Below are 71,557 nucleotides of genomic sequence, written 5' to 3'. Positions count from 1 at the left end.
CGTGTCATAACTATAAAGGGAAGGGTGACAGCTCTCCTGTGTACAGTGCTATGGAATCCCTCCTAGCCAGAGACTCCAAATCCTTTTACCTGTAAAGGGTTAAGAAGCTCGGGTAACCTGGCTGACACCTGACCCCAAGGACCAATAAGGGGACAAGATACTTTCAAATCTTGGGGGGGGGAAGGTTTTTGTGTGTGTCCTTTGTTTAAGGGGTTGTTCGCTCTTGGGACTGAGAGGGACCAGACATCAATCCAGGTTCTCCCCATCTTTCTAAACAAGTCTCTCTCATTTCAAAATTGTAAGTAAAAGCCAGGCAAGGCGTCTTAGATTTACTTTGTTTTCTCAACTTGTAAATGTACCTTTTACTAAAGTGCTTATCTTGTTTGCTATACTTTGAACCTAAGACAGAGGGGATTCCTCTGAGCTCTTTAAGTTTGATTACCCTGTAAAGTTATTTTCCATACTGATTTTGCAAAGATGATTTTTACCTTTTGCTTTAATTAAAAGCCTTCTTTTTTAAAACCTGATTAATTTCTCCTTGTTTTAAGATCCAAAGGGGGTTTGGATCTGTATTCACCAGGGAATTGGTGAAAGGTTTCTCAAGGCTTCCCAGGGAGGGAATTCTTAAGATGGTGGCAGCGGACCAGAGCTAAGCTGGTAGATAAGCTTAGAGGTTTTCATGCAGGCCCCTACATTTGTACCCTAAAGTTCAAAGTAGGGATACAGCCTTGACAGAAGGGCATTAAGATCTATGGACAAAATAAGCACTAAGTGTTAGTAGAGCTGAGACCCAGATTCCTGTCGACTGCCAACGACTGAACAGCACAGCTCAGGAGAGCAGAGGTGTGGGGAAATAGAGCGGGTTTTTTTTTTTTTAATAGCCAGAGCTTTAAATTTATAGGCCCCAAAATAAACCCTCCAACAAAGATCTGTTATGCTAACTACCCTTACACAAAGCAGGGCCCAGGTCAGGGCCTAAACTAGACTGAACTGCACAGTTTTTTGCCAAACTTGGTCAAGGGTCATGTCCAGAGGAGGGAATGGGAGAATAACCCCCCCCCCAGCAGTACTAATAAAATATGTTTATAACTGATGAAATATAATAACCGCAAGGCTTTAAAAATATAACGCAAGTTGCTTGACATTAAGAAATTGTTTTGCAGAGAGTTAATTATTCTTGCTGCTATAACTATTTGCAATATTTTCCAAGTCCAGCTATCTGTACATTAACTAATGATAGCTCTTCTTTAAGCGTTCCCTGGAAACCCCCCTTAAAACCTTTGCTGAAATCCCCCAGAAAATAACATATTCTAAGTCTTAAGAAATGTACCCAAGCTAGGGCCGAGCACCACCCCTGCGGAAACCACCAAGCGCCCCTCTACCCAAATAAACACCCACTTCTCAGAAAATTAAGAAAGAAGGTAGGGAGGGGGTGGAAGGATGGACCCCTACCCCAGCTTCTTAGCTCGTGATCAGCTCGTGCTCAACCCATGCCCAGCTTGTGATTTGTCCCCAATGTCTTAACTCATGACGTATTGTTTGTACCTTGCTTGTGGTTTAATAAAATAAAAGCAGCCTGCAAGCTGCTGCTCGGGGTGCCAGTTCCTGAACTGCACCCCAAACGCGTTTGGTATGTATTGCAATAAAGGCCTCAGGCTCTAAGTCTGTGAACTAAAATCACTGCGTGGGTAATTCTTTCCACGACAATTTGGGGGCTCGTCCGGGATCACTCGACGTCCCACCGGACCGGAGGACCGTGGACCGCTCCCACACTGATCCCAGGCGCCAAGTAAGAGACCCTTGTCTCTATTTGGGATTCGGTAAGGAGCTGCCCATAGGCTCTAGGTTCAGGTGAGAACGCGCTGTGATCCGAACCTTTTAAGGTTAGACTCATTTGCCTGACGCCTGTTCGTTTTGTGTGTGTCCGTTCTGTAACTTGTCTGTTTAAATTCTTGCATCATGCTGCGCTCTCTCTATCATTGTTTCCTTAGGCTATAAGCTAGGGGGGGGGCGTAGGGGACTGTCTGTTTTGTGGTGTGTACACGAGGTCTTAGACCCAACGGTTTCCTTGGAACAGCCTCGGTAAAATTACTGGGACATCCGTCTGGCAGTTAAACACTTTTAGAGTGCCAGCCCAGAATAAAAACAAGTTTCGGATGACAGAAGATTATTCAGGCAGGAACAGAGGCTGAATAGGCTGGGTGATCTCTATGGGACATAAAGGAAACCACCACTGACTCAAGAACTGAGGGGTCCGAGGACTAGAGGTAAACAACTGAAAGGGTTTCTAATCTTAATAAGAACAAGAAGTACGCCAAACTCCTATGCTTTGCCTTTTTAAGCTTTCTATATTGTGTCTTAATTAGCTTTGTGGCATTATCCCTCTGGGCAGTGGTGATCTCAGAGGGAGGTGAGGGACCGGCTGCAGGAGCACCCCAGGAAAGTGGACCCCATAGTGAGTAGGGGACAAAGGCCACTCCCTGGAACCCACTACGGGCGGGGTAAGGGACCGAGGATAGCGGAGACCCCCGCCTAGAGTGACAGTGGTGGGGTGAGGCCAGGGCACCCTGGAGCCTACTACGGGTGGGGTAAAAGACTGGGAAAACCGGAGACCCCCACTTAAGTAAGTAGTAGTAGGGCAGGACTTCAGGAAATCCCGGTGCAGCCGAAGGGGCCGAAGTGTCTCCCACCAGCAATAGGCTGTGTGGATTAGTGAGACCTGCGACCCAGGGATTGACAGGACTCCCACTAGCAATAGGCTGGGGGCTGGAAAGGACTGTTATAGCAAAGATCCCGGTTTAGGTGTGGTGTGATTGTAGGTCGTAAGGTGACTCCGGGACCGGCTGCGGGCGGGGTAAGGGACCATGAATCGGAGACCCCCGCTCTAGTAGGTCCCCACCTTTTTCTACCCGTTAAGTGACCATTGTGTCCCTTCTCACTCGGAGAGAGAGAAGGCCCCGGGAAACCGTCCACGTACTCCTAGGCAGTGAAGCAACCCATCCCGTTCTCTTGAAGGCGGGCCGGTGCTCTCTGCTGGGGGAGGGATGTATGGGGACCACCTCCTTGCTCGGAGAGCGGGGAGGCCCCAAGGAATCCGTCCGCGTACTCCTAGGTAGCAGAGTATCCCATCCCGTTCTCTTGAAGGCGGGCCGGTGCTCTCTACTGGGGGAGAGGCGTACGGTGACCAAAGTTTTCCTAACTTTTGTGTGCTTGGCCTACGACCAAAACCTTTCCCCAAATCTTCCTCTGGAGCATGGACTCGCGTATGGAGTGAGCTCCAGCCCCTGGAAATCGTTTGCCAAAACCTGGGGCAATCAGGCATCCTACCCCGTTCCTCTCAAGGGTGGATTGGTAACTCGTTGCTAGACAGGGTGCATGCGAGGACCTCCCTTATAAATCCTCCCCAGTGGTGTAAATGTTAAAAGGGGTGGGCCTCACCCAAATAAAAAAGAGCAAGTGGGAAGAATTGCTCTCCCCCGGAAGAGAAAGCAGAGCTTATTGCAGTGTTCTAATTTGTGTAATATAAATTTTAGTGTTGTTTAACTATTCTTCCAGCATGATAGCAAGTGTTTTAGTGTTGTTGTGTTGTTTAACCACTCTTTAAGTATAATAGTAATTGCTTTGTTAAATAATTAATCCTCTTCTACAGGGAGGATTGGTAAAAACAGCCCACCCTCCCTGCTGAATTAATAGTAAAACAATGCCTGTGCCCATAAGAAAAAAGGATTAGGCCCAAACCGGCAGGCAACCGCAGTTTGAGGAAGTTAAGAGGGGGGGTTTGAGGGGTTAACTCTGTAGTTGCTGGTGGAAATTAAGTAATTGCAGGGTTGGCTTCTTGCTTTTTTCCTTTCATAATAGTAATTGCTTAAACAATAATATAACGTTGTGCAGTCTATATAATTTTATAAAAACTTAATAATAAGTCAATATAATATAACTGAAATAGTTTTAAAAAAAATATAGTAATAAGTAAATATAATGTGACTGGAATATGCTTTATGCAAAAGGTCTCTTGTAAGGTATCATTACAAAGCTTATAATCTACTAAGTATAGTCATCTGATTTATACCACTCTTGTATCTAAAACTGGAAATATAAAATGTATCTCTCTATCAGTGTTATAAAGGGCAAACAATTTATGAGTTTGCCCTGCATGGGCTTGTGCAGGGTAAAACGGATTTATTTGGGTTTAGACCCCATTGGGATTTGGGCATCTGAGTGCTAAAGACAAGCACACTACTGTAAGCTGTTTTCAGGTAAACTTGCAGCTTTGGGACAAGTGATTCAGACCCTGGGTCTGTGTTAAAGCAGACTAAAGAGTCTGGCTCAGCAAGACAGGGTGCTGGAGTCCTAAGCTGGCAGGGAAAGCAGAAGCAAAAGTAGTCTTGGTACATTGGGTGGCAGCTCCCAAGGGGGGTTTCCGTAATCCAACCCGTCACAAATGGCATAAGCGGTAAAACTATAAATAAATGTTAAAAAAGAAATTCTTGGTTTCTTTGCAGCCATTCCTTTGGGAGTGTCTGTAAATAATCCAGGCAAAAAAATATTAAGGTAAAATCATTTGACTATATAAAAAAAAAGTTAGTTAAATTTGTTAAAAAACACTCCTGGTGTGTATAATTTTTTTTTGTTTTATAAGTTTAAAATAAGTTAATGTTGTATTGGGGTTATAGAACCAAAAAAAAATACTTTTGCCAAACAAAGTAAACTAGTGTTGTTTAATTTTGGTATTTAGCATTTGATCCTTAAAGTTACTTAATGCTTTACAAAATTTAAAGTGTTTAAAATAAAGACCAAAGTTGTGGCTGCAGCAAAATAGTCAAAGCCAAAAAAATGGAAAATTTTAAATCTGTTTTGGTAACAAATAGCAAATAAAAACTAATATCAACTAAAAAGCCACAAATAGAAATCTGGAAGTGTTGCTGGGTACACCTTATACCCTGTACACCTTTGGCACTCCCTGGACGGTTGTGCCTCAGGTGCTCTGGCCCTATTTGCTCGCGTGCATCACCAAATGACCGTGCACCGTTAATTGCTGCAGTTAAGTAAAACTTTTCCTCTGTGGCCCAGCACTACTGCCAGCGACGTAATAATTGGGCAGACAGCACTTTTCTCTCTTTAAAAACTTTTTCTAAATATTTAAATTAATTTTATTCAAATGTTTAAATGTTATAATTGTAAGTATGTGATAGTCCTTCTTTAAGAACTCTTTCTAAATATTTAAATTAATTTGTTCAAGTGTTTAAGTGTTACAAGCATTTGTTTTTTTTTTTTTTTTGCGGGAAAATACATTACTATGTGTTAGTTTTGGTGGTGTGTTTTCTTGTGAAGGGGGGCAAATGCAGAATCTTAAATAAAGGTTTTACAACAGTTTTGCATTAGTAAAATATGTAATGCATGGGCTGTTGTGGGGCTTTTGCTTAGGAATTTTGTATCACAATCTGGTATATCTGAACTGATTATAAAAGAGCTATGTGCAGCTTCACAGATCCAGTATGTGTGCAGCTTCACAGATCCAGTATGGCCAAATGCCCTTTAAAGGCCACTCCCAATCAAAGAACCAAATTCAGCCCTCATAAAAATTTTTACCAGGGCACCCAATGCAGCTACCAACAGTGCCCTGCTGGCCTAGCTCAAATAAACAGTCATTTAATAAATTACACAATAGTCAGGCACTAACAAAATGTGTTAGGGCTTTTTATATACAGCAGTCCTGCCACTCGCTGAAACCAAAGACTGGGTTTGCATAAGGGTCCATCAGCAAAGAACTGCCCTCGCCCCATGCTAAGGGACTCTTGTCCGCTGACAAATCCATTAAGCCTTCGGACCTTGCTAAGAAAACAACTTCTCCACCTAAGGCCACAATAAAGCCTCCAACCAAGCAAGGTAATTGTGCTGGTAACCCCTCCCTTGCAGCCTCATTGCCGGACAGCTAAGTAAATTAAGACTACGAAATCTTGAAAAATAGCTTGCGGAAGCTAGCCAAAACTACCTGAAAATGAAACTTTTAATATTTCTCAGCCTCTCCTCCTTAATGAACTTGGGGTGGGGAGGGAAAAAGTAATCTTGGCCAATCAGTAGCCTCCGGTTTGGCCTGTGTCGTATTACAGTGTATTTCGGCTCTATATGGTTGCCCATTGTTGTAGTCCCCGCTCCCCAGCTACTCCCCCTCGTATCTTCTGCAATTCCCATACAAATCTGTCTGGCCGTAGCCTCAGGGAAATTCAAGTCTCGGAACAACAAATGTGGTATAGCACATCCTACCGATGAAATTGTTGTTTACAGTGGTAAATTGTGCTAAATGCTACTATGAGAACCACCACTTTCTCATTTCCCTCTCTGCTTTCCAAATAACTACCTAGTACCCTGATTGTTTTCAGAGAGCGGCCATTCGACTGGCCCAGCTTGTGCAGTGGGAAAGTTTTTTTATTGGGGAAGGGGAGGCGTAGTAAAAGGAGTCTTGCATGGTTTATCAAAAGCAGCCGCTATTTGAACAATAAACAAGGCCCAAGATCATAAAAAACACCTGAAAAATTTAAAAAAAGCATCAGGCCTCCTTACTGAGGCAGGGTTAACTAACACCTATACCAATATAAAAGCCCTCCATGCCTTGTCAGGTCTGGGAACCACAACCCAAACCCTTCTATCAAAATTAATAAACACCCTTGCCTTAGCAAAAAAGAACACTGTCTGGAATTCAGCTTGTAGTCAAATGCAAAATTTCTTTAACGGTCCCTTAAAAAAAATGGCGGAGGAGTTATCAGGGGACGGGAACGGGGCGTTCGCTACAGGCTGGCGGCGTGAGCGGCTGCGGTCCGAGCTGGAGGAAGGATGGACGAGTTCCAGTCGGGGGAGGAGACTTCTTTTGTTGTTGATGAAGTGAGTAGCAAGAGGGAGGAGACAGCGGAAGGACCCAGAAGTGGCGCCGAGTAAGTATGAAAATTAAAAAGGCGCCACTTTGGGGGAATGTGGTCAGGGGAAGCGGCCGCTTCACCTGAACCCCCCTAGCCACGCTACTACAAGTGTCTATGCTACAGCAGTGCAGCTGCAGTGCTTGTAGAGGAGGCATATGCTGATAGCTCTGAGACTTCTCTAATTTATGCGTATGGCTGGGCAAACTCCAAGAACGAGAGAAACACACAGGTTGGCACAAACCCACCCTGGGCCCCCACCTCCATTCTTGTGCTGAGCAGAGCTTGGGATGAGCTGATAATCAAGCCCAGCTGGTCTAATCATGGTGAAAAATGTAGGCAGCTTGGCTCAGAGCTGAGCTGAAAACCTTAGAAAGTCTTTAGTCTGAGGCAATTGCTGCCAGGTGTGTGGTGCTTAGTGTCCCAGCCTCTGAAGTTTGTGGGATATGTCTGCACTTAAAATGCTACAGCGGCACAGCTGCAGCGCTTCAGTGTTGATACTACCTATGCCGACGGGAGGGATTCTCCTGTCCCCTCTCACCTCCCCGAGAGGCAATAGCTTGGTGGATGGAACAATTCTTCCATTGACCTAGCACTGTGTATTCGGGGATTTACGTTGGGTTAATTTAGTCACTCAGGGGTGTGGGTTCTTCATACCCCTGAGTTGACATAGTTATGCTGACCTAATTTTCTAGTGTAGACCAGGCCTTGGGGTGTGTGGATTTTTCACACCCCTGAGAGATGTAGCTATGTCAAAGCAAATTTTCTGTGTAAATCAGCTCTAGAGCTGGTCATGCTAACAGCAGCAGCAACCAATTCATTCAAGGCACATGACCCTTTCTGTTGTTCACAAATTATCCATGACGAGGCTTAAGTTTGTATGCCTTTTTATTATTTTAAAATCATTTAACTAATTGTTTATGCAAATCAGTTTCAAACTAATAGGTTGCTCACAAACTCTTTTACCATTATTACTGCATCGAATGTCGATTTATTCATAACTTGCTCTCTGCACTGTGTGATTGTTCACCCAGGTCATGTGGTATGTTATTGCTCCCTGGTGGGGTAACACCCCAATCCTCAAAGAGCTTTGCAGGTGGCTACCTGAGCACGTCTGTTGCAAATACACGCTTGCATGAGTATTTGAAACACTTTTGGCAAGCGCTTTAGTGAATGAAAATTCACTCACATGAATGTCTGTGGAGGACAACCAATAAAGGGGTTCCAAATGCCATCCATCAAAGTAAATTCTCAAGTCTTACACTCAGGCATGTTCCCCAATGCATTCTGTATTATTGGTGCTGGCCTAGTCAGAACCAGGCACGGCACATTCCTCCCCTGCCCTCTTCTCTTCTCGATCCCACTTTCCTTTGGGTTGGACAATATAGATTTACCCAGTTTGACACCATGTTGTGGAGAGTCCTTGCTGCCCTGGAATCCAGTGTCCTGGACATCCACAGTGTGTTAATTTTTGTTATAACACAGGTGTTCCTCTCCAGCTCCTTTCTCATTCCTTCAGCAAGAGCAGCTGCTTTGTGCTCTGCTTTCTCTGCACATCTGTGAAGAATATCACTTGGGCAGATGCCTGTGCCATTCCCAGTAAAGGGACTGCCTCTCACATGAAGTTTGCACAGCGCACGTCATTGCCATTTCTGTTACCGTTATTTAATATTTATATTGTGGTAGCACCCAGAGGCCCCAATCAGGATTGTGCAAGGAGCTGTACAAATACATAGAAAGACGTAGACCATGCCCCAAAGCGTTTACAATCTACAGCCTCAGTTCACCAAGGTACTTAAGCACCTGCCTACCTTGAAACATGTGAGTACTCACATTGACTTCAGTGGGACTACCTGTGTGCTTAAAGTTAGACACATGCTTAAACACCTTGCTGAACTAGGGCTTGAGAGGGCAAGTGACATGGGTCAGGAGAGAGGGGGCCAATAAATACATACAGTTTATATATGATTTCATTGTTGTAGGGGTCATGTCAGAGATGGGTCTTGAGGAGGGATCTGAAGACCCAGAGGGAACTGCAATGAACTGTCCCAAGGAATGGAGTATTCATGAAGTTGGTGAGCCTGAAGCCTCGCTGCAGAACTGGCTTTATGTTAATTTTTGATTTGAGAGCTGGAGGACTAGGGGCTGGGTACAGGCTTCCCACCAAACATGTTATTTGCACGCACTGTGAACTACCACGTTGGCCACTTCTCTTCCAACCTGGTTTTGCCCATGGAAGTAAACCTTGCCTACCTAACACAGTATCACCTCCCAGGCGACTAGGGATCTCCTTAAATCAAGACACTGAGACTCAACAGCAAGGTGTATAAGTGATGAGATTCAAAGGTAATAACAGCACCTAGCTCTTACATCAAGCTTTTCAGCCCTACGTCCCTGTAATGAGGCTGAGTGGCCTCCCTCCGAGCAGGAGAGTGAGGCACTATTACACGCCCCTTGGAGGGCAAGGCCTAGATCACCCCGCCCCCCTTGCCGGAAGGACCGGGGCGGGGCCGGAAGTATAAAAGGCCGGCCCTACAGTTCAGTTGGGGGAGAGCCTGCTCCGGAGGAGGACGCTTGGCCTGTTCTCCAGAGGCCCCGAGAGGAACAGGCGTGTGACTGTTCCCGATCCCCAGACGTGGTCGACAATTGGCACCGAGTACCTGCTGCGGTTTACCCTGAAGAGCTGGAAGAGGCCTGGAGCCCACAGGTACCAAACCCCGGGGAGGCAGAAAGTAGCCCGGGGCAGCCACGGAGCAGCCGGCTGTGGAGCCCGGCGTGGCTCAGTTGGCGTGTTGCGGCTGGATCCCTGCTGACACAGGTGCAGCCAATCCTGCCCCTGCCAGGGCCCTGGGCTGGGAGGCGGTGGAGTAGGTTGGGCCCGCGTCCCCCAGCCACCCCACCCCGGGTGTCTGACCCCCTACACGGTGCAAGGAGGCTCTAGCTCAGGACCGGAGCTCCCTTACCACTCTCCTTTAAAGACTGATTGTTTGCTGGCTGCCTGAGCTCCACTCAGGCTAAAGCCAGCCCCTTAGAGACTGTTTGTTTGCTGGCTGCCTGAGCCCCACCCAGGCCAAAGCCAACCCCTTAGAGACTGTGTTTCAGGGCTGCCTACTTGAGCTACTTAAGCCCAGGCTAAAGCCTGGTAGGGACTGTTAATCGCGCAGCCCTATTGGGAGGCTCTTGCTGGTCTGACAAACTCTGGCCCCGACCCGACAGGACGAGCCTGAGTGGCCTCCCTTTTGAACCAGGAGAGCGAGGCACCATTACAGACCCCAAGCACTTTACAAATGGGGTTAGCCTTATTATCACCATTTTACAGATGGGGAAATCGAGGTACAGGGAACGATGTGACTTGCTCAAAGTCACTCAGCAGAGCCGGGACTAGAACCCAGTTGTCCTGAGTCCCAGTCTAGTGGGGCCAAATTCTGATCTCCCCTATGCCAGTACAAACTAGGAATAATTCCAGCGGAGTTATCCCAGTGTGAGAGAAGAACTATTCCCCTTTTCTGCTCTGCTTGTATCCACACTGTACTAACTAAACGCCCACAGTTCAGAGCCAGCCTGCGCTGGGCTGACTCTAAAACTTGGGATGGATTCCTTTGACTGTAGGGAACACAGATTCCTTGTTGGTTGTTTAATGTCCTGGTTGGAGTAGAGAGGAGAGATCCCCAGGACATTATGTGTAGTATTCTTTTCCTTTAATCTTATCAAATGCCAATCTAATTAAGGGGTTGGTATGTCCCATCCCAAACCAACATAGCGACTATTGGCAGGTCTTGTAGAGCAAACTCTCCAGTGCATGTGTGTCTGTGCATGTGTTTTAAAGAGTCCTCTCTGAAATAACTATTTACATTTTAGATTGGCTTTCTGCAGTGCTGGTCCATCTCCATTTCCTGGTTGAAAGGAAGAGTTGGTGTCACTCCTCTGATCACACCACCAGCAGGACAGAGCAGACAGTATCCCTGTTGCTCGGCTGGGACACCCTGCACAAGGTAAAAGAAATGGTTCTTGACTTCCCCTATCCCTATAAAGAGGCCAGGAGGGTGGACGAGTGACTGATGCAGGGACTCCATGCCAGAGGGAGAGGGGCTGTGTGTCTGGGGTAGCCAGAGCAGGTGGCTGAGGGAATTGCTTAGGCAAGGCAGGAAGAGCCGATGAGGGAAGGACGAGGACGACTGGTTGGGCAACTGCTTTTAGAGCCGCTCAAACCAGGGAGATGGCGTCTAATCCCCTGAATGACCCTGGGATGGGCTGATTGGCAGGAGCCTGTCAGCAGAAGCAGTTTGCTGTCATACCCGCTCCACCTCTCTCCTTACGTGTGAGGCTGGTGGTAGGAGAGGAGCTGGTAAGGAGGCATGATGCCGCTCCCGGGCAGGGAAAGGAGACGATCAGCATCCGGGGAGAAAACCAGGCAGTGCCCTAAGGGGGAGGCCAGGCTGGCGAGCAGAGACATGACGCTCACCTGCCTACTCCTGGCAGGAAGCCCCGGAGAACTCCTGCTGGTTTGTGAGTGTTTGGGGAGAGAGCCGGAGGAGTGGGGCCAGTGAGTCTCTGACAGTCTGCACAGCTCGGAGTCTCACCCTCTCAGGGCCTACCTCAGCTCAGATCAAGTGCCCTTCCCTCAGGATGCCCTGCGGGGGAGCCAGGGCCTCAGATCCAGCCTTCTGCTTCAACAGCAAATGCTGCACATTAAGGTTTAGCATTTGGCTGGCAGAGGCCGGGCCTTACCAGCACATCTGTGGGCTCTTCTCCCCTTTCCCATTCTCTGCACAGGCAGGCAGAGGGTTCCCTGTCTTCAGCCTGGCCAGCTCCTTATATCAGCTCTGACACTGGCATCTGTCTCCTTTGCCCAGTGGCCAAGAATGGCCTGTTGTCTCTCCTGCACTCCCCTGACCCCACTTAGTCTCTCATCTGATTTAATAAAACACTTATTTATATGGATGGGCCCTTCTGGGCATGAATTGTCATTCAACATAGCTCAGTGGAAAAGGGCTAGCACAGCTCTCCTTTAAAGAAGGAGGGGCTAAGGAGGGTTCTCATAGACTTTGACATTCTCCTCTCAGTTATGTAGTGGTGTGGATTCAAGTGTGGTTTGGCTCTGAAAATAGCACTTAAAACAGCATCCTGGGGCTCCATGTTTGTGTCCCAGTGACTCCAGATCAGAGGTGCTGCGCTCACCTGGGGAAAGATTTCCCCCCCTGGCTATCAGCTCTGCAAACTCAACCTGAGATCTTAGTGCAAAGCCCAGTTCTTTCCTTCTCGGGTATCATCAGCAGTTATAAAGTGTCTCAAAGCCCTGGTATGCCCTCAGCAGCACCAGTCCAGTCCCATTGCCGCAAGCGGGTTTGCCCAGGTGTAACTGATTGGAACTAAGCCAACCATTCTGTTGACGATGCACCAGAAAGAATCGAATCCAGGTCAATTTTAGCCGTGTCTATTGCAGGGCAAGCGCTGTTAAGTGTATTTTTGTCACTAATTTGAGCCCATACAGCTCCGCATTCACACAAGGAGCAGTTCTGCTAAGTTTACAGGCATTTTCTGAGTAGAATCATATGTTCACTCCCTTGAGTGCATCTGTGTCTCTGAAAATACCATCCCTAATGAGGAGGAGGCACTTGCTTACAATTCCTTTGAAAGAAATCCCAGCATTCCCAGTAGATGCCAATTGTTGCAGGTCCTGAAAAAGGAAAAACCAGGACTTCTGGCTATCCCCACTGGGAGAAACATTGGATTTGTAATATCAGACAACTGGTCCTTTACATCCACCAGTCCTGCCTCTGGCAGTGGCCAATACATGATGCTTCAGTGAAAAGCAATTCTATCCCTCTCCTCCCCCAATACAAAATCAAACCAACAGCCAACAATGCCATTGGCTACCTGCAATGCTGTACATTGGGGCACACTGCTTCTCAACCCTGCAGTGATCAGTTTATGTCCCAAAGCCCGAGATGTGTCCACTGTCACAAAACAGGAGTGACAATCCAGAGCAGGGGAAGGCTACTGAGCAGAGAACTGCCCTCTTGTGTGCTCCGTGCTGAGCGTTGCATCGTCCACAAGACCACGAGAACTACACCCACCTTGAGCGCCACATCCTCTGAGGGCCGCTGGGATCTGGAGAGCACCACTCCAACCACGGGGCATGCAAGTGCCTAGAGCCAGCACTAGCTACAGGGCCTGCATTGTTGACCTCACCCCCACCTCCTCTTCGGCTATACTACAGCCAGCCCAACGGGACTGCACCAGCCCCAGTGTCTTTGGGGAACCCTTTGCATCCCATTCACCCACCCCCCCTTCTTATCATGGACCTGCCTGCTCTCTGCCTGTTAGAACAATGAGCCCTGGCTTGCTCTCCCTCCCCACCCCCATCCCATGTGTCCATGTCCTTGAATCCTTTTCTCTCCAGGCTACTTCCATAGGAACATGTGTTTTTCCAGCGGAGTCCGAGCCCCCCGACATGCGGAGCGTTGATTTGATCAGACATGAGCTCAAAGCTCATTAGCCACTTGTCAATATTGGTAATGAGAAACTATGTGGGGCAAGTCATAGGGAGGAGGGCATGTAGCAGGAGGGGCTCAAAGCTCTCCTGTCAGCGCCAGGGCTTTCCAGTATATGCTCCTCTGGCCCGGAGTTCCCTTGAGCTGCTCCGAGGGTCGCAGCCATCGTTAAGGACCTTGAGCAAGAAGCTCCATGAGGTAGGTTTCTCTTCTGGTACGTGAGTGTGAGTCCCAGAGACCTCCTGGTGTGGTGATGGCCTATAGCAGGGGTGCAAACCTCTGGGATCCCGCAGCAAAGAGGGCATTTTAGCGGAGAAGAGGGAACAGCTGCCTGTCCAAGATGAGCTAAAGAGCAGTAAAACAAATCTGGACTGGGGCCATATGGGCCCAGTGCTGCCGGGTACTGAGCAGCCTTAACTCTTGTTGAACTTGATGGGAGCTGAAAGTGCTCTGCACCCACGGGACCAGGAAGGAAGGGACGGACTCTGGTCTCCAACAGTGTTCAGTCGACTTTTCCTCACCCATTTGCCATTCTGTCTGTGAGTGTTCCCTGGGGAAAGGAAGGAGGCAGCCAGCTGGTCTCACTGGAAAGAAAGCACTCTCCCAACTGATATCACCCCATCGCCCCAATCGTCCTCGGCAAACGGCAGCTGAAGGCAGTGAGAAAAAAAATCCCTGCTGTCGAGAAGAACTATAATGAAACGGATACCTGGCGAAGTGGGATAATACAGCAGAAGGGTTGGGAGGGGGGAGCTGGGCAGAGAGCAGGGGCAAATATTTGGAAAGGTTTGGTGGGAGAACTAGGGTCCTTATTCAGGGATTAGGGTCCAGGCCTTTCCTCAGCTGTTTCTCAACTGTAGCATTTCTCTTTGGGCCTTGGCTACATTCTGCCCTTTGAGAAAGCCCGTGACACACTCAGAACCCATCCTTGGGATCGTCTTGTTACAGGAGCTCACTCAGCAGGGGGCTCAGGCCATGGTCTGTCACTTCCTGCCAATGCTGCAGCATCGATGGCCAGTGGGCGCTCGGGGTCCCAGATCCCTGCCCCTCCTGTGCACAGTAACTGAGTTACTGCTGTTCCCCTCAGGAACCTGATCATTATAAGACAGAGAGAGTGAGAGGAAAAGGGGTAGAGGAGAGAGGGAGCAGAAACAAAGGTGTCTGTCCTTCTTTGGACTCCCAGTGAGATGCTGCACTGTGGCCTTTCCCTGCCTCTCAAGACCTTTCGGTGAGGGGAGAAAAGCCTCCACAAACTTTCTGTGGCTCTGACAGTCTCTCTGCCTCAGCCACTGGGTTTCCAGGTTGTGCGCTTTGAGGGGTTGTCTCTGCCAAATGTACAAATCCACCCTCGTGCCACCCCATCCCACAGCCAGTCTGAGAGAGAGCTGTTCCCCCAGGAGATTTATCGCTCTGCAGGTAAAGTTCTTTAGTTTCTTGCTCCTCCTTCTCACCCCTCCCCCACCCCCCCTCAGAGTGGTGTATGACTGAGGACAGCTCCATCACTAGATCTCTCTGCTGCCTTTCTCTGGCCACTAATAGTTGCTCTAAAGACCAGGTGGTTGCCTTCTGGAGAGGAAAGGCTCTTCATTTCCCTGGGTCCTTGCTCAGATTGCATCAGTGTTTGGTGCAGTTCTCTTACCTGTGTTAAATACCTCTCCCCCGCCCCACCCCCCAAAGGTCTGGCACACTTTCAGACTCCATTTATCACAGAGCCAGGGGCAAACATCAGCACTCTCATCTACCTGCAAATACATTTTTTTCTGTATTTACTGATTCACATTACAAAGTGCCGACCTACACACCCCTCTCATCATCTCACAGAGCCAGGGCCCATTCATTGGAGAAGCAGGGAGCCAGTGATTCAAGGTCTGCAGCTACTGCTGTGGCTGTAGAATTCCAAGGCCTGTCAGTGACACCCCCGCGGGAGATGATCTCCTGGGGAAGGCCCTGGACTTAGACTCCCGAGATCGGGATGCAGTTCCTGGCTCTGTTACAGACTGCTTGTGTGGCCTTGGGCACATCTCTCTGTGTCTCTTTTCCCCAGCGGTGAACTGGGAATGATAATCCTTCCTTTTCCCCACTTTTTGCCTGTCTTATCTGGTTAGATTGTAAACTCTTTGGAGCAGGTGCTGTTTCTCACTGTGTGTTTACAGAGCCTAGCAAAACAAGGGCCCTTTCTCAGTGGAAGCCTCTTGGTGCTACAGGAATAGAAATAATAATTCATTTAATATCCAGACACTTACAGGCAAGTCCCAGACAGTGCGAAATGTTGCCCTTTCAGATGTGTGCAAATGAAAGCTTTTCCTGAGACAGTCAAGGGAAATCTCTGATCAAGGGATCCCTCTCTCTGGCTTGCACATAAAAGAGGCACCACTAGCTAGCGCTGCTGGCTTGTGATTCCTGCAGAGGAACTGTGATTTGTGCTGGGGCATTTTGTTTTTCCAAAGAGCTTTAAAAACAGGAGTAAATGAAGCCTCACAGCACCTTGAGAAGGGAGGAGAATTAGCATCACCTCCATTTCACAGAGGAGGAGAATGAAGCAGTTTGTGGCTGAAAGGAGAATACAAGTCCCCTCGCTGCCTGTCCAGTGCTATAGCTACAGACGGTTGTTCCCCTCCAATTCAGTGGGCTTCACTTAAACTCAGTACTGAACCAATGCACTCATATGGTATAAGTCGGTTTTGTCATTTGAATGAGATCCTGGTCCTATGTGTGGTTATTAAAAATTCCATCGCCCTTTTTGTAAGAGACAGAATATTAGCCCAAATTCCAATGAGGTGATTACATTCTGCTTCCCTAAATTCCACCTTGCCGTTTCAGTGGTTAGGCGTTTCAAGGCAGTGCAGGAGATACAGCCACACATCTTCCATGGAAAGAGACGGATGTAGTGAGGCTAAATTAATTGTGCTGCTTTGCAAACCTCATCCAGTGTTCTTCCCAATCCATCCTGAACAGCGGTGCAGTGTTGCTATATACTGCTAAATAATAGCCTCACCTCAGCGGTGGGCAAAGTGATCCCTGTATGTAAAGCTTTATGGAACCCTTTGGGAGATAAATATCAGCCATTACTTTTATTCTTGTGCCATGTAAGGGAAGAAGAACTCACTTCCTTGAGGCTTTAACCATCATGGATCAATCTTTGGATTGTCACCTCCCACTTTTCCAGCCTTTCTTTCTTCTGGTTGTCATTTTCCCCATAAAGTTTCTGATCCTTTGCTGTTCCATTATAAAACAACAACAGTTAAGGTTGTAATTTTCCACTACAATCCCAATTTTGATCTGCCACCTATCCTGTAGCTTCCTCAAAAAAAATCTTTCTGCCTGAAATTTCTCTGTAATCTCTGGCGAGATGAGGGTTTTGTTGGTGTGTTTGTTTTAGTGGGTAGGTGAACCTGAGGCGATCTGGACAGGTTGTTCACAGATATGAGTATCTCCCTTAATTAAAGACCTTAAGAGTAGACCCGGCTACAGACCTTCACTGGACCCTTCTCTTCTATAGATAACATTACCAAAAGGTTGTGGTCCATGCCATGACCTTAGCCACAGCCTCACTATGGTCTGGATACCCTCTGCATCCCATTCACCCTTCCAGCATTTAACAGACACTTCCATTCTCTAGATACAAGGTACAGATCAATTTTTCCCATTTCAGCCCTAAGCGTACAGGCCACTAAAGCTAGAGGCACACACTACCATACAAACCATAGTAGGATAGACTTAAGACACCCCCAACTTACTTTTACATAGACTGGAATCAACGGTGCGGGTTCTGATGAGGCAACAAGACTATACTATTGTAGTTCCAATATACACCAGGGAATGCCTGTGTTACATTCAACTGACAACTCCGACATTCTCCCACTAGCATGGGAAGACTAAGGGCTGGTCCACACTAACCCCCCAGTTCGAACTAAGATATGCAACTTCAGCTACGTGAATAACGTAGCTGAAGTCGAAGTATCTTAGTTCGAACTACAAGGTACTTACCGCGGGTCCACACGCGGAAGGCAGGCTCCCCCATCGACTCCACGTACTCCTCTCGCGGAGCAGGAGTACCGGTGTCGACGGCGAGCACTTCCGGGATCGATTTATCACGTCTAGACAAGACACGATAAATCGATCCCAGAAGATCGATTGCTTACCGCCGAACCCGGAGGTAAGTATAGACATACCCTAAGTAAGGTCAAGGGGGCAGAGTTAAGGTTGGAGTTGGAAGCTTAGCTAGTCCCTGCCTTTTAATGTCTACAAGCTTCTAATTTCCTGTCAAACATTTATATTTTAAAAATCTTACTGCTCAGTTTCTTCTTTTACCTTTTTTTTTTTTTTTTAAAGTCAACATTCTGGTAATGTTGTTTTACAGCAAGAGATGTTGTTACCAGATGTGTCCGTTATTTTGGGGTATGCTCATTTATTAGGGTTACTCTTCGGGGGGGTTCTGTAATTCTATTAATGTACTGCTTGTGTCACTTGTGTGTTCATATGGAGCTCTGCTTGTCCCTTCTGCAAGTCCCCTCCCAATGGAGCTATTCTACAGGACCTAGGTTCCCCGGGGCTGGGTTCCTCCAGCCCCAGAATCAGATGAACACACACATACACACACACACACTAACAGAGCAAGTCTGAGTGGACCAGGTCAATCAGCACTCTCAAGCTGACCCTCTTATATGTCCCTGTACTCAGTGGGCTGTGTCAAGCAGCACTTTTAGCTGCCACCCTTATGTGCCACAGGTTCAGCACATCCCTATCGCCACTTTCACATTACAATTGTACTGGTAGTAACCCACCTGATGAGCAAACCCCACAGTATTTTTGGGTGCTACAGGGATCTTTAGCTTAGGTAAAAGAAGCGTTGCTGCCGAGTAAATGGGGAAGCTAGAAACACAAAAGAATAAAGTTCAGAGAGAGAGAGAAAGAGAGAAGCAACCAGCTTAACCATAAAAGTTCTTTATTGAATAATAGTGATAACTGCACAAGGAGGGCTAAAGAAACATGACAGTTACATTATTAAAGGTTAATACCTGAGGTAGAAAAGAAAACAGAGAAAAAGAGGGAGGGATCTCACCCACTCCATGAGGCTTGAACTGGTCGGGGTTCCCAGGTGATGGTGGTAGCTCAGGGTCCTGAGTACTGGAGACAGGCAGAGCCCCCAGCACGATCGGTCAGGAGATGGAGTCCCAGTGGAACTCATGCAGAGTTTGGGTCCGTGCATCAGAGCACTTACTTGGGCATAGGGAGGGGTTTTTGTAGAGAAAATACAATGGTTCAAGGGAGAACACTAGATTTGTTTATAGGTAAGCTGATGACTCAAGGGTTTTCTTTAGGCTAGCCAATAGGAGCTGATCACTCTTGGCTATGGGTGGTGTTTTCTTTCAGGGAGCTCACAATGCAATTAGGCTGCTTCAGTATTTTGGATATCAATCAAGGATTCATTACTAGAATTGGTCTGGTAACTGCTGAGCTGGGTGTGTGCAGGCATAGGTTCATTAACATCTGGAGCAGAGATCCCCCATGATGCAGTGCTTCTCTGCTTTTTCTGGTCCCAGAGTTCAGTGCGGTTCTCTGTTCTCCACTCTGTATGCTAATGGAGATGTCTCCCAGTCCCATCTTTCATGCAGATGAGGCTAGGGGAGTTGTCTCCATTCTGTATGCTAATGGCGATGTCTTAATCTTGTCACCCTTGTCAGGAGGGGTCTAGGTGTGTCTCTCAGCACCCTTTACTGCTCTCTGCAAGGCTTTTCTCTGATCGGTTTTGGTTCAAGCAGAGGCTGGGGAGTGGGGTGTCATTCATGAGTCAGACAGGCTACATACTGTGCCCTGGTTCCCCAAGAACACAAAGCTGATTGGTATCAATGTTTCTTACATTGCCTGAAAGGTCTTTTATATTCCTAGTACAGCTGTGCCTACCACATACTACTGTCGCCATTGGGAGTCTTTGCAAGTACGCAGTGAGTGATCCTTCCCTGAGAATGACCATGCCCTGCCACTGACAGTCCTGAACGCTGATGCTTGAGTAATAAGGTGTATGTTTACCAACTCTGGTGCACTCCCCTATAGAAAGGCGAGGTAACGCCCTCGGGAATGGTAGCCTCCACATCTCCTGTCTGCCGCTGGATTCTGAACCTGACGATTCTCTGAAGGAAAAAGACGTAGGAATCATCATGGATCAATGAAGGTGTCTGCCCAGGGTGAACAGGGTGCATTGAGTGCACTGAAAAGAATATAGAACATGTAATGTGAATGCAGCATTCTAGTGCAGAAACTCAGCTGAAATGTGGCCTGTGTCCATTTTCAGATGCCTCTGTCCTGATTATGTTTCTACTGAAGTCACTGGGAGTTTGGGCATAAAGTTCATTGGGAGAATTGAACCATTATCTCTTATAGAGGACTAAGTAGGAACAGAAAAAGCCCATTGATGAGCAATGGACATTAGTACAGGACGGTGTGTATGCGAAAGAGATGTTGTATGGGCGAGAGGGCAGCTTCTGTACCAGGAGAGAAGAAATATGACAGGGCTAATTTAGCCTGGCAAAGTGAAGAGTATGACAGGAGTGTATAAAATATTGGCATTGAGACGATCATCTGGGCATTTCTATGTACCCAGTTGTATTGTATAAGAATAAGGGAGCATTGGATTAAATTTAAAAAGCAAATGTAAAATGAATGACGTTATACCCTTTTTTAATGCAATGGCACTGCTGAGAAGGAGGGAGGCTGCCACCCTTATGCCTCTTCCAGTCCTGGAACCAGTGCCGTAACAAGGGCAAGGCGAGTGAGGCACTTGCCTCAGGTGCACAAAGCCGAGGGGCGCAGAAAGCGGCGGAGGAAAAAAAAAAAGCCGTGATCGGCGGCACTTCGGCGGCAGCTCTACCGCCGCTGCTTCATTCATTCTTCAGGGCGCAGAAAGTCGCGGAGAATTCCACAGCGGGGGAGTCCCAGATCTGTCTGCAGTGAGGGGAGGGGACAATAAAAGAAAGGGGGAATTTCTGATGGCTAGGGCAGTCTGTGGGGATGGGGGGGGGTGTCCCAATCAGTGTGAGAAGGGAAAGAAGGAGGGAGGTCATGGGGGTGGGGAAGTGAGGGAGGTCTGTCTGTGGAGTTGGAGGGAAATGTGGCTTCAGGTTTTAGTGAGATCATTTCAGAATAAGAGCTCTGGTATCCCAGCCAGAGGGGAGGGGAGGGGTGGAGAAAGGTGGAGTCACTGCTTGGCTGAACTCCAGATGGAAGGGGGAACCTCGGCCCGAATGGGAAGTGAATCTCCCTCACCCCCAGGGTCAGGGCTGTGCAGCAGCTGGTGCAGAAAGGGGCCTAGGGCTTGCCTTGCCTGAGCGATCCCGTGGCTACCTTCACCTTGTGGGGCCCCTCTGGGCTCTCTTCAGATTGGGACAGGGGGGAGATAGGGCAGGGGCCAGACCTCTCATGGTCAGAAGGAAGTTAGGGTTCATCTCTGCCCCAGTCACCAGAAGGCGAGTAATCCTGCCCTGCAAACCTGAACTCCCAGCATTCTCAGGACACATGCTGATCCCTAGTGGCCACTGCTGATATCCAGCACTTCCCTCCTCTCTTAACCTGTGAGTCGCTCTCTGGATTGGAACTGGACTGGAACCAAAGACCATCTTGGAAGCAACATTACCAGCCCAAGCAGTCAAAAATCATGAGTTAGACCCCCCCAAAATCACAGGCTCTACCACTGCCGCTTCATTCATTCTTCAGGGCGCAGAAAGCGGCGGGGGGGGGGGGGGGGAGCCGCGATCAGTGGCGCTTCGGGACCCGCCGCCAAATTGCTGCCGAAGAGCCGGCCCTGGGGGGGGGGTGCAATTTTATATTCTTGCCTCAGGCGCAAAAATACCTAGTTACGGCTCTGTCTGGAACCAGCTGCGGGTTGAAACAACCCCAGTGCAAGTTAGAACAGTGCAAGAGCAGCTCTAACATATGCCGGCTTGTAATGGCTGCCTAGAGGCCATTAGGCTGGCATGGCTGGCTGGGGTGCAGTGTGTTCTGTCCTTGCCTCCTACACTGAAGGGATGGGGCCGGAGGGGCCAGGAGAAGCAGACAGAGCTGTCCATGACAGCTTTACAACAGCTGAGGATTCCCCCACTAAAGCAATCTTCATCTGCCCTTTTCCGTCAGGTTTAAGGCCCCTTTGCACTATGCTGGAGGTGCTAAGAGAACTCAGCAAGGCCAAGGGTTTGGACCAACACACACAGGTATCCTCTGGAACTCACAGCTTCAAGCTGTTATTTTAATGAGATGTATGAACAGGTGAGACACTTCCAAGAATAAGAACAGAGGCTGCCAGGAAACACTCACGTGGGGGTGAGAAACAAATGTCCCCTTCCCCTGGGTAAAATATTACAAATTAAAGTTCTGGAGATTACAGAGGAGGATCACTTTCCTCTGAAGCATCTGAGACCAGTAACTGACAGCGGCCGGGTACTGGACTAGACAGACCAGTGTCAGTGTTGGTATTTGATTCTGCTTTCAGGCATAGCAGTGTCAGCCCTGAGTAAGTCCATTGATTTTGGCAGAGGTCCTTCTGATAGTATAAGTGAGAGCAGGATCTCGCACACATGGGATCCATTTCCAATGTCTGTTTTTCAAACACCACCTTTCTTCTGGCCTAGCAGGGAGCAGGCTTTGGCCTTGCTTTCCCCTGAAAGGAGAAGAGTTCATGGGGATTTAAGTGATGTACAAAAATATGGAGGGTCTAAAGAGACATTCCTTCTTTTTACATAATATGAGAATTAGGGATTCGCTTTATGCAGTTACAGGGCAGTGAAATTAGAACAAAGGATTAAGGGTCAGTTCCTCCCACAGTACATCATCCTGTGGAACTCTGACACTCCCACAGGACATCATCCTGTGGAACTCTGACACTCCCACAGGACATCCTGGAGTCAAAAATGATAGTTCAGTGGTTCTTGGGCTGTCTTCTCTGGGCCACTGGCAGCCCCAGTAGCACTTCCAGGTAGGTTACATCGACACAGCAATAGAAAACCCCGCAGTACCAAGTCTCAGAGCCGGGTCAATTGACTTGGGTTCATGGGGCTCGGGCTACAGAGCTAAAAATAGCACTGTAGTAGTTCTAGCTCAGGCCAGAGCCCGGGCTGAGACACTCCCCATGAGTGAGGGGCGTGAGCCTGAGCCCAAACATCTACACTGCAATTTTTAGCCCTGCAGCCCAAGCCCTGAAAGCCTGAGTCAGCTGACCCAGGTGAGCTGTGGCATTGGGTTGTACATGTACCCAGATCTGCTTCCGTTAGAATGGTGAAGCATCAGTCAGTCCTACAGCAAGGACACTTCCAGCTAGCTGCGGGGTATCCCAGTCCAGGCTTCTCTTAGAATTTCTTGATGATTTGTTTGCCTGACTAAACTTAAACCACCAGCACTTCTCTGCACCCTCCCCCACTTTCTTAGCCAGGTGTTTTCTTTGGAATAAATTTGACCAGTATCAAATGTGAGGATGACACTAGCATTGGAGGGTCAGCAAACCAACTTGAAGGTGGAGCTAAATAGCAAAGTGACCTAGAGAGATTAGAGCAGTTGGGGGCTGCAGACAACAGAAGGAGATTGGGTAATAAGTAATGTCAGGACTGAGACCCAGAGAGAGAGAGAATAAACTGTGCAGATACAAAATGGGGGGGGGGGCAGGGAAGGGAGGGAACGGGAGGAGGAGATGGAGAGAAACAAAACAGCTGCACCTGTCAGATTAAAGCAAGTTTATTTACATCTTGTCTCCTTAATACTGTGCTAACATTAATTTTTCATGTAACCGAGCACTGAAGTCGCTTCAGGGAAAGTGCAGAATCAGGATTGGGAGGGAGTCGATCTCAGCCTTTTTCACAACGTGGAACACTTCTCAAAAGCTGTCTGATGTAGCCAGCCATCCCTTTAGTTATTTATATAGTGCCAGTCACTCAGTGCAGTGCATCTTACAAGAGTCCACAGTGCGAAAGGCATCGAAGAGCTGCTATTGGAGCTAGAGAGCAAAGGGGGCTAGTGTTAATAACCTTTGGCGCTCTGCATGCTAAGGTAATAGGCGGTCAGATTTCATGTTCGGGGCTGTCAGGCTCAGGAATCCCTTTCCCCTGTGCTCTCAGAGGGCCAGATTCTGCACCGGGTGAAGAATGCAAGGAACTTCTCTGTCTTTGCACCCTTGTGAAAGGGTCACCCAGGGTCCCACTGAGGAGCACAACCCCTGCTTTCTACTAGCACCACCTGTGAGTGCTAACTGCCTTTAAGGCATTGAGAGAGAGGTAAGGTGAGACTCAGGCTATGGTCTCAACTCCTTCCCCGGCACTGACCAGCATGGAATGAGGAGCAGCTGGCACCCTCTCTATGGGTTGTAGGGGTGCTGCTCCAGCAAGTGCACCTAGGGAACACCAGAGGATGGTCTGTCTGAGTCAGTTAGCAGCATGGCCCCTCCACACCTTCCAGTGCACCACCAGCACCCAGGGCAGAGACTTTCCCAGAGGCAGCCTAGGGGGGTAGTGAGTGGGGAGCAGTCAACCATCAGCTTCCTGTCTGCTGTGCCCAGAACCACCCAGTTCTGGGAGGCCGGCAAGAGAAAAAACCCAAACCTCAGGCTGTGGAAGCCAGCAGCTCCCATGGCATTGGCTAGGGTCACCCATACCAGGGAGGAGTTTGTAAAACCTGGGCCAGGCCTGGCCAAATTGGTGCTGTTGGCAGGGAAATCCTATTGGTTCCTGCTGTGAGAGAAATTAGGAATATTTCCACTGCTCCCCTCCTTTCAACATCAGGAAGGTCCTCCCTTTGACTCTAAAGAGATCAGGACAGAGGGCGGGGTCAGAACCGTCAGTGTCTCTCCTTCCTGTTGGCTGTGTTGCAGGCTTGAGCTGATTGGGGGAAGGGGAGGGGCAATTCTGGCAGAAAATTGTGACTAATAGATTCCCCCCCTTTGTTTTTGTCAAAAAAATTGAGAGGAAATTTTTGCTTTTCCATCAAAGCAATCAACCCCTGAAACACAGTAATTTTCACCTGAAAACTGCTGGAAACAAACAAAAAATCCAGTTTCTAGTTTCTCAGCAAAAAGCCCCAAAATTTCCAAAGCAAGAGGGCACTTTCTGTGAAAATTTTGTTGTCAAAGACCCAGCTTTCCTTTGGAAAAAAGTTTTGAGGGGAACATTTTGAGCAGCGCTATTTGCAGCCTCACTGCTCTGCTATGAGTGCCAGTAACATTAATGATCACAGATGCAAAAGACTTAAACATATGCTGCTTCTGCAAAGAGCAGAAAATCTGCACAGACTCTGTTGCGGCCTGATCAGCTGGTCACAGTTCTAAACAAGAAGTAACTGTGTGGGGGCGGACTGGGAGCGGGGCTGCTTGGCTGTCATTAAAATGGTGTGGATGGAAGGAGCAGGCTAATTGACTGAACAACGGCCTGGGCCATATAATTAAATTAATTGCGACTCTACCTGTGACATTCATTTGTGTGGTTAGCAGAGCTCTGCCAAACGCGGAGGGGTGTGAAAATATCTTTCACAAACATTGCTGCGGGTATTTTTGCTGTTTCGTTTCAGGCAATTTTGTACCCCTGAAATTTTGTTTTTCTGTGAAAGTTGAGGAGTCGGTTAATATTTCATGTTGAAGGATGTGAAAACACAAAAGGTCACTGCTGATCTCAATTTCAGCTTGCCACATTTGAAGCAGAGGTTGTGCATTTTCAGGGGGATTTTAAGTGGAATTCTCCCAAAATTAAGGCTTTCAGAAACAGAGGCTTGATCCAACATTCCTTGGAGTGCATGGGAATGTGGGCACTGGATCACGCCCCAGCAGGTATCAAAAGTTAGGGCCCTAATGGCTCAGTGCTTAGCACTTTTGAAACTCAGGTCACTTATTTAGCTGCCACAGATTTAGGACCCTAACTTTTGCCAAGTGCTTTTGAAAATCTTAGCTTGAGTTTACAATGGGTATGTCTACACTACGGGATTAATCCGAATTTACAGAATTTGAATTTTGGAAACAGATTGTATAAAGTCGAATGTATGCGGCCACACTAAGCACATTAATTCGGTGGTGTGCGTCCATGTACCGGGGCTAGCGTCGATTTCCGGCGAGTTGCACTGTGGGTAGTTATCCCATAGCTATCCCATAGTTCCCGCAGTCTCCCCCGCCCATTGGAATTCTGGGTTGAGATCCCAGTGCCTGATGGGGCAAAAAACATTGTCGCAGGTTGTTCTGGGTACAGCCTCACCCCTCCCTCCATGAAAGCAACGGCAGACAACCGTTTCGCGCCTTTTTTCCTGGGTGAACACAGCAGACGCCATACCACGGCAAGCTTGGAGCCCGCTCAGCTCAAGACAGCAGTCATGAACATTGTAAACACCTCGCGCATTATCGTGCAGTTTATGCTGAACCAGGACCAGAAAAACGAGGCAAGGAGGAGGCGGCGGCGACGGCAGCACGGCGACGAAAGTGATGAGGACATGGACATGGACATGGACACAGACTTTTCTCAAACCGCGGGTCCCGGCGCTTTGGAGATCATGTTGTTGATGGGGCAGGTTCTATCCATGGAACGCCGATTCTGGGCCCGGGAAACAAGCACAGACTGGTAGGACCGCATAGTGTTGCAGGTGTGGGACGATTCCCAGTGGCTGCGAAACTTTCGCATGCGTAAGGGCACTTTCATGGAACTTTGTGACTTGCTTTCCCCTGCCCTGAAGCACCAGAATACCAGGATGAGAGCAGCCCTCACAGTTGAGAAGCGAGTGACGATAGCCCTGTGGAAGCTTGCAATGCCAGACAGCTACTGGTCAGTCGGGAATCAATTTGGAGTGGGCAAATCTACTGTGGGGGCTGCTGTCATGCAAGTAGCCAACGCAATCATTGAGCTGCTGCTACGAAAGGTAGTGACTCTGGGAAATGTGCAGGCCATAGTTGATGGCTTTGCTGCAATGGGATTCCCTAACTGTGGTGGGGCGATAGATGGAACCCATATACCTATCTTGGCACCGGAGCACCAGGGTACCCAGTACATAAACCGCAAGGGTTACTTTTCAATGGTGCTGCAAGCACTGGTGGATCACAGGGGACGTTTCACCAACATCAACGTGGGCTGGCCAGGAAGGGTTCATGACGCTCGCGTCTTCAGGAACACTACTCTGTTTAAACGGCTGCAGCAAGGGACTTACTTCCCGGACCAGAAAATAACCGTTGGGGATGTTGAAATCCCTATAGTTATCCTTGGGGACCTAGCCTACCCCTTAATGCCATGGCTCATGAAGCCATACACAGGCAGCCTGGACAGGAGTCAGGAGCTGTTCAACTACAGGCTGAGCAAGTGCAGAATGGTGGTGGAATGTGCATTTGGCCATTTAAATGGTCGCTGGCGCACTTTACTGACTCGCTCAGACCTCAGCCAAACCAATATCCCCATTGTTATTGCTGCTTGCTGTGTGCTCCACAATCTCTGTGAGAGTAAGGGGGAGACCTTTATGGCGGGGTGGGAGGCTGAGGCAAATCGCCTGGCTGCTGATTACGTGCAGCCAGACACTAGGGCAATTAGAAGAGCACACCAGGAAGCGCGGCGCATCAGAGAAGCTTTGAAAACCAGTTTCATGACTGGCCAGGCTACGGTGTGAAAGTTCTGTTTGTTTCTCCTTGATGAAAACCCACCCCCTTTATTGACTCATTCTCTGTAGGCAACCCACCCTCCCCCTTCGATCACAGCTTGCTTTCAAAGGAAATAAAGTCACTATCGTTTAAAAAGCATGTATTCTTTATTAATTGATTATAAAAAGAGGGAGAGAACTGAGAAGGTAGCCCGGGTGGGGTTTGGGAGGAGGATCGGAGGGAAGAAAAAGGCCACTAAAAAAAGGTTAAAATAATGACAGCCTTTTGCTTGGGCTGTCCACTGGGGTGGAATGGGAGGGTGCACGGAGCCTCCCCCGCCCCCCACGTTCTTACACGTCTGGGTGAGGAGGCTATGGAACATGGTGAGGGGGGAGGGTGGTTATACAGGGGCTGCAGCGGCAGTCTGTGATCCTGCTGCCATTCCTGAAGCTCCACCAGATGCCGGAGCATGTCTGTTTGCTCACGCAGCAGCCCCAGCGTTGCATCCTGCCTCCTCTGATCTTCCTGCCGCCACCTCTCATCTCGAGCGTCTCTCCTGTCCTCACGTTGGTCCCTCCTGTCCTCACGTTGGTCCCTCCTGTCCTCACGTTGGTCCCTCCTGTCCTCACGTTCACTGGCAGCTTTCCTATACTTTGAAACCCGTGTCCTTCCACTCATTCAGATGAGCTCTTTCATTGCGGGTGGATTCCATGATTTCCGCGAACATCTCGTCTCGCATCCTCTTTTTCCGACGCCTTATCTGAGATAGCCTTTGGGACGGAGGAGGGAGGCTTGAAAAATTTGCAGCTGCTGGAGAGAGGGAAAAAAGGTGAGAATTTTTTTAAAAGATACATTTTACAGAACAATGCTTATACTCTTTCACGGTGAACAACACTATTCACATTACATAGCACATGTGATTTCTGTGCAAGGTCGCATTTTGCCTCTTAATATTGAGTGCCTGTGGCTTTGCTGCTAGAGATCACAGACGCAGGTCCGGGCAACAGAATTCGGCTTGCATGCAGCCATGGTAAGCCATTGTCTTTCGGCTTCTGCGCCCTCCTTTCCCACATACCAAGCAAAGCTCATTGCGTGCTGCGGTTTTCCTGTTAACCTTCAGCAGCAGAAAATAAACTAACCCCCCCCCCCCAATCCAATTCTCTGGGATGATCGCTTTATCCCTCCCCCCACCGCGTGACTGGTATCAGGGAAGATCCCTGCTAGCCACACGTGAAAAGCTCAGCGCCAATCCCCCCCCCCGCCCCCCCTGCGCTTGGCTTACTACAGGGAAGGATTTCTTTTCAGCCACAGGCAAACAGCCCAGTAGGAAGGGCCACCTCTGTCCCCTTAATTAAATTCCCGTATTTCAACCAGGTTACCATGAGCGATATCACTCTCCTGAGGATTACATAACGAGATAAAGAACGGATGTTGCTTGAATGCCAGCAAACACCGGGACCATACGCTGCCAGGCTTTGTCATGCAATGATACCAGATTACTTGCTACTAGCATGGCGTGGTCAAGTGTCCTACCATGGAGGACGGAATAAGGCTGCACTGCCCAGAAACCTTCTGCAAAGGCTTTTGGAGTACCTCCAGGAGAGCTTCATGGAGATGTCCCTGGAGGATTTCCGCTCCATCCCCAGACACGTTAACAGACTTTTCCAGTAGCTGTACTGGCTGCGAATGCATCCCAAGTCCTCAGGGCAAATTAATCATTAAAAAACGCTTGCTTTTAAACCATGTTTTATATTTTAAAAGGTAAACTCATCTGAGGTCCCTTCCATAGGGTCATGGTCTTGGGTACTGGCTTGGGAGGCTTGGGAGGGTACTTCAGTCAGGCTGAGAAAAAGATCCTGGCTGTTGGGGAGAACGGAGTGCTGTGTGCTCTCCGCAAGCTCGTCCTCCTCCTCCTCCTCTTCCCCGTCAGCAGAATCCTCAGGTGTGGCTGATGAGATTACCCCCGCCTCGGAATCCACGGTCAGAGGTGGGGTAGTGGTGGCGGCCCCCCCTAGAATTGCATGCAGCTCAGCGTAGAAGCGGCATGTCTGCGGCCCTGACCCGGAGCGACCGTTTGCCTCCTTTGTTTTCTGATAGGCTTGTCTGAGCTCCTTGACTTTCACGCGGCACTGCTCTGAGTCCCTATTGTGGCCTCTCTCCATCATGCCCTTGGAGATTTTTTCAAAAGTTTTGGCATTTCGTCTTTTCGAACTAAGTTCTGCTAGCACTGAATCCTCTCCCCATATAGCGATCAGATCCAGTACCTCCCGTACGGTCCATGCTGGTGCTCTTTTTCGATTATCGGCCTGCATGGTTACCTGTGCTGATGAGCTCTCTGTGGTCACCTGTGCTCTCCTGTGCTGGGCAAACAGGAAACGAAATTCAAATGTTCGCGGGGCTTTTCCTGTCTACCTGGCCAGTGCATCCGAGTTCAGATTGCTGTCCAGAGCGCTCACAACGGTGCACTGTGGGATAGCTCCCGGAGGCCAATACCATCGAATTGCGGCCACACTAACCCTAATTCGAAATGACAATATCGATTTCGGCGCTACTCCGCTCGTCAGGGAGGAGTACAGAAATCGATTTTAAGAGCCCTTTATTTCGAAAGAAATGGCTTCGTTGTGTGGACGGGTGCAGGGTTAATTCGATTTAATGCTGCTAAATTCGAATTAAACTCATAGTGTAGACCAGGCCAATGTGTGCAAAGCAGGCTGCATGCAGAAACCCACCACTGCATCACATTTAAGCTCTCTGGCCTTGTTTTCAAGGCTCTGCAGAGCACAGCCTAACTCTTGCTTGTAGCTCTGCTCTCATTAATTATGATTCTATGGTGTTTACAGTGCCCCAAAGTGTGCTAGGCACTTTACAGGACAATTAACATGACATGACGGAGAAGCTGAAAAGTACTCTGTTCTCACCAGGGAGCCAATGTAGGGCCTGGAGCCCAGGAGTTGGTCTTTATGAAGACCTGTGTTCCTGAGGTAGAACGGCTGTTGCGTTTTGTACCAGTCAGACCTTTTGCATGGTGTGCGGTTACATTCCTAGCCAGGACTGCAGAAATCAAAGTGGGAAGCAACTAATGCATGGGTCACTGGCCCGGGCGGTGTCTGATAGGAAGGGGTACAATCTCCTGGCCAGTCACATATGGAAGTGAGTGGTTTTTGCTGCCAAGGCTATTTGGGTATCGAGGAGCCTGAAAAATCCCCAGGGCTGCAGATCAGCACAAGCGTCTGAGGGCAGATGCCTTCAAAAGTGATGTATTTTGTGGAGTAATCGTTGTTCAAAGTGCTCCTCTCTTCTAAGCAGCACCGACTCAGCTCTGCCTAGGTTCAGTTTTAACCAGCTGGTGATTTTAGCTAGCCACTGAGAAAGCTGGGAGCGGGTGCTGTTCATATCTGATGTATAGGAGATGTAGAGCTGGGTGTCACCTGCAGGCTACTCGCATTTCAGCCCATGTGGCCTTTCCCAACAGACTGCATTTTTCCACCACTGATGCTCATTTTCTTCCACCTTCAGTTTCTGTTGCACAATCATCCTACAATGCTAGTGATGTGTGAAAACAGTGGGGTACACGAGGGCACTGTTAGTTAGTGTCTATAGCAGTAGTCCGAGCATAGTTGTGATGCCTCACTGATTCTTCCTCTCCTTGGCCTCTTGGTTGGGTTGAGTTTCCTATAAATCAGTTTTGGCAGGGGTCAACAGTTTAGCCACCTCCAGGTGGAGATAAAACAATTTACTCACTGCAAGCAAAGACAAAACCTCCAGTACAGTCCAATTTCTCGCCATCCCCACCCTAAATATAGAAGGTGTGACAAACCATCATTTCTTTAAGCGGTCTGACTGTAGAAGCTTGGGAAAGGATCAATGGGAGAATGGGTGTTATTTTTTTAGACATCAGCCTACATACAGCTTCTGTCTCTGAGCAAAAGAGTCAAAATGGCTTTGGCTGATCCTTGGTTACTCTAATTTGTTATGTCTCCAGGCAAAGCTAATTGTACGGATAGCCCACCACTGAGTCTACCCATAGGGTTTTTGGTGCTGCCTCTTCTGTGTTGTTTTGTAAATAGTCCTTTATTCCCTTTTATTTCCTGACACATTTTCTACAATCTTTTTGCTCTTAAAAATGAGCAATTTAAATACCAGGATTGGGTGGGTTGTTGGTTTGGATCGGGTTAGCAGATTGAGTAGGACAGAGAGATGATCTGATAATTCAAGCTTTCATTTCAAATGTCAGGAAATGGGCTATTCTGGCATTTGTGTCATAGGCTATTGAAAAGTGTCTCATTTCTTGTGTCTCAGCTGAGCCCTAGTTCTGAAGTGATAGTTAACAATTTGTTGGAGAAAGGAGTTACATTGATCAAAATTGGCCTTGTAGCGTGCAGGAAAGTGGTTTGAGTCTCTATTCTGTGTAGGGTGGGTGGGAAGCAGAAGCTTTTGTGGCTCCTTGTTTATAGTATAAGAATTACAGTTATTTTCTTGTCCCTCCCATTCCCTTTTATCATCACCATACTTTTTCTACCTTCCTTGTCAGATTATACGGCAGAAGAAAAATCTATCTATTGTATTTAATAGGATGCCAATCACTGTAGTTGCTAGGACCCAATAATACCACTTAGCATGTTTGTGGTAGTTACATTATGTTCAAAGCACTTTGGAATCATTCGCTAATGAATACTCACAGTGAGGCAAATGTGTATTATTATCTCTATAAACTGAGACTGAGAGGTTAAATGACTTGTCCCAGGCCAGCCTTAGCCACTAGACACTGCTGTCTCTTCACTGCATTATTTTGTATTCTAATACTTGCTCTATTATTTTAGAATTTGCACATTTTGTTGCCCCAACAAATCTCTCTGGAGGATTGTAAGGATGGTACCATTGAGTATAATACAAGCTCCCCTTAGTGGAGGTTAAATTTACCTGGTGCAGGGTGCCAACACGAGGCCAGTGCATGGCTTATGTCCTCTGCTTAGGGCCTCAGGTCAATGGAAATCTTCAGTGGGCTTTGGATCAGGCTCTTCTGCCTTATGTTGAGGGCTTCAAAGGGACTGAAGTGGTGCAGAGGCCCATGCTGGCCCTCAGCACAGGGGTGAATTTCATCTGGAGAGATTCCCAGTAGAAAATGATGATTAGATACATTCGCACACCAATATTGCGCAACAAAAGAGACTCAAACGTCACAACAAAATGCAGAAGGGTATGCCATGGCACGGGAAGCCATCTTCATGTTGTGACCCCCTTTGAGCCGAGCAGTTAGCCAAATGCAGCGTGTTGCAGATTGTTCCAGTTAGCAGTAGAAATTGGTAATAGGTATTTCTTTGATGCAGTCCTGTTTATTTACAAAGTCCTGTTTCCATGAGCACAGGAAGAGCCAAAGAGGAGACAGTGTCCTTTCTTACAGGGCCAACCCTCGTTCAGTCAGCACCCTGACCCCAAACCTCTCTCTTGGCTTCTCCTGGGGGCCACACCCTGTGCTTGCAGGCAGTGTCTGCTTGGCTTTCTTTCTGCTTCTCTCTCTCTGTGTCTTCTGCTTCTCTTACACACAGCCCCTTATCCCCAGAGGCCACTCAAGCCAATCTGCTGCCCTAAGCAAAACTTCATTGTGCTGTCCCCCTCCTACCTTCTTAGAAGTTTGCAGCAGGAACCCACTCCCCATCCACCCCCTGCAACTCTCCCCTGGCCTCCTCCAGCCCCTGGGGCCAGAACCTTCCAGCCCCCTGCAACCTTTCCCCTGGAGCTGCTCAGCTCAACTACAACAGGACCTGGGCTTCCCCCACCCAGCCCTCTGCACCATCCTAGCCTGCCCCCCCCCCAGCCCTGCCCCCTGCACACTCCATCCCCAACCCTCACCCCCTGCCTGGCCCCCAGCACCCTCTGCACCTCCCACCTGCCCCCCGGCCCTGCACCTTTCCAGATGAGCTCTTCACTGTTGGGTTTGTAATATGGGGCAGGTGGGGAACAGGTGCGGAGAAGTTTGCATGACTTGCTGAAGGCTGCACAACGAGTCAGTCTATGAGCGTTCAGGAGGATGTGGCTCATAGTCCTATGTCCCTATCCCACTGTTTTGGGCAAAGAGCAACTTTTCCCTCTACTTTCTCCTCAGAGGTACCAGCAGGAGCTTTGTCCAACCCACCGGTCCCATTTAATCTGAGATCAGCTGGGACTGAGAGTGTCATTCCCACCCCTCCAACCCATGCAGTAACTGTGAGCAGCGATGGGGAAGATTGACAACACGTCTGTGGAGCTGAATTCGCCCTCCGAGGTGAAGCAGGCAGCCATTGAGGAATTTGAGCCAATCGCCCAAGGAGATGGAAGCACCAAGAAGATGAAGGAGCTCCCAGACAGAGGTTCTTGGAAGGGCAAATTTGACTTCCTGCTGTCCTGCGTGGGCTATGCCATTGGGCTGGGCAATGTCTGGCGGTTTCCATATCTCTGTGGCAAGAATGGAGGAGGTGAGCATAGAATGCTAAACACATGTTTTCCTTTATATCAGCCTCCACCCAAGGGTGTAGTTAGTGCTTTGAAATTTGTCTGCACACTGACTGATTCTTTTCCCTCCCGTCCTGCCCTCAGTGTACCCACGATTCACCACATCAGATATACTGAGGCAGCATAAGCCAATTGCCAGTGAGATCAGGAAGAAATCATAGTCATGCTTTGCATTTCCATACAGCAGCGTCTTTCACCCACGGATGGATCGTAGGGGCATGAATGAGTTAAGCCTCACAACACAGCTGTGAGAGAAGTTAGTATTACTATCCCCATTTTACAGGTGAAGAAACTGAGGTACAGAGAGGTTAAGTAACTTAAATAAATAAATGGAGATATCCCATCTCCTAGAACTGGAAGGGACCTTGAAAGGTCATCGAGTCCAGCCCCCTGCCTTAACTAGCAGGACCAAGTACTGATTTTGCCCCAGATCCCTAAGTGTCCCCCTTGAGGATTGAACGCACAACCCTGGGTTTAGCAGGCCAATGCTCAAACCACTGAGCTATCCCTCCCCCCCATTGACTTAACAATGGTCACTGAGGAATTCTGTGGCACAGCTGGAAATAGAGCCCTTCTCTTCATGTATCCAGTGTCTTGCTAAATGCTATCACTTCTTACTCTTCAATTCCTCTAAAATCCCTCTTTTCCTCACTGCCCCCTTGGCCTCACCTTGGTCATCTCTTAAAATGTGTGAGAGTGATGGTCTGATGGAAGCAGGGCACTGGACTAGGAATCAAGGGAACTGGATTCAATTCCCCACTCAGCCACAGACTCCTGTGACTTTGACAAGTCACATAATCTACCCTGTGCCTCCATTCTGTCTCTATAAACTGGGGCTATTTGTACTAGCTGGGCTCACAGGGATAAAATCCATCAGTGATTGAGGCACTAAGATACTCCAGTGATGGTGGTCATAGAAGTACCCAGATGGCCTCGATTTTCTGTAGTCCTCTCCTCCCTCCCCACCATTTTGTCAAAGCTCTGCTGCTAATGTCACCTTCCTCTCTCACTGCTTCATCCATGTCACTCACTTTCTCCACTTGTCTCACTGGCTTTCCATCCCTTACCATGTCCAGGTCAAACTACTCCTCCTCACCTCCAACGCTACCAATAATCTCAGCTCCAGCTGTCACTAGGTTCACATTTCCTCCTACTTCCTTCCCCACCCTCTTCACTTCCCCCACTCCATCTTCTTTTCCCAGTCTTGATTTCCCCACTCCAGTCATGCTGCCCCCTGTGTTTGAAAAGCCTTCCCTTCCTAGGCCACCAGTCTTCTTTTCCCTCTCCTTTAAATTCCACCTAAAAACTCACTTCCTCTTTGACCTGCTTGTCCTTCTCATGAGCTCTCTCCCCCACCCCTTCCTTACTGTACTGTTGTCCCAGGTCTGATATTGCCTTTGTGTTTCATCTAGTTTGCATGTTGGGAAAAGAGACCTGTCCAACTGATCACAGGTGTCCTGACTCCCTGGCCCCTACACTAACCACTAGACAATACTCTGCCCATGAAATTCCACCACAGCACATTATCAAATCATAGAAATGTAGGGCTGGAAGGGACCTCAAGAGGTCATCTAGTGCAGGGGTTCTCAACCTTTTTCTTTCTGAGGCTCCTCCTAACATGCTATCAAAACTCCATGGCCCAGCTGTGCCACAACTGTTTTTGTGCATATAAAAGCCAGGGCTGGTGTCAAGGGATAGCAAGCAGGCAGGGCCGGCTCCAGGCACCAGCCCAGCAAGCAGGTGCTTGGGGCGGCCAAGGGGAAGGGGCGGCACGTCGGGCTGTTCGGCGGCAATTCGGAGGTGGGTCCCTCTCGGAGAGAAGCACCTGCCACCGAATTACCGCCGAAGAAGAAAGCGGCGCGGTGGAGCTGCCGCGGGATTGCCACCGATCGCAATTGCGATTGCAGCTTTTTTTTTTTTCCCCCCCTGCCGCTTGGGGCGGCAAAAACCCTGGAGCCGGGCAATTGCCCAGGGCCCCACACTACAGCGGAGACCACAAAGCTAAGTTACTCAGGCTTTGGCTTCAGCCCTGGGTGGTGGGGCTCGGGGCCCCTGGCTGCAGTCCTGCGCAGTGGGGCTTTGGCTTTCTGCCCTGGGCCCTAAGAAGTCTACCACTGGCCATGCTTGGCGGACCCCCTGAAACCTGTCCGTCCATCCCCGTTCCATCCCCCCCGGTGGCCCCAGACCTCTGGTTGAGAGCCAATGGTCTAGTGCAACCCCTTGCACCAAGGCAGAACCAAGTAAACCTAGACCATCCCTGACAGGTCTTTGTCTAACCTGTTTTTAGACAAACTCTAAAGATGGGGATTCCACAACCTCCCCTGGAAGTCTATTCCAGTGCTTAACTACCCTTATTGTTAGAAAATTCTTCCTAATAGCTAACTGTAAGGGGTTGGACTCACCCCTGCAGCGCCTCCTGCTGGTTATCCTGGGAATTAGCTCAATCCAGCCCGGAGCACCCTCTGCAGGCCAGTGATCCGCATTGTCACTACTGGCCCCCGTATCCCTCCCAGGACTCCAGTGCCCCTTTAATTGGGATGCTGCCCCCTGGCAGTACCCCACAGATCTGGGTCTCCCCTCCCTGGGGAACCCCCACCCACTATCCCCACCTCACCTCAGTACCAGGCCACTGCCAGTCACTATCAACTCCCCGCTCCCTGGGGCAGACTGCAGTATCAGCCACTCATCACTGACAAGGGGGGTTTGGACCTGCTGCCTTGGCCTACCTCTGGGCTGCCCTCTGCAACCCCCAGTACCTTTGGCCCAATGCTAGGCCACAGCCTGGTGCTTTCCAGGCTGGAGCTCCCCAGCTCTTCTGCCTTTCCCCAGCCCTACTCCTCTCAGGTACCCTGTCTCAAGCTCCCTGCAGCCAGGCCCTTCTCTCTCTGACTGCAGAGAGAGACTGCCTTCTTGCTCCTGGCTCAGGCCTTTATAGGGCCAGCTGGGCTCTGATTGGGGCATGGCCCAGCTGCAGCTGCTTCCCCCAATCAGCCCAGGTCTTTCCTTCCACAGCCCCAGCCCTCTGCAGGGCTGGCTTTAACCCTTCTCCCAGGGCTATTTCAGGTCCTCCCAGGTAGGAGCGGGTGTCCACCCTGCTACATAACCTAACACAATTAGGTGCGCTATGAGCTTTTACAGCTTCCTCTGAAGTATCAGGCACCGACTACTGTTGGCGACCAGGTGAGGTGGCCCAGGTGTCTCTCCCTTCTGTTCCTGTTTTCTTATGTCAATTCCTAGGGAATAACGGTTTTATGGGGAAGTACTGAGAGACGGGAGAGGTGGCTTTTATTGCTGGTTCTGCCACATGGTAGGTGCATGATCTCAGACAAGTCAGGGCACCTCAGCATGGCTGTTTCTTCATAACTAAATTGGAGATAATAATAGATACCTCAGGGGTGTTATGAGGCTAAAATAATTCCTCTCTGCAAAACATGCTGAGCCCCGAGGAGGGAAGTGCCAAGTGCTATTGTTAGTGTTACAAATCCAGCACTATATGATCTCTAACACAGCAGGGGCAGGGACGCAGAGCAATCCAGCAGGATGTCCAGAAAATGCTGGATGAGCCTAGCAAATTTGCCAGTTGACATAAGAAATGTTGCTCTCAGAAAATGTAAAGTTGTGCGCTGTGCCTGCGTACTTTCAAGGCCCCATGCTGCTGGTCCATGCAGGCTGTTCCATTGCTGTCTACATCAGTCACTCCTCTGGTCCTCTTCCAGTCTGGCTGCCAACAAGCAACTGTTTCTGCAGCCTGCCACAGTGAGCAGCAGTGGAGGCTGCTGACGTCTGAAAATAAGCAGGCAAAGGGACACACAAAGCACTGCTCAGAGCCAATTGAAAGCAGAGAGGAAGGATCAGTCAGCATCTGACTCAGAACCAGGTAGGCAACGCCTGCCCCACCGAGGCTGAGGCACCTCCACTGCTGAGCAGACAGTGGGTGGAACTCCAATTATATATCCGCACGTGCAATGTTGAAAGCAAAGTTGTGTGGGCTGCTTCCATTACGCACAGGCAAATTGAATGGAATGACAATATTGTCGCTTCACTTACTGCTGTCATATCAGATCAACCCCCACTCGATTTAATCTGTATTGTAATCAGGGATACAGTGAGGGTGAGATTCATCCGAGGTGGACATACCCTTAGCACTCAATGTAGCTCAGTAGGTCCTAACAATTGTCTGATGAGAAATTTAGACTGTGCATACCTGATAGTGAATGTTTCTTTAACTGCCTATGAATGGCACTTGACCTTGATTAAGGCTACAAGCAAAAACATATTGGTGCTTTTATATCCTGGTAATTAATCAGTGGGCAGTGGTGGCCATTTTATTTACTAATTATTAGTAGTATTTGTTTGTATCACATTAGTGCCTAGAGGCTCCAACCAAGATTGGGGCTGCATTGTGCCAGGTGCGGTACAAACCCGGTCCCTGTTCCAAAGAGCTAAATCTAAATAGAGAAGGCAAACAAGGCAAGGGGAGTAAGGAACGATTATTTTCATCCCCAAGAGACTGACTTGCCCCAGATCACACTGGAACGGAACCCAGATCTCCTGAGTTCCACCCCTGTTTTTGTGCTCAAAATTCAGTGAGCTCATTTTTAGTTCTACCAACATTTCTCCAAATCATTTCAGCCCAGGGTGTAATTTTCCTCCCAGAATGTTATAATAGGGTGGCCAATGACGCATCCCCAGAATACAGGACATCGCCTTGTTTGTCTCCACCACTTCCTGTGTGACCCTGCCCCAGCCTGCGTGACCTCACACACTGCAGGGGTGGAGCAGCACATTCTGCACAATGGTGTCCTCTGTGCGTGATACTGGTTTTATATCAGTACCGGACAGGGGACAAACCATACAAATCTGGATGGCCCGGCCAAAAACCAGACAAATGGCCTGCCTGTGTCATAAGCGCCTGATTATAGAGGCCTTCCTCAGCTGGTGGCCTCACCAGAGTGGCTATGTAATTAGAGACATGCCAGAGCTGTGGGCCTCAGATCAAGCCTTAGGTCTGAATTTGAATTTCCCCCCAATACAAGGGGTGTTTGTATCTGCTGATCTAGGTCAGCCCATCACAGAGAGAGGAATGTAAGCCCTGTAGGGCAGGGACCACTTGTGGTTACCTGTGTGTATAGCACCTTCCCCGACAGGGCCCCGATCATGGTTTGTGATGTCTAGGATCTACCACAATATGAATAAATACTAATAGCCTTGGAGATTGGATCAGACCTTTCCCAAAGTTCTTGGAAGGCTTGACTCTGATTTCTGGCTTGCGGGCGTTCATTGCTAGCTAGAATGCTGTAGAGGGTGCTGATTGGCACATTTCTATAACAGCGTTGGAGAGGTTTTTTTAAGTCAAGATGTTGTTGAATATAAGCCGGCACTTTTTGCCAGCTGGGAGTTAAGCTCACAGCCGTCAAGCTGCTTGCCCACAGCACACTGACCGTGTGCCCCTGCCACCTGCTTCCAACTTATGTTCCTGAATCACTGCCCTAGACCCATGTAAAGGAGCTTGAAGCCAACTTCCCCCTGTGGGGCTCAGCTGTCTATCCAGCTCCCGTTGGGCCTCAGCTGTTTTACCCACTGACTCAGCAGTCCTGACTGATGTGATGTGCCTCTGCAGAGCCATCCCTAGTGGTTTGATGGAGCCCAATACTGTCAGAGATGGACCCAGCCACAGTGATCCATGATTTCAGGTTGTCCAGGTTTGATTATTGCAAACCCCTATACCTGAGACTGAAGATGCAAATTCTGGGGGGGAAAAGACCCAGCTAATCCAGAACGCAGCAGCCCTCTGCTGAGTGACCCTGCGAGGCGAGAGTGTATCACTGCAGTGCTCCAGTCATGTCACTCCCTCCTCGTTAAACAGAGTGCCCGTTCAAAGTCATGGTGCAAATCTTCAGAGCTCAGGGGGTTGGGTCTGAGGTAGCTGAGCAACCACCACTCTCTCCACAATCAGGACCCTCTGTGACAGCATCCATCCTAAGGACAATGGAGCTCTCTACAACCTGTGTTAGACCTGCGAAAGCTGGAGTCTGAGCTTTCTCAACAGCCATCCTATGGCTGCAGAACTGCCTTCCTCAAGAAATCCGACTGACCTCAAATCTCGCTGCCGGCGGGTCCAGCTGCAAGTCCCAGCTGGTTTGCCCTAGCTTTTCTGCAATAATAACACAATAGCTAACAAATGAACTAATGGCTAATGCCAAAGACTCCTGTCTGCTGTTGGGCTGGTGGGGAGAGAGAGAACAAATTGCCCATGAACTACCAGTTCCTGTTTCTGTTTTCTTGCCTTGGTCTCAGATATCACATTGATGAGTGTGGTATAAATATCTAGACCAATAAGTCAGATCAGCACATGGGTGATGGGGCAGAGGGTGATGGGGATGTGAGAAAGAAGAAGTGATAGAGAAAGATACAGTCCAAATAGTAATTGAACAGCCACCATGGAACAACCCTTGTTCACTATCGAACAGGGGGATCAAAGCTGGGGGTGGCATTGAGAACTGGAGCTGGAGCAGAGCATTGGGACTGCAATGTGAGCCCGGGGATTTGTGCAGTAATTGTGAGCTGAGCTTTACATTTCTTGGGGAGAAGAGGTGGCCAGGGCCCCAAAAAGTCTTGTGGTGATGAGACCTTGCAGAACCTGCTGCTAACAGCTGTTTGTTCTTCCAGGGGCCTTCTTGATTCCCTATTTTCTGACGCTGGTGTTTGCTGGGATTCCTCTCTTCCTGCTGGAGACAGCTCTCGGCCAGTATACCTCTGTTGGCGGATTGGGGGTCTGGAAATTAGCGCCCATGTTCAAAGGTACTGTACTGTAAGTCCATGATGCTGATGCCATATATCTAGCTTTACAGCTGAAACCATTTACTGGAATGGGAAGCAACACCTCAGGGACTGAGACATAAGCCCTTGGGGAATGGGTGGTGAGTCCCTGGAGACTGTTATATCTGATTTATGGTGTTTGCAGGGTCCCCTTCACCATGGTGTCTAGGCATCAGTAACACTCCAGCTCTCTGTTTGAATGACCTTTGATAGTGACAAAACACTCAGGTAGACAACACTGCCTTGATGGAGGCAAACGACTGAACGGAGCCACGTGGCACATCAGGATTGTACTTAAAATGAGATGCAGTAAGTTGGTGGGGAGGACTGTGCTACTCTGTACCAGCAGAACCCTGTTTACTGTACATAGAAGGTTGGCTCTCCCCCAGTTGGGTGTAAACCTGTTGTTGTTGTGTTCACAGTAACAACATACGAGAGGCTAGTGGTGAATTAAAATAAGTGTTTTTATTAAGAGAGACTAATTCAACTACAGGAGCAGGCAGAGACACAGCTGGTTCCCCCTCTTTGGTTTTCATAGAGCTCCACACATACAACTCTGCTAGCAGGATACTGAAAGACACCACCATTCAATCTTTGAAACATGGGAGAGAGGCATAACATCCGAACAAGCCTTCATTTGCTGATCAGTGAACTTGAGGCACCGTGCACTGTCACTTACTGATCTCTGTGAGATGATTCACATTTCCTAGGTGTACAAACCTTCGCCTCTCCTCTGTGCAGTCACTTCTCGGCTTGCCGTCCCCACTTCAGCACAGGAGGCTTGTATCCATCTGCTCAATACAACTCCATAGACTTTGAATTGCTTGTGTTGAGCATGCTCTGTTTCTTCTCTCCTAGGAGTGGGCCTGGCTGCTGTGGTTCTCTCGTTCTGGGTGAATGTCTATTACATTGTCATCATTGCCTGGGCACTGTACTATCTCTTCAACTCTTTCACTGCGGTGAGTTTCAGCCATTTCTATAAACCTTAATTGGCTCTGTGTAATTTTGGCAGTTCCTGTTTCTCTCGTGAAATGTGGAGTTTAACATATTCTTTGCTGTTTGTGCCATGAAATATACAACATACAGTTTACAAATTGTGCAAAGGGGCTCGCTTAATGTTGCTGCTGGATCTGTTGCTGAGACATCCTATGACATCAACTGTTCTGCATTACTGTGTGCTGTGTTCTTTTAGGGGATATGTTCCTGTTAGAAATCTTAGAAATCTGTCCCTCTGCCCCACAGCCTTTCACATTCTCCTTTCTGTCTATCACAGTCAGAGAGCACCAGTCACGGTAATAGCAACGTGGTTGTAAAATGGCTTATTCATGAGATTGTCTCATTACCATGGGTTTGGTTGTGAACTTAATTAGACCCCATTTACGCTGCTCCCACTCCATTGATTCCAGTGGAAAAGCACTTAAGCACGTGCTTACATCTATCCCCTAAACAGGACAGCATTTAAGCAAATGACTTCTAGCATAGGCTTAAGTCCCATTGACTGCAACGGGATGCGTTCCTGAATCGGGGCCTTGTACCAGTGTATACGAGATCAGAATGAAGCCTCGAGACTGAAGTACATTTCTTCACAACTGAACCATTCTTATCAATCTAAAGGCGGAGAAGAGCTCCCTTAGCAACCCATAGACATAAAGATATCTAATTCCATGGGTCCTGTGGGATTCTATTTCGTTTAGACCCGCCTGCTAAAATGCTGTGCATGTATCATCGTTCAGTCCAGATTCAGCTTTTATTTGATTATGTTTTCCAGCATCTGTGAAGCCATTTGTCAAAATGTTCTTGTGTGTAGTCTCCAGTGCCTTCCGAACACCTGCAGTATTTGTTGTTCTCTCTTAACCCCACACTAGCAATTTGTACAAGTGTCAGTTGTTGTGGTCCAGGTAGATCCCCTACATATTCCTGAACAAGACTTTACAACATGGGTGGGCAAACTACGGCCCGCGGACCAGATCCGGCCCATCAAGGCTTTCGATCTGGCCCGTGGGATTGCCAGCCCAGTGGTGCAGCAGGGCTAAGGCAGGCTCCCTGCCTGCCCTGGCCCCACGCCACTCCTGGAAGTGGCTGGAACCACGTCCCTGCAGCCCCTGGGGGAGGGGAGGAGCAGAGGGCTCCGAGCGCTGCCCTTGCCTGCAGGCACCGCTTCTCGCAGCTCCCATTGGCTGGGAACGGGGAACCGCAGCCAATGGGAGCTTCGGGGGTGGTACCCACAGGCAAGGGCAGCGTGTGGTGGAGCCACCTGCCCCTCCCCCAGGAGCCACTGCTGGACATGCTGGTCACTTCCGGGAGTGGCGCAGGGCCAGGGCAGGCAGGGAGCCTGCCTTAGCCCTATCGCACGCTGCTGTCACCCCGGAGCCGCTCGAGATAAGTGGCGTTGGGCTGGAGCCTGCACTCCAAACCCCTCCTGCACGCCAACCCCCTGCCATGAGGCCCCTAGCCCCCTGCCACACCCCTCCTGTACCCCAACCCCTTGCCCTTAGCCCCTTCCTGCACACTGCACCCCCTCCCACACCCTGCACTCTCTCCTGCACCCCAACCCCCTGCCCCAGCCCTACTTTCATGGCCCTGCATACAATTTCCCCACCCAGATGTGGCCCTCAGGCCAAAATGTTTGCCCATCCCTGCTTTACAACCACAAAAGAAGAGTCTGCACCCAGAGGATGCGTCCCAGCTTTCATCCTGATCCCACTACACCTTGGAACTGGACTTTGGGAGTTCAGTCTGTGCTGCCTACGCACCCAATAAAGCTGATCATTATGTGCCTCAATGTAGAAGATCAGTGATTTGATTCAAGGAGCTCATAGCTATCAGAGCCACACCATCAGTTTCTTTAAATTAATTGGAGATGGGTCTGAATCAAAATCTCAGACTGGAGCATCCCTAAAATTTGGGTCAAGGGGGTGTTAAATCAGATCCTGGTCTGAATTTTGCAGCTTGGGCCCACCTCTAGAGTAAGATAAAGTGGGACAAAAATAAATAAATACCATGCAATCCCCCACCCCTGCCACACCAGAAACTCCTTAATCATAGTTCTACCCGGAGCTATTCCTCCCTGGGATTGTGCCACTGAAGTGAATAGACCAGGGATGAATATGGTCAGTTGCCTCAGGCTCCCAGGGCTCTGGCTGTGGGGCTATAAAATTGCACTGTAGATGTTTGGACTTAGGCTGGAACTTGGGCCCTGAGACCCTCCTGCCTTCTGGGGTCTCAGAGCCCAGGTTCCAGCCCGAGCCCAAATATCTACACTGCTATTTTTAGCCACACATGAACCTGACTCAACTGAGCATCAGGGACCTGACTCAATTGACCCAGGCTCTGCGACTCAGTGCCGTGGGTTTTTCATTGCAGTGTAGACATGCCCTAACACACCAAGTCAGTAAAGTACATGCTAAATCAGCCATTATTTGTAATGGGCCCTAAGTGAGTGTTTAAGTGCTTTGCTGAATAGGGAGGGACGTGAGCACACACAGAAGTGCTTTGTTGAATTGGGGCATTAATCCTGACTTTTCAAGTGCAATACAGATTGGTTTTTTAATCCTATAAATCTAGGTACAAATAATATTTCAAACTCAAACCATATGTTTATTTTTTGTTCAATAAATCAAACCATTAGTTGCAGGTGAGGCTAACAAAAAGCTACAGTTACTATAAATATGCTATCCCTCAACCTATGAACTTTTGAGATCTAATGATGAAAAGCAACATGAGAGTGCCTGGTTTAATTAATAGCTATTGATTAGTGACAAGCAATTTTAAATACTTAATATTTAAGCAATTAATGTCATTTTATTAAAGTTTTAGTATTGCCCTAATCATAGCCTGATATTATTTCAAGGAGTACTTTGGCTAATACTCTGGAAAGTGACTAGCAAGTCTGGCTGCTGAGCTCCTGGCCTCTGACATTCAGACCCCTTTCAAGTGTCTCAAGATGGGTTCCCAAACATCTGGGCACCAAACATCACTAACTAATCACCATTTCCATCGACTAATTCTACCAAGAAGATAAAGTGTGTGTGTGTGTGCGCGCGCACATATTTCATTTTAATATATATGTATTTATCCAATCTCCAAAAAAGATACTTCTTTTTAAATTGCAGTGAACCTGCTGTTCCTTATCCGGGAGTCATATAGAGCAAAATGTGAATAAATCACTTTTCAATAGAGCAAAACCTCCTTCTGAAAGTAAGATAATTTTACAAGAAATTTTGTGCCAATATTAAGATGCATCACAAACATTCCAGACCATATACCTGCCCATATGCGGCACTAGGAACTATGTGCAAAATTACTTTGGGATCCTGTAGGCCTGTCTCAACCATTTGGATCAAAGAATCAGTCCCTGTGACTGAATGCTGGATGCTTTATATGGGCTCAGAATTCTGCTTTTCCTTATATAGGGCCTGATCTAAAGCCTATGAAGACCTTGGAAAGACTACTGTTGACTACAATGGCCTTGGGATCAGGCCCATTGTACATTTAGTGGCATAGGCTGTTATATTTGGGGTAGATAATTTCAATAGAAAACTAGATAAATCATTCCAGAAAAGCCTTCAGATGAAGTTAATAAAATTGGACAAAGTATGGACGTCTCTCTGAAGCCATTGATGTAATATTGTTTTAATAGTATTAAGTTTATAAATAAGGTTTAATCTTTCACGTAAACTTTGATCTTTTGTGGTGATTGGGCATAAATATTTTACCTGGTCCTTAACTTATATTGGCACAGGCTCATATGCCCAACAGCCCTCCTTCCATCATAACTTTGAGATGCCTACAGAGCCCTCTCCATCACATCTTCACATTCTCTGCCGTCCATCCAGCACATCCTTGCCTTCCCAAGCACGACCTCACATTCTTCACAGTTCCCCAGGGATGCCCTGGCATTCCCTCTACGCTCCCCACTGGTGCACCCTCATGTTCCCAATGCACAGACATCCGTGCATCCTTGCATTCCCCACAGTCCCACTCGGGTGCTTCTGGCTATTCACCCCCAGGACATCCTTGTCTTCCCTACAGTACATCTCAGAGCCTATTCACATTCCTCACAGTTCCTCAGGTACATCCTAGTGTTCTTCCCAGGTCCCCAGCATGCCCTCATGTTACACATGGGCTCTGGCACGGTCCTCCTTTCCCTACAGTTGTCTGCCCAGTACATACTCATATTCCCAATATCCTTGCGATCCCCAACCTCCACAACATGACCTTGGGATCTCCATTCCTCATGTTCCCCACAGTTCCCCTATCACATCCTTGAGCTCTCCCACCCCCTATGTCTACATGTTCCCCACAATCCCCCAAGCATGTCCTGATGCTACCTGCAGTCCTCATGTTCTATAGGTCCCTTCTACCACCCAATGCATTTTCACATTCCTACAGTCACCCACATTCCCCACACCAATATGGCTTCACAGTCCCACCCCCTACTTGGTACATCCTTGCACTTCTGCAACTCCCCTTTGCCATGCCCTCATGACTTCAGCTACCTATCCCTGTGTTTCCATATTCCCCCCACACACCTCAGATATCTTTATGTTCCAACAGTCACCCTGCCCACCCGGCCTCACATTCTAGTTTCTCCACCCACCCAGCCTTCTGTTTACACAGCCCCCCAGAACATTCTTACATTCCTACCCTGCCCCCCAACCCGCCTCATGTTTCCACACCCCCTGAATACCACCTACTCTCGAGGAAGTCCTCACATTCCCTCACCACAACCCACAGAATATCCTGTTGTTAGAATGTGACTTTTTAATTCAAATGGAGACGGGAGCAGCTTAAAAAACAAGTATGTTCTAAATCATAACAGGGCAATGAAGCAGGTATAAATGACTGACAGAAGAGAGCATTTTGAGAACAGAACTGAGCCATGCTTCCCTAATTGTATCCTCCCCTTCCTCTTCCCATTAGGATCTGCCATGGCAAAGCTGTGGCAATGCCTGGAACACAGAGAGATGCTTTTCCAACTACTCCCTCAATGATACCACCAACCTGACCAGCGCTGTGACCGAGTTCTGGGAGTACGTCTCCAGCCTAAGTCAGGTTTCACCACTGCAGGGACCATCTCATCAATTCATGGGGGCTTCTTGTTCATCCATTTGAGAGTAGCTTTGAAAGATTCTGTTGGAGGCATGAAATTGTTCCTCAGACCGTGCTGAATGGGTGCTCTCTGTCTCCTGAGGAGGCATTCCTGCTAAATGTCCGGTTCGTGTGCAGTTAAACCTTCAGACAGAGCAAGGAGGGTCAAAACACCTCCCATCATCCATCCTTCTTCCTTCAGGCCCTCACACTAGATCTCATATTCTTTCTGACCTTCATGCCTTTTGCCAATGTTTGGGCTCACACCCACCTTTTGTGCCCTCTGCCCGCATCTGGGCTCGCCCCCATCCTTCGTTCCTTCTGCCTGTGTCTGGAATCTCAAATCATTCAGTCGCTGTAGATTATTCTTTTTTCTAATTCCGTGTCTTTTGTCTGCAGGAGGAACATGCACCAGATCTCTGGTGGTCTGGGGGAGCCAGGTAACATCCGCTGGCCCCTAGCAGGAACTCTTGCTTTAGCATGGGTTCTGGTCTATTTCTCCATCTGGAAAGGAGTAGAGTGGACTGGAAAGGTACTTTGTAATAATCAAGCGATACAGTGTTGCCTTTTATTACTGTACTCATCTCTCATGGTGAAATGTCCTCCAGATTCAATTTTGAGTGCCTGTAATTAGGGTTTACTGTGTTTCAAGGAAGAATTGGAGTGTGTGCCATTAAATTCTTTACCTTTCACAGTGGTAAAAATTGCCACAGGAGTTATGGTATTCTAAGCATAGAGAATACTTCTTAACCGTAGCATCTCCGGACTGAGTATTGAACTTTCAGACTTTTGGAAAGATTTAAGCCAAGCTTTTGAAAAAATGACTTTCAAAACCCAACTTGAAACACCATAAAGGGGTCTTTGCCCTTCCCTGAGCACCCGCTCTCTGAAACACAGGTCATTTTAGGGGATCAGAAATTGAGCATCCAGAATCACTGGTCTCTTGTCACCTCATACTTTGAGTTTTGAGGATGACCCTCGAAACAGAAACATATTGCTATTTCCTAGTGTATAACATTACAGACCAGTACCATAAAAAAGAAACACCTGAGAAATTGCTTAGTTTGGTAAAATGGTGCTAGTGGGATATATTATGTAGGATGTAACTTGGAGTAATGGGATGACATTAAGAAAAGAGTAATCTAGACTGAATGTCAGAAAAAAATTCTTCACAGTAAACTTTCTTAGGTTGTGAATTAGTCTCCCAAGAAAAGTGGGGGAAGCACCTTCAGGCAAACTAACATTACTTGAATCATTTAAATAAAGAAAGACTAGGCAAATCACTAGAAAATAAGGGCTAGATTACTTAAATTGGTTACATCTCTGACTTCTTTGGCCCAAATTCATCACTTGTGCAATTCCACTGCTTTCGGTGCAGTTACACCAGGCTCTAATTTCTGTGATCAGTAAAGCCTCTTGTCGTTAGTAGAAGAAACCCCCAATATTCAGAAATATTACTTGAAGAGAAACGTAACACAGAATCTGCAAGAAAAATGTCAACCAGTTTCTTACAAAAGAGCCATTAGCCCTCAATTTAAACTTCATGGAGGCCATGTCCTTCCCTAATGATCAGTCTTGGCAGGAAGAACTAACACACTTAGGGCATGTCTACACTTACTGTGGATCGACACTGCGGTGGTCGATCCACGGGGGGGTTGAGTTAGTGGGTCTAGTGAAGACTCGCTAAATCGACCACAGATCACTCTCCCATCGACTCCGGTACTCCACCAGAACAAGAAGCATAAGGAAAGTCTACTGGAGAGTTTCTTCTGTCAACCCAGTGCGGTGTAGACACCACAATAAGTCGATCTAAGCTACGTCGACTCCAGCTACGTTATTCACATAGTTGGAGTTGCACAACTTAGGTCAACTTATTCCTGTAGTGTAGACCTGCCCTTAGAGCCCAGTTCACTTCTCACTTACACCAGTGCCAATCAGGAGTAAACCCACTGAAGCTAGGAGAATCAAGTCACTGCTGTAGCTCTGATTGTGAGTGCCTCACTACACAACTAACATCTCCCTTTGTCTCTCTCAGGTTGTGTATTTCTCAGCCACCTACCCTTACTTCATGTTAATTATTCTTTTCTTCCGTGGAGTCACTCTACCAGGAGCCAAGGAGGGAATTCTCTTTTACATCACACCAGACTTCAGTAAACTCTCTAAGTCTGAGGTGGGTCCCGCAATGTTTAAAGCTTTTACACTGCTGTATTCAAGTTCCTTGGCACTTTGAACATTTCAAGTTTCTCTCATAACCAAAAATACCTCCCAAGAATCCCAGTAGCCACAGTCTTCACAGTCAGAGACAAAACTGGGCCAGATCCACAACTGGTATAGATCAGTGGCACTCCATGGAAATCCTGTAGTATTATCAATGGAGCGATGCTGATTTACACCAACTGCAGACGTGCCCCTCTGACATGCGGATGCTCCATTACACTGATTATTCTAGGGATAGCTATTTGGGTTGGATAGTGCACTCCTACGTAGAGGAGGCAATGGAACCCTATATTGCCCATACCTGCAATGCTAGATGTAGGTACGAGTTCAGCATTAGACATAGCTGTTATTTTAGGTGGAAGTGTTTAAATGGCAAGTGATAGCCATATACTGTTTGCCTTGCTCAATGGGAAGCCCAGTGCAGTAGAGATGCTTGAGAAGGCAAGTTTCTCTCTGTTATAGAGTAACAATTCCTTAGAGGTCTGTGAGGTCGCTAGTCATGCACAAGTGATGACAACTGAATAGTCCTGATTGTCTAGAGCTCCCAGTGATCCCTCTTTGTAGGAACCACTGCACTGTAACAGTATTGCCAACCCATGAGTAAGGCTTCCCGCAAAAAATTACAAGATTGGTTTAAACATCATGCCATATATATAACAAAAAGACCTTCTGTGGTCTTTTTATTAGCCCACTGGGTTTTGGGCCTTTAAGTTACACAGGGGGCACATTTTCCAGCTTTTCTCTGCAACTATGCAGGCTAGAAACTACAACTTTTAAACAATGAAAGCTGAGATTCTCATGTAATCAGCTGACTCCGGGGACTGGGGCTTTAAGAAAACACATCAGCTATGGTGAGACTTGTGATAAAACACGAGTGTTGGCACTCCTGCTCTAAGTACAGATCTTCCGCAGACCCCTTCCCTTCCCTTTGCATTGTGAGATGGAGAAAATGGTTCAGAATAATTAAAACACAATCTCAGCCCCACCCCCAGTCTCTACCCATTTCTGGAACCAAAACCTGAACCAAAGTATTGTAAAGATTCTGGGATGTTCATTTAGAGCCAGGTTGTAGCTGGCTCTTGGTGTGTCTGTAAGTTGGGGAAGGCACAAGGAGATCTCCCCTTCTTGTGGCTGATGAAAAGCCCTGTATAAGAGCTAGGTATTATTACTGTGCATCTCCCAAGCACAGGGACTGCTCTCTTCTAGAACCCTCTGGGACATTAGCAACCCCAAAAAGAGCAAAGGCTGTACCCCCCACCTCCTCTCCTAGCCTGTATTGCTGGCTTGCTTTAGAGAAGTGTGCTTGTTTCATCCTCCCATATGGTGGAGCAGCATGTGCATCCCCCGAGTACAAGAGGAATTATGCTTCTGTAACACCGACAGACCCCGGTCACTGGTAGGCAGGATTGAACCTGGGGCCTCTGGAGCTTGGTGCATGAGCCTCTACTGCATGAGCTAAATGCCAGCTGGCTGTTAAGCAACCTCATTAATCTCTCTCTCTAAGTGTTCTCAGTGCCAGGAGGTGGGTGGGTTACACTTCTATGAGGTAACATGTCTCCACTTGGGACCCCCACCCCCATACAACACAGGCTAGTGTCTTAAAGCGCAATCTGGCCCTTAACAATTTTCTTCCATTACTGTTCATCTCCACCTGTCTCTGTGCTTCTGAGTTCAGGCTGACTCTGGAAGCACTGAAATATGAGGAGAAAGCTGTTCTCCTGGCATTTCTGGAAGCTGGAAGTATTGGAAATCAAGTGTAGAAGCCTGTTCTCATGAGATTTCCAGTCCTGCCTTGCTGGCCCCAGAAGCTCTGGTTAGTTTGGATAAAAAGCCAACTTTTTAGGTGTTTATGTGAAAGGAACCCAAATTTGAAATCATTTGAGGTTCCCTCGTCAATAGTGCCAGACAAGAGCAGAGCCTGAGTTGCAGAGTTTAGATCTGGGTTTAGTTACAGAGTTTAGTGCTGAGAGCGAGACGGGAGGTGGGGGGAACATGCTAATTAGGGCCCATCTCCAGCACTGATTTTTATTCCTGTTAGTTGCTGTACAAGCAACCTGGGAGTCTCACTGCAGCAGGCTCTTCTGTCCCAGCTAAACAATACTGCACAGCCTGAAGGGAATCGTAGGCCTGTTGATAAGCGACATTGACATTCATTTCTGGAGTATGTCAGTGTAGTCCAGAGGTGGGCAAACTACGGTCCGTGGGCCACATCTGGCCCGTAGGACCGTCCTGCCCAGCCTTTGAGCTCCCGGCCGGGCAGGCTAGCCCCCGGCCCCTCCCCCGCAGCCTCAGCTTGCCGTGCTGCCAGTGCTCTGGGCTGCGAGCTCCTGCCGGGCAGCGGGGCTGTGAGACTGCATGGCTGGCTCTGGCCGGGGGAGGGGGGGGGGTGTTGCAGCTGCAGGTGTAATGTATTAAACTGCTCTCAGTAAGAATGTGCTACTGGTAGCAGTTACTGATACATAACATTGTAAGAAACTGCTATTGTATAAAACTGCTACCTGATGTAGCAAATGCCTACAGGTAGCAGTTTCTTGCACTACAGTGTGTGTGAAATTGCTACATGTAGAAATGTGCTATCTGTAGCAGTTATTGATATGGATAGATTGTAAGAAACTGCTGTTGTAAAAAACTTTAATTTAATACACTACACCAGTCCTGGTGCTCTGAGCGGCATGGTAAGGGGTCTGGGAGTGGGGGGGTTGGATAAGGGACTGGGAGGCCCGGGGGGCAGTCAGGGGACAGGGAGCAGGGGGCAGTTGGATGGGGCAGAGGTTCTGGGGGAGGGGTCAGGGGATGGGGAACAAAGGGGTTGGATAGGCATGGGAATCTCGGGGGGCCTGTCAGGGGGTGGGGATGTGGATAGGGGCTGGGGCAATCAGGGGATAGGGAGCAGGGGGGTTGGATAGGGGGTGGGGTCCCGGGGCGGGGGTTGGGGTGGGTCCTGGAAGGGGGCGATCAGGGGACAAGGAGCGGGGGGAGGGTTGGTTGGGTCGGAGGTTCTGAGGGGGACAGTCAGGGTGTGGGAAGTGGGAGGGGGCAGATAGGGGGCGGGAGCCAGCCTGTTTGGGGAGGCACAGCCTTCCCTACCCGGCTCTCCATACAGTTTTGGAACCGCAATTCAGCCCTCAGGCCAAAAGGTTTGCCCACCCCTGGTGTAGTCTCTTACCTAAAACTTCATCAAAATCAACATTTTCACTGTCCCCCCTGCCACACTTCCCCTGCTACATGCTTTAGACACGATAAGTTATTGTTCAAAGAAGATCTAGAGAGCTAGATGGACAGATTGGATTATGCAGAATGTTCCGACAGTGCTACGGAATATTGAGTTATGGCTTGTTCTTCCTTTGCAGGTCTGGCTGGATGCAGCCACACAGATCTTTTTCTCCTATGGACTGGGGTTGGGATCTCTGATTGCCCTGGGAAGCTATAACTCCTTCCATAACAATGTATACAAGTCAGTATTCTTCAAATACCTCTACAATCAGAAAGACACACAGAGGCAAACTGTGAACCCCTGTGTGACATTGGAAAGCATTTATTCACAGGGGTATTCCCATTGCAGTCACCGAGACTACTCCTGTGAGTAACTACTCACCAGTGTAAGGGGTTCACAATCTGGCCCATAGTACCTGATGCTGTATGGTCTGTAATTCACCAGCATGCAACCCAGGCCTCACCACTGATCCTCATATCTGAATATCTTCTGGCCACAGGACATCACCAAGTTACCCACCCCACCTCTGACCTTCACCTCTCACGGTCACCTGTCCACAGCATGGTAACATGCCTCCTCATGTAACCCACACACCTTCTGGGAGTGGTGTTCTGTCCCATCTAGTGGCACCGAGGCCACTTCGAGAGAGAGAGAGATAAAATGAGTCTGCTCTACAGCCTTAGTTAAGAGCCAGTTGGCTTTTAGCTCATGCGGTAGAGGCTCCAGAGGTCCCAGGTTCGGTTCCGCCCGCCGACGACTGGGGTCTGTCGGTGTTACACTCAGGCCTTATTTTCACCCTCACCTCATTCCCTAACTCCGATCCTGTTCTGATTCACTGACTGGACCAGAAATGCAGAAGGTTTTCTCACATCTGTGTTTGCTTTTCCAGAGACTCAATCATCGTCTGCTGTATAAATTCCACCACCAGCATATTTGCAGGATTTGTCATTTTCTCCATTGTTGGCTTCATGGGTCACATCACCAAGAAGTCAATCGCTGAGCTGGCATCTTCAGGTAAGCAGACATTGCGTGTGTAGTGTTCAGACTAGCAGTGTGATCCACTGGGTGGGGCACTGGCATGGGGGTCAGGAAAGCTGGGTTTTATTTCCAGCTCTGCTACTGACCTATTATGTCACCTTGGACAAGTCACTTCACCTCTCTAGCCTCTGTTTCTCCCCCTACCCTAACAACACTGCGAACTCATACCCTTTGTAATGCCATTGAAGCTCAATGGAGTTACGGGGTGTATATGAGAAGAGAATAAGGCCAGTTTTGGAGGAGAATTTTTATATATCGTGCACAACTAATTCTATTAAACTTACGAGACCAGAGCCCCCACTGCCTTCAATGCAGCAATGCCATTTTTCACGTCTGAAGATCTGGCCCATGAAGTGAGTGAAAATGACCCCAAAAAAGAAAACAGGTTCCAAATGTTCAGAATGTGATCATAGTGAATAGCATTTTGTCAATCAGCATGGTGTTCTCACTGAGCCTTCCTGACTGGGGCACAAGTGTGTAATTCAATTTCCTGAGATCGTACAGAGGTGTAGGACTGGATGGCTCAGGAGATTGGGAATGAGCCATTTGGCAAATTCTTTGCCAAGCTGAACAGATGTGAGGAATGGCCTGGGTCCCAGAGGAATTTGGGAAGCCTATTCCTGATAGACTCAGGTGCTCTTTCCTCTCAGGTTCCCAACACAGGAAATTCTGAGGTTTGTTGTTCTACACCTGGATTGTCTATTGCTCAGGATTGCTGCACTTAAGGAGGCTCTTTATGGGTGTAGCCCTTTGTTAGAGCTTTCCCACGGAGTAGCTAAGCTCTGATCCGATCAGTATTCTCACAAGAGCTGGCTGAAACTCAATGTTTCCTTTTTCTGGGAAATTCTGACATTTTTGTTCTGAATTCCATTTTCAACCTTATCAAAGAGGGTCTTTTTTTTTCAATTTACCCCCCCTCCCCCGCAACTAAATTTCATTGCAATCGACATGTTTCCCCAGAAAGTTTCAATTTTGACTAAATGGCATTTTGGGACCAAAAAAATCCTGTTGGAAATTGTTTGACCAACCCTAATTCTCAGTAACAAAGTATATGCATTTCCAGGAAAACGTTTGATCTCCCAGTCTGTTCCTGCCTCATTGATTATGGTAACAAAATGGCATTGTTGTTTAAATGGGGGAAAAGATGAATGGATTCTCAAGTCCCTCACCCCTCCTTTGTGCAGCACAGGCCAAGGGGGCAGATTTTCGTGGAGCCCATATTAAAATATTGGCAAGTTTTTGCTGTTGCCATCTCCCGGTTTAATAGTCGTACTGAGCTCTGACATGCATCATTGTTAAAGCGCGTTAGAAATATAAACTATTCAATACGTTTTCATTCTGGTAGGTCCAGGACTGGCTTTCCTCGCCTACCCACAGGTCATCACACAGCTACCCATGTCCCCTCTCTGGTCGATTCTCTTCTTCTCCATGTTAATGATGTTAGGCCTTGACAGCCAGGTGAGACAACACATCGGGGAAAGTGGGTAAGAAGCAAAGTTGTGGTTAGATGAGAACCGCCACGGATGACAGTTGTCTGTCCTCCTCTGTCAGTCATGTACAGTGTTCCATCTAATTTTTTCCATCCATGTGCAGAATGAATTTTGTTATGTGCACCATATCGAGGTAATGTGCGGATGTGCGCCACCAATAGAAACCAAAAACCTAGATATAATATATATTTTTAAAAAGTTACCATAGGGATAATTACTTCAGCCAGGACAGGTTAGGCATTTTAGAACTCACTACTCAAAGAATTAAATGTAAGTGTAAGAGAGAAATAAAAATTATGAAATGCATAGACCAGTCAAAACACTAAAATAACACACTTTGAAAGAAGTATCAAGAAGTAACAACAACAATACAAGTATGTGTTGGGAGGTGAGTGTGAAAGACAGTGTGTGTGTGTGTGTGTGTGTGTGTGTGTGTGTGTGTGTGTGTGTGTGTGAGAGACAGACAGACAGAGAAGTGTGTTGCCCCTTTAAGTATGCTGCCCTTTTAAGTAGATCAGCAAGTTTAGACACAGCAGCAGCTGCCAGCAAGCTCCCTCCGTCCTGAGCCTTATTGTGTGTCTCCGCCCCCGGCTCTGTGGAGATGGTGTACAGGGGCAGGGGGACACCCTGACATTAGCACCCCACCCCCTTGCTCTGCACAGCAAGCAGGAGGCTCCTGGGAGCAGCTCCAGGGCAGGGCCAGCACACAGCAGTGGGGGGAGGGACACCTGAACTCCCCGCACTTGATAGCCTGCTGAGCGGCTTCCCAGGGAACGTAGGTCCTGTATAGAGTGATTTCTCTCACTCAGCAATGAGATCCTCCATTCTGGGCAGATATTCAGTGGAGTGATCTCCTGTACTCCTGATGAGCCCTGTCCACATAACCAGTTGTATATGAGGTGACCTCCCATCCTGCCTTAATAAGTCCCTTTCCTATCGCAATTCTTTTGTGGCTGATCTCCTATAGACTTCAATCTGTCCCATCCATATAATTAGTTATTTGTGGGGTAATCTCCCATTTGCTGATGGGCAATGGGTAGTGGGCAGGAACCATCTTTTTATTCTGTCTGTGCACAGTGCCTAGCATGGTGGGGCCTGATCACTACCTGGGGCCACCATTTTCCCGTCAGTCTTTTTTGAAAGCTTTTTTTAATTCAAATGAAAAATTCAGATGTTAATTTGCATACACCTGAGCTCCCAAGGTGCCTCATGGGAGTTGTAGTTTAGGTATCTTATGCCCTCATTGTCCTTCTATATGGGCTCAGCTCCTTGGACAGACTACATCTCCCATGATGCACCATGGTCTCCTATTCTGTGAAAAGTTTTGCTATTTCAGTTTGTCGTCCACAATTTCCTCAGTCCTGAGCCTGGGAAAGAGCATGTCTATGCGATGTGCCAAGAGTCAGTCGCATCACAATGTGCTGGTGCAATGCTAACGAGCCACATTTCAAAAAGTAGTGACAGGGCAGAGGTAGAGAGCTAGGCTTGGCTCTGAACTCTTCCAGAATTTGGGGATGTTCAGTGTTTCGCCTCAGCCCCATCTCTAGTAAAAAGAGACAACCCTAGTGGCAGTGAAAGTGTTCTCAGTTTCTCAAGCACCCTGGCAATGTCACAGAGGGAGCAGGCACAGCGTCTGGCTGGTGCTCTGGCTAGTACTGGCAGCGAGGTTCCAGATGAGCTACAGCCAGACCTCTTTCCTGCCAGAGGAATGTGAGTCGTGGCTCTACAAGAATATCCTGTGAGGACACTGGAGGGGGCAATATCAGGGTGTACCAGAAGATCCCAACCCACACACACCAAAAAAGAAGGGACTGGATGGTACTTATGTATTTTGCACATGATAACTTGCATAATTTTTGATAGCGTGAGCATCAAAATAGCCAGGTAGCCAACCAATTAATCCTGTAAAAGCCCTCTTTTGGTTGGGGTCTGCGGAGGGCTTGTGTACTCCTCAGCCCATAGAGAGCACACTGAGCTGGGATGGGAATGCAGCATTAGGCAGGCTCAGGTGCCTGAAAAAAACGTTTCTGGGTAAACAGCAGAGCTGGGTGGATACCTCAAATCTATGAATGTTCACCTGGATAAAGACTTGAATCCCCTCCTGCTTTGTTTTTCATTGTTATTGGCATTAAGGTAGCATCTAGAGAACTCAACTAAGCTCAGGCCCTCCTTGTGCTAGGCAGGTACAAATACATAATAGGAGACAGTCCCTGCTCTGAAGATCTTACGATCCAAATAGACAAAACAGAAAAAAGGTGTGAGGGGAAATGGAGGCACAGGGAGGTGAAGTGTTGCTCAGGGTCACCCAGCAGGTGAGTGGCAGAGCTGGGAATAAATTCCAGGTCCCCTGGTCCAGTTCCCCATCCACTGGCTCATGCTGCCTCTCCGATGCTCCTTATTTGTCTGGGGTCTGCATGTATTCATTTCTGCTGAATGAGTTTGCTGGCAGGAATGTCCACGTACAAAGGAAATTTTAAGCAACTACTAGAGAATATTTATAGAAGGTGAATTTGGCAATAGGAATTGTGAGTATTCACCTGGGAGACCTGATTCCAAGAGATACCACTCAGAGTCAGAGAACACAGGCACCAGGATTTCTTTGTACTGCAGTAGCTCCTGGCCCTATTGTACCGGGTATAGTACAGACACAGGCAAGTTAGCTTACTTTATCAAAGGAAATATCAGCTATTCCTGAGTGACACATCCAAATCACCAGACACTGGCTGATTCCTTGAAAGGCGTACAGAAGCAGTGGGTTTGGAAGGGGAAGATGATAGTGCCCTTCCCAGTTAATTCCGTGAGAGCATTCTGTGCGTATGGGGCAGTGCAGGAGAAAGCCCACTCCTTATAGGAAACCTTGTGCCATGGCCTGGTCTAGTCCCACTCTCTGGAGGGACACCAGCCTGTTGTGATGGGATCTGATTGCTGAATCCTACATGCTTCCTAGTCCCTGGGTTCAGGTAGTGACATAATAGCCATAGAGCAGATGCTTCCTACGGCGATGGAAGGGGTTTTTCTGTTGCTGTAGGTAATCCACCTCCCCGAGCAGCAGTAGCTAGGTTGATGAAAGAATTCTTCTGTCAACCTTGTTGCATCTACATCGGAGGTTAGGTCGGCTTAGCTATGGTGCTCAGAGGTGTGGATTTTTTACACCCCTGAGCACTGTAGCTATGTTGATCAAAATTTTAAGTGTAGACCAAGACTTAAACAAGTTCCCTGTAGAGCCCACCTGTTGGTGGGAGCTCTGGTTTCTAGTTAACCCCTTCAGGGCAATGTGTAGGTAAAACAAGGAAACACAGGCTTAGTAAAGGGATTTCTTAAACATAAACATACACCCCTTACTCTTAAAAAGCACAAGAGAGTTTTGTTTATGAGTTCTGGGTTTGGTTCAAGGCCTTAGGGGAGGTAAAGTCCTTCCTTCCTCCACTCACTCCAGCTTGTCTTCTGTTCCTGGCAATGAAATGGCTTCCTTGGCTTAGAAAGCAACTACCTTGTCAAAAAGATTGGATTAGATAGGGGGAGGGGTGGGATTCCAGCTCCTCCTCTCCCCAGACAGATTTCTGTGAAGGGAGTCCATTCAAAGCCAAAGGCCCTGCTGACAGAAACCCTATTGTTTGAGCAGGGGAAATTTGCTCAGTGTTGATGGCCCTTGATTGCTCTGTCACATCTTCCTTCCTCCCTCCCTCCCCTCACCCCTACATAGCCTCTCCACTACAAAATGCTGCAAAATGGATGATCTGATCTACAATAACAAACTAGTTGCAATTACAGATAGCGTTCATAAAACCACATGAAATTCATAAATGGATGCGGACGTATTCCCCAAGCTGTCACACCTAATGTCCAATCAAATCTAATCAACCCAGCTGGAGTTTCACATGCTGAATGCTCCCACCGAACAGCTCAGACCGGGACTTATTGCAGATATTATTTGGCAAACAATCTCAAATAATGAGGAAATGTTCCCAAAGTAGCTACATTCACTGACAGAACTATTCTCTATGGATCATTCACTCGGCTCTCGTAAATAGTTCGATACATGACAATAAGTGTCCTAAGCACTGTGTGGAATTATTGATGCCTTTGCTTCTCAACTATCACCTGAAAATCTTAGAGTCCCATATGACTGTCAGTCTCACAGGACCTGGAGCTCTGAGGGGGCTGTCAGTGCCTGGGGGAGGGGGTGCATGAGGCATCAAAAGCAAAACAAGCATTTAGAAAAAACAGATAAATAGATGTTGAGGGTTTCTATCTGTGTACTGGAGATTTCCTCATTCAGTGTATGATTTACACATACAGTGTAGAACCCACGATGCTGGCTTCTGCATGCAAAAAATATGCCTACATTTGCTCATGCAGTAACAACTGTGCATGCAAATAGGTAGGTTAGGTGCCTGGCTAGTCATTAGTACACACAGGCTCCTGATTTGCATGTGTTGCGATAACTGAGCACACAAATGCAAATGTGCAATTGCACAAGTACTTCAGGCTGCCGTTTTTGACAGTTAGGCCCCACATGTTCTCAGAAAGCCTTGGTTGTGCACAGGAACATATTCTACAGGACGGTCAGCAGCCCAGTCCATGACTGCTTAGTTCAGGCCAGGTGCAGCAAGGTGGTAAGGCTCTTGTGTCAAACCACACCCTTAACAGGTGCTAGAACCCTTCAGAAGGCTGCTGAAGTTCTGCTGACTCATTGTAGCAGGTGCAGCTCGTTATTGCACCGGGGCTAGAAGGGAGGTGGGAGTGGATCCCTGGAGAGAGGGCAGAGTTGGTCCTGGAGGGACACCCAAGCTTGGGAGGGAAGCTGAGGTTGAGGTTTATGTTCTGGTAATGTTTATCAGCTACCAATAAAACCAAACCCCATGAAGGGGGGGAGAGGGGGGTCTTTGGTCAGTAAGATGTTGCTGCGCTCAGTGTTGAACACCTAACTGATTTAGGAGCCTAAATCTCATTTCCAAAGGGGTTTAGGCACTTAGAACCCTAAATCCTATTGACTCTCAAGGGGATTTAGACTCCTAAATCAGCTAGGCATTGCAATGCTAAGCAGTGCAACGCCTAAATACCTTTAAAAATTGTGCCTTGGGGCCCATTTCAGTGAAGCACTTAGGCACATGTTTAACTTTCAACATGCACTTAAATCCATCCCGGTTCAACAAAACCCTTAAGCATGTGCTTAAAGTGAAGAATGTGTTAAGCACTTTGCTGAATCGGGGCCTAACTCCGGATCTGTGTGCTCTGGGGAGGACAGAGTCGGGACTCAGCCTGGTCACACCTGGGCTTAAGGAGAACTGTTTTTGGTGACACTAGGCAGCACAGGTTGCTGGAGAGTCAAGGGGAATAACAGGGTCTGTCTGTGTCCAGTAGCATCAGTATATGCATCCGAAGAAGTGGGTTGTAGCCCACGAAAGCTTATGCTCTAATAAATTTGTTAGTCTCTAAGGTGCCACAAGTACTCCTGTTCTTTTTGCGGATACAGACTAACACGGCTGCTACTCTGAAATTTGTGTATTTACTACGCCATGAGGGACATCGCAAATTCTTATTCACAGCTGCAGTGGCATACATTGATACGCCCAGACACACGCACCCGTTTTCACTCGTGGGTTTAGTTCTCTTGCATCTAGACCCTCTTGCATAATATGCTATTGATTCCTTTTAACTACCAGTTTCCAGGTCAGGCATTTGCTCCACCAGGGGAGTTAGTGGCACCTTGTGATTCCAAGCCCGCGTGTGTCCCATGTGATGCCATCTCTTACAGGTTATTCATGAGCATTTCTCGCTGATGGAATCAGAGTCCTGCAGAGCAGAAACACCCACTCACAAGCCTATCCGCTCCACAGCTGTTTTTCTGCAATTAAACTCCCTTTGGGCCGCTGTCTTCTCCTGCATGATACAAGGAGCTCTCCCGGAAGCCAGTGCGAGTTCTTTGTATCCTGTGGTGGGGGCTGAATGCCCCTTGGGCTGTGGGAAAACTCTCTTGTCTGCTAATTGATGTGAGGTGCCAGCCTGTCAGTGACTCAATATTCTACGGAGTCTCCTGCCCCACCATTGATGGCGTGACCAGACCCCGACAAGGGGGTGGGGGGGAAGAGTGGGGGAGAATCAGGAATGGAAATAAGAAACAGGAAATAACAGGATCACCAACTCAGGTTTGGGATGGGGGGGGGCAGACGCCGATAATCGAAAAGCGACAGGAATAATGAAGAGACCCAACAATATACTGAGGAAAGGGAAACATTTCAGAAAACACACCAAAGCCACTGTAAAGAGAAAGAAGGAAGTGAGTACACAGAGTAATAACAATTATTATTTATTATTTGTATTATGCTAGCGCCTGGGAGCCCCAATCACAGACCTCAGACTGCCATTGTGCTAGGTGCTGCACAAACACAAAACAAAAGACTGTCCCTGCCCCAAAGCTCTTATACTCTGAGCATACCACAAGAGATAACAGCTGGAGACAGACAGACCGATGGGAGGGGAGGGGTGAGGACAAGGAAACAATGAGACACTATTGGCCAGCACGATAGGCAGTGGACTCAGCACAGCAGCAGCCTAAGCAATGTCAAAGAGGAAACACCGCAATGGCCTGCTCTTCAGAGGTACTGAGCACTCGCAACTCCAGCTGACATCAGTGGGAACCACAGGAGCTCAGCACGGCTATAAATCAGGCCATTTTTATTTAGGTGCCTAAATGTTCTATTTGGGTGTCTAACTTTAGGCATCCAGGTTTGAAACCTTTAGCCTTAATGACTTGTCCAAGGTCACATGGCACATCAGTGTCAGGATTAGACCTTGAGGCCACCTAGTTCCCAACCAGGTGCACAAGCCACTAGACCATGCTTCTGCTCTGGCATTTAGATCCACTATGTGTCAGTAATCATCATGAAACAAGATACCATGTTACGTGGATTGCATTAGGAGCATCGCACAATTTCGCCATCTCTTCCTGTGTGTTCCATGTGGTCTAGTTAGGACATGGAGAAGTTTGTATCCTGTTGGTATTTACTGCTTCAGCCTTCCTCTCCCCCTCCACTACTCCTCACACAACTCCCCTAGGACTTCCCCAGGCACATCTGCTCCAGTGACTTCCTGTGCCCACTTCCCTCTCCTCCCATACACCACTCTTAATCTGAAGTGACTTCCAGTTCCCTTGCCGTTTACCCTCTTGCCCATAGCTTTCCACACCCATATCTTTCCCCACTTGATGGTCTCCCATACCCATGCCCTTCTCTATTTCCCCCTACCTTCTCCCCATGACTTGGCATATCCAGTCCTCCCTCTCAGCCACCCTCCCCTTCACTTCCACACCAGCCCCTTTCCTTCTCCACAACACCAATCATCATCCAGCTACCTGTGGTAACTCCTGCAGTCAAGTGGAAGGAACGGATTTTGACACACACACACACACACACACACACCAGGCTTCAGCGTGGTGGCCCTTCAGCACCGTCACTACATGCTGGAGCACCTACAGGAAATGAGGTGTAGGTGAGGTCATCCACCGCCTCCAGGCAGCAGGGAAGCAGTGGTCGGTTGGACACAGAGATAGAAGAAGTGACACAAATCCAGGCTGAAAGGTGGTGCGTTCTCCAGAGGGGAGGGAGGTGGCACCACCCCGGGGGAGTGAGGGAAGGAGGAGGAGGAGTGTTTCAAGGGAATGCAGAGGGTGGTGATGTATTTGTGTGTGTGTGTCTTTCCTCCTGCAGTTCTGCACCGTGGAGGGGTTTGTCACAGCCCTGATAGATGAGTATCCCTATCTCCTCAGGGCCAGGAAGAAGCTCTTCATTGCTGTGGTCTGTCTTATCTCCTACATTGTCGGATTCTCCAACATCACCCAGGTACCTCTCCCTGTGCTCACTCCAGCGCCTGTTCCTGGTGCTCTTCCATCCACCTCCTTGTATAACAGCAGCAGAAGAAGCCTGGGGGAAGGGCCATTGTCCGTGAAAGGCACTAGGGCCACTGCTGGTCTGGGATTTGCCCAGCACAGTCATCTGTCCAGCAAGCTGCAGTCTCCACATTAAATCTCAGTAAGTTACCATCAGCCTTGTGGTCAGTCTAGCTGGGACTCCTGTTGCTTCCAGGATGGGCCTATGCCCTGGAGGGTGACACATTCTCTACGCAGAAGACTGAGATAAACCAAAAGAGAGCAGGTCTGGTGGGGCTCTGAGGCAGTGACACTAAGGCCCAGGCTCCATGTTTACATGCCCTAGTGAGTGACCTAATGCAGAGATCTGTATACTGGGTGTATGGCAGTGAGGCCCAGGCTCTGTGTGCGGACTTCGGGACCCGGATCAGTGATATGGAGGCCAGGGTTTGGATTTCCCACTTTGTGACTTCATGCTGGATGAGTCACATAACATGGAACGTCTGCAGAGACATCTGATGTGCAGCAGGAGGGACAGAATGGATTCATTTTACAAAGTGGCTTCACCTCACACTAGAGGGGGAAGGCAGCCACGCGAGAGTCCTGCTTCTCTCCCCACCCTCAGCCAGGCCTGAACACTCACTCCTTGACCACATTCCAGAGTACGTCTGTTAAAATGGCAGAAATTAGATTATAACAAAATGATGCATCTTTGTTGGCTTCCATAGGCCAAGGAAATTAACATACAAAGGCAAAATGATGAGAGAAAAGTATTGATGATATTAATCCTCAGCTCCCCACCCAGGCTGTACTCCATAACCAGGCCCCCTCCCCTTGGCTTTGTCTCCTCAGGGTGGCATTTATGTCTTCAAGCTGTTTGATTATTATTCAGCCAGCGGCATGTGTCTTCTCTTCCTCGTCTTCTTTGAGACCATCTCAATTTCCTGGTGTTATGGTAAGAGCAACTCACCTTGTTCCTTTGCTGCTTATCTACAGGCACAGAAGATGCCATTTTCAAAAGCCCTCAACACTAGTCATTGAAGTCGGTGGGAGATTGACAATTGACTACAGTGTTGGGCCAAAGCTGAAAGCTTTTGAAAAAACCCCGGGGAGACACTCATCTTGCTTCCTCAGACAGCCACTCAGCTGAGCACATGTTCACAGAGATTCCCATACAAATGGAAATATGCACAGGCCTCTAGATTTGGATTTCTCGAGGGTATGATATGAATATAGAATTTGTTAGGCCAAATCTGACTGCTGAGCCATCTGCCCTGGTATCCTGGCAGTGTCCAATGCCTGATGCTTCAGAGGGAGACCAAAGTCCCCCCTCTTCAGTAACTTGCCCATCCAATTGTGCAGTGCTGGGGTATTGGGGAATTCCTTCTTGAACCCTCCAAGGTCAATCTATGACCTAGTCTAGCTTACGATCTAGACCTTTGTTAGTTGATTACTATCACTGTCTTAGCTTGGGAAGCTGTAGATGTTTTTAGCGGTCATAAAATTATCCAGGTACCTGTTAAGATCCCAGTGCAGTGTTTGTGTCCATGGCCTCTACATTTTATCTGGGGAGTGAGTGTTACACTTCTCCACGCTCACCTTAAATGTCTGCTCGCCTCTCTGATCTCACATGTCCTCCTTCTCCTGTTCTGTGTTGGGTCACTGGACAGAGGTGATGAGAATGGTGCTGAGATATCATTGCTGCTGTTAACATGCATTTCTCACTATAGGTGCGAACAGGTTTTACATGAACATTGAAGAGATGATTGGCTACCAACCTTGCAGCTGGTGGAAGCTCTGCTGGGCCTTCTTCACTCCCCTCGTTTGCGTGGTGAGAACAAAGCAACTCTCTTTGGGGAGGTTGATCTAGAAGGGCCACCTCACTGGGATCATTCTGTGGGTGGGGGAAACACTAAATTTTTAATCTAGGTAACTCCGATCCAAATCCAGATCTGGCATTAACCTCAAGTTGGTCCTAAGAAGAGTCAAAGCGACTGGCAGGAAAAGAAATATGCGGAACCTCTTTTATTCTCCCACCTGAATCCCTGCAACTGACTCTCAGAAGAGAGGGGGGAGCTTGGCCTAGAACATGCAATTAGTAATATGTTGCTCCTGTGTTTGATATTTCAGAAGCTGAACTGGTGATTTATGACTTTAAAAATCATTGTTGGCTGTGGAGAAAACTTTCAGACACTCTAGCTCCAGCCTCAGCCCCTTAAGCCTCTCTCAGCAGGAGGCACTTTCAGATATAATAGAATTGGCACTGATGAGCTCTCAGCTCCTCCGCTCCCCCCTCCAATCCTTCCTCTCCCAGCAGGAGGTGCTATTGGGATTGCCGCGGGAATGCTGGGTGTGGGAAGTTCCTAGCTCCTGAGAATCAGCTAAGAGGAAGCTGTTTAGGAAATGGTTTGGGAGTGTGGTGTGCAGCAGAAGCTGAAGTAGGGAGGGGTGTAAGTGCCCTGGCTTGGGCAGGGGCCTTTAGGGGCACTGACCATGGGGAAAACATTACCATGCATTCTCAGCCTGTCTCAGCCAGAATTGCTGTAGGAAATGGGGTAGACACAGTCTCTGGTGGAATGAGAAGATTAGAGAGAAAGGTGCAGTTGGTGCAGGAACCCTGGCTGTGTGAGTAGCTGTTGGGACTGGTCTAGGAGCCCTGGCTCTTGGGGGCAGCTCTTGGGAATGGTGCAGGAGTCCTGGCTGGGGAGATGGGGAGCTGTTGGGAACGGTGCAGGAGCTCTGACTCGGGGTGGGGGAGCTGTTGGGAATGGTGTGGGAGCCCTGGCTTGCGGGGGGAGCTGTTGGGAATGGTGCGGGAGCTCTGGCTCGGGGGGGGGGAGCTGTTGGGAACGGTGCGGGAGCTCTGGCTCGGGGGGGGAGCTGTTGGGAACGGTGCAGGAGCTCTGGCTGGGGGGGAGGGAGGGCTGTTGGGAATGGTGCGTGATTATTGACTATAACTCATAGTGAGAATTTAGGGAACTCTCAAAAGGACAAAGTCAGTGAATATTTCTGCTTGTGCCATACTATGCTGTGACTGCTGATCCTGTTTCTTCAGGGTGTTTTCTTCTTCAGTGTGGTTGAAATGACCCCTCTGACTCTGGGGAAATATGTCTATCCCCCATGGGGACAGGGCATCGGTTGGCTCATGGCTTTGTCTTCCATGGTGCTGATTCCGGGCTATATGCTGTACTACTTCTTCACCTCCGAGGGGACCATCAGGCAGGTAAAAGCAACTTTCCAACTTCTGCCTCTGCTCAATTATCTGTCCAGAGGGAATTTCCCACCAGCAACCCACTATAAACTTAACGCAGCCCCTGTGTCATTGTATTGACTCCTGTGGTCTTTGTAAACCAGGACTTCCCAAATACTCCCTCCTCATCCCCCAATACCCTCTGCGCTCTTCTGATCTGCTCCTTATGCTTTCTACTACGTCCTGCACGACACATTCCATGTAAGCCAATAGAAAGCCCTTCCTCACTGAGGCAAATGAGTGCCTTAGGGGATTGGGGTAAGGAGATATGTGCCTTTACCTCTTGACTACAATCCCTCACAGGTCAGTAGTTACCAAAAATTGTTACCTTCTCATTCCTGTTTGGTGTCTTATGTGAAACAAGTCAAGGGACTCTGGGTCCCATTCCTAGCAAACTGCTGTCCACATCAGCATAGCACTGTTACATAGAGAGATGTTTGAAAATCTTCCAACAGACTATTTTCCCATTGGAAAATGCTGTTCTGTCAGAAACACAACTTTCCAAGGGGACATGTTGATTCTGACAAAATTTTGTTTTGAAAAAAGAAATTGAAATGATGTGTTTTGTGAAGGTCAGAACATTCTGTCTGGACCATTTCGGAAATGGAACATTTTGATTTTTTCATTTTGACTTTTCATTTTGAAATTTATTTTATATTATAAAAATGTTTGGTTGTTTTTTTTTTCAAAAAAAGTCAAAATTAAAAGGAAATGGTTTTTGACTGTCCTGGAACGAAACCTCTTCATACATCTTGTTTCATGGGAAATGTCTAAATTCTTTTTTGTTCCGATTTGGAATGAAAGCAAATGTTTGAAAAGGTGGAAATTCCAGTTCCTGCCCGGTTCTAGCTATGAATGTCACTAACAGGCAATCTCAGCAAAGATGCCACATTCTGAATGAGCATGAAGCCTGAACTAGCTCAGAGCCAAGGTCTATTGGTGAGGGAGGTTTGCACTGGAACTGGCTGTCTCATGGATAAAAAGGGCTGTCAGTCTCCTATCTTTCACCGGCATTCAATTCACTTTAAAAATGAAAGAAAGACAGAGAGAGGCCCCAGCACTGCACCAATATAGACCCCACCATAATGTCATTTTCTTTTGGGCCAGAAGAAGAGATTCAGTCAAAGGCAGTCACAGGGCATTACTCTTCTCTCTACTGATAGCAATAGGCTGAGAATCGTGTTGAGAAATCAAAGCGAACAATCCCCACTCAGACCCATCTCTGATCCTTACAGATGATCCTTGCTCAGAGCTCCATAGGATGGTATGAAAACTCACCACCCCTCCCCGCCACTCACTGGTAATGTGCCATGGGGGAAAATCCCTTCTTGTCTCCTAATTGGGGCATCAGTTCCTCCCTGTCTTTGGTTCCAATTCTATTCCCATTGAAGCTGGGGACAGTATTCTCCTGACTTCACTGGGAGCAGGAGCAGGCTGGGAGGGCCAGACTGTGATGTCCTGACTCACACTGAGTAGCATTGAAATCCTCAAGTAGTTCCACTGACTTCAGGAGGGCGACTTGTACTATACCAAGTGATTAAGGATATCGCAGTCTGCCCCTAAGTGAGCTGAATCCTTGTAGTTGTGCCTCTGAATCCATCTGTAACCTGAGATCCCACCTGGTGTCCATGTGATTATCCATGTTTCCACTGAATCCCTGTCTTGCAGACCCACGGAGTGCGGTTATATTCTGTTGCTCCAGGAGCTCTCTCAGCATCTGGTGCATACTGACAGTATCAGTCAATGGGAATTAGAAATAACAACAGTGTGATTGGCTTCTATTTACCTTCCCCTCCCTTTGCTTACTCTATCAGACTCGATATCCCCGAGTGCACTGACCGTTCTGCCAGTTCAGTGGAATGTCACTTTTTTCAGAGGCAGCCAACACACACACCCAGGCCCCCGGCCTCCATGATCCATTGCACTAGCAGCAAACAGCAGGTGGCAGTAGGGATATTGTGTGTGTGTGAGAGAGAGAGAGAGAGAGAGAGAGAGAGGATTAGCTTGTAACAGAGCTGAGGCTGGAGTGAAATTAGATGTCAATGCAGAATAAAGGGGTTTTGACAGACAGGAAAGATTATAAGCCACTTTAATCCTACTGAGCATGAATATAAGAAAAAAGCACATGAATGGCAGGAGAGCCTCACTAAACATTTCAGGGGCTTCACCCAGCAAGAAACACTTCAGATATGTCTGAGTACAGGGGCTCTTCCCTCTCCTGAAGGGGCTCTTCTCCGGGTCAGTGATGTCCATTCACTTCAGGTCCCCTTCCTCTCTGCCTCATGTTCCATAATTTAAAGCACCACTTCCCTTCCTGGAATTTAGCCTCCATGTCCATTCACCCCTAAGCTTCAACCCATACTGCTCAGACAATGAGTGCCCCCCACCCCTCCGCCTGAGGGACTGTTCTCTCCCACATTCCATCTCCCTGGCTGTCTTCTGGACACAGCTCTACCAATGGACCTCAGTTTCATTTAGACTTTGATCCTGTCAGGTTGATATAAATGGGAACCCAGGCTGGCATAAAGAGCCATGCAGGATCAGAGCCATAATCTGTAAATTCCTTGGTGTTCTGTAACCATTGGATAACATTTTTAATGAGAACTTCATGAAAAATGGAATAGAAAATGAAAAGTGGGTCCATTTTGAATCCTTGTGAAATGGGAAGAACCTTGCCCTTTTTGGTCATTTAAAAAATGTTTTTGACTAGCTTTAGCGTCTAGGTGCTGCTACAACTGTGCGGTAACTATTGGCTTACTTTGTAATGGTGATCTCTGTCGTTCAGAAGAGAGAACTGTGTATAATAGAAGAGCAAAAGGGAAGTGATTACATTGCCAAATGGAGGTGTTTGGTATCCGGAGCAATTGTCCTAATCACCTTCAGTGTTCACTATCCCCTTGGTAGCCCTCTTGCTGTAACTAGGGATGTCTCTTCAATTTGGAAAGAAGGGCTGTGACCTGCAGCTTCAGCCACATGCCACGTGTGGAGGTGGTGGTGGTGAAAGGGTCTCCTCATTTTCCCCTGGGTACTTGTGTCCTTCCTGTAATCTTTCTTTGTTCCTGGACAGCGTTTTCAGCAGATGACTCAGCCCACGCAAGAGGTGAATGTTCAGAACAATGGATTAAAACCGAAGACCTCATTGAATGGGAGAGTCTCCGAAGCTGCTGTCTAGGCATCCTGCTCTGTAGCTGCTCCCGCCACTGCCCTTTGACCTCCTCTGGTGCTGCTTGTGTGTCCCCAACTCCGCTGTTGATTTCAGTCAGCGTGGGAAGGATCTAACAGAGGAGCCCTTTCATGGCACTGCCCCCTAGCCCAGCTGATCAAGACTCTGTTTTAAATTCCATAAGGACAATGTGCAGTGACTGTCTTCGTAATTTATGATCCCAATTCATACCACCAGAAAGGAATGTCCCAGGCCCTAGTTTCCTGCTGATCAGAGGTGGTATTTTCTATAGTAAAATAACATCTCCTTTTTCATTGTGTTCTTCAGCCCCTCTTCTATACTAAAGTCCACCACGCACCCTCTAATGAACAGCAAGGCTGTCACAGCATAAAACCATCTGTATTTTGGCTACGGATTCAAATTCCAGATGATTATCAATTAATATAGCAGAAAGCACCTTTAATGAATAAATAGTCCTAAGTGCTGTACAATGGATGCACCAACCAGGAATACAGAATATTGGTGGCTACTGGATACCCCTCAGCAATCTGGACAGGCATGAGGGCTGCTGTGCTGTTGGAGCTGCTGTCCTTCAGCCACGAACACAGCATTATTATTATTATTACTATTATTAGCAGTCATTTATACAGAGCCATAGATATAAGATTCCCTTGTACTGGTGGAGGAGACATCCTTTATAATGTGGACATGCTCCATTCCAACACACCCTGGCATGGTGTTACATGGTGTCCTATGATGCTGTATGTGCCATATCCACTATCTTCTCCCTAAAACGCCATCATGGTATCAAGGAGGTGCCTGTGGCTGGAGGTACAACCCTTCATCCTCACTTAGGCATATTAGACCAGCATCTCATCATTGACTCTGACACAGCATGGCACAGAGGGTAGTGTGGTGTTGTAGGTGATGTTGGAGGAGAGGTGAGAGCTCCAGAGGAAAGTGAGAACTGGCACTGAAGTCACATTTCCAGGTTACAAAGTCATTTCAGAGCAGGTGGCTTGTAACAGCAGCCGTATACATCCTGGAATCTGTTATTTTCACTTGCCCTAGTTCTCTAATGCACCTAGGACCCCAATATTTTATGACCAGCAGATAGGACCCCAGTCAGGTGTAAGAGCAGTGTTCCACACAGGACAGCCCCAAAATGGCCCTCTTGTGGGGCCACCTAGGGGTTAGGTGTGTCTGAAGAGTAACTTCTGTATCGATGTGCGAATTGGAGTTGTCTATCTCTTAGTTACGCACCAATGACCATGTAATAAGTTTTTCACTGGGGATAGCGTCCCTGCTGACAGTCAGACCCAGTTTCAGTGCAGAATAAATCCATTCATGGAGCCTGAGAGGGGAACAGGTATCTTGTGGAACGTGCTCAGGTGGGGTCCTGAAGCGGGCAAGGAAGGGAATAAAGTCAGAATGTCCTGATCCAGCTGGGAGTTCTGGACTTGGATTTACTCCATCCCCCTATGCCCTGTGGAGCTGGCATTGTATGGTGCCCTGTGGAGTTGGAAGGAAGGGAATGGGGTCAAAACTCCCTGACTGGGGAGTGCCCCTCCTCACACACACACATGCTTTCCTGGGCTCGGTATTCTGCCAGTGCAGCAATCCCCACATTTTACACTTTGCTTATGGAGCAGATCCTCTTCCCGGTGCTCTCCCTGCGACGTAATCCACAGACCCATAGCCCACAGAGTGGCCCCTGCCTTCTGCTCTACCACTAGATCTGCTCCCTCCTGCATCCAGCACTCTGCCCCGGGATTAGCTCATACAATTCACATTCTATGAGTGGAATGGCCCTGTATCATAGAATCATAAAATTATAGGACTGGAAGGGACCTCAAGAGGTCATCTAGTTCACTCCCTTGCACTCAAGGCAGGACTAAGTATTATCTAGACCAGGGATCGGCAACGTTTGGCACGCAGCCCGCCAGGGTAAGCCCCCTCGTGGGCCGGGTCAGTTTGTTTACTTGCCGCATCCGCAGGTTCGGCCGATCGCGGCTCCCACTGGCCACGGTTCACCACTCCAGGCAATGGGGGCTGCGGGAAGCGGCGCGGGCTGAGGGATGTGCTGGCCGTGGCTTCCAGCAACCCCCATTGGCCTGCAGCGGCGAACCGCAGCCAGTGGGAGCTGCGATCAGCCGAACCTGCGGATGCGGCAGGTAAACAAACCAGCCCGGCCCGCCACGGGGCTTATCCTGGTGGGCCGCATGCAAAATGTTGCCGATCCTGATCTAGACCATCCCTGACAGGTGTTTGTCTAACCTGCTCTTAAAAATCTCCAATGATGGAGATTCCACAACCTCCCTAGGCAAATTATTCCAATGCTTAACTACCCTGACAGTTAGAATTTTTTTCCTAATGTCCAGCTTAAACCTCCCTTGCTGCAATTTAAGCCCATTGCTTCTTGTCCCGTATCCAGAGGTTAACAAGAATGATTTTTCTTCCTCCTCCTTGTAACAACATTTTATGTACTTGAAAACTGTTACCATATCTCCCCCCCCCCCCCCCCCCCCGCAGTCGTCTCTTCTCCAGACTAAACAAACCAATCTTTCCTCATAGGTCATGTTTTCTAGATCTTTAATCATTTTTCTAGACCATTTAATCTCTCCTCTGGACTTTCTCCAATTTGTCCACATCTTTCCTGAAATGTGACTCCCAGAACTGGACACAATACTCCAGTTGAGGCCGTATCAGTGCGGAGTAGAGCAGAAGAATTACTTCTCATGTCTTTCTTACAACACTTTTGCTTTTTTTGCAACAGTGTTACACGGTTAACTCATATTTAGCTTGTGATCCACTGTAACTCCCAGATCCCTTTCTGCAGTACTCCTTCCTAGGCAAGTATCAGAGGGGTAGCCGTGTTAGTCTGAATCTGTAAAAAGCAACCCTATGTTGCTTCCTAGGCAGTCATTTCCCATTTTTTATGT

General features: G+C 48.2%; 1 protein-coding gene across 1 annotated transcript; it reads left to right on the top strand.

The window, feature by feature from the left end:
• Positions 1-33,192: 33,192 nt before the first annotated feature.
• On the top strand, positions 33,193-68,624 carry LOC135881299 (sodium- and chloride-dependent GABA transporter 1-like). The gene is made up of 14 exons (XM_065407946.1): positions 33,193-33,430; positions 40,137-40,268; positions 41,145-41,245; positions 46,209-46,318; positions 46,776-46,908; positions 48,412-48,546; positions 51,944-52,047; positions 52,697-52,821; positions 54,191-54,303; positions 62,045-62,176; positions 63,055-63,157; positions 63,933-64,033; positions 65,258-65,425; positions 68,520-68,624. The coding sequence occupies exons 1-14, from the start codon at positions 33,193-33,195 to the stop codon at positions 68,622-68,624; spliced, it is 1,800 nt and encodes a 599-aa protein (XP_065264018.1).
• The last annotated feature ends 2,933 nt before the right edge of the window (positions 68,625-71,557 follow it).

This window comes from Emys orbicularis, chromosome 1 (genome assembly GCF_028017835.1).
Source record: "Emys orbicularis isolate rEmyOrb1 chromosome 1, rEmyOrb1.hap1, whole genome shotgun sequence".
Classification (NCBI taxonomy): domain Eukaryota; kingdom Metazoa; phylum Chordata; order Testudines; family Emydidae; genus Emys; species Emys orbicularis.
Note: the sequence above shows the minus strand (reverse complement) of the source record. Positions and strands in the feature narration are given on the sequence as shown.

Excerpts from the sequence above, each read along its gene's own strand:
- LOC135881299 (XM_065407946.1), top strand. The coding sequence starts at position 33,193 with ATGGGGAAGATTGACAACACGTCTGTGGAGCTGAATTCGCCCTCCGAG. Across the intron at positions 33,431-40,136 it reads CTGTGGCAAGAATGGAGGAG|GGGCCTTCTTGATTCCCTAT; the intron begins GTGAGCATAGAA and ends TTGTTCTTCCAG. Across the intron at positions 63,158-63,932 it reads CTCAATTTCCTGGTGTTATG|GTGCGAACAGGTTTTACATG; the intron begins GTAAGAGCAACT and ends TTCTCACTATAG.